General features: G+C 32.7%; 6 protein-coding genes and 1 long non-coding RNA gene across 13 annotated transcripts; 5 read left to right on the plus strand and 2 right to left on the minus strand.

Annotated features, from left to right (window-relative positions):
* Positions 1-3,558: 3,558 nt before the first annotated feature.
* Positions 3,559-11,642, plus strand: LOC108329677 (uncharacterized). Of its 4 annotated transcripts, XR_008245418.1 has the most exons (21): positions 3,559-3,738; positions 4,360-4,428; positions 4,645-4,690; positions 4,843-4,885; positions 4,984-5,067; positions 5,277-5,322; positions 5,475-5,517; positions 5,616-5,699; positions 5,853-5,954; positions 6,107-6,149; positions 6,248-6,328; positions 6,422-6,724; positions 6,821-8,265; positions 8,880-9,139; positions 9,295-9,387; positions 9,575-9,627; positions 10,095-10,143; positions 10,559-10,651; positions 10,747-10,820; positions 11,037-11,121; positions 11,294-11,642. It is a non-coding gene; the product is annotated as an uncharacterized LOC108329677 (long non-coding RNA). The 4 variants fall into 4 exon arrangements; XR_008245420.1 differs by lacking the exon at positions 3,559-3,738 and having other exon boundaries at positions 3,745-4,428; positions 4,529-4,690; XR_008245419.1 differs by lacking the exon at positions 3,559-3,738 and having other exon boundaries at positions 3,745-4,428; positions 4,589-4,690.
* A 2,036-nt stretch (positions 11,643-13,678) lies between these two features.
* On the plus strand, positions 13,679-16,899 carry LOC108323774 (arogenate dehydrogenase 1, chloroplastic). Of its 2 annotated transcripts, XM_017556508.2 has the most exons (3): positions 13,680-14,943; positions 15,325-15,453; positions 15,918-16,899. In XM_017556508.2, exons 1-3 carry the CDS (start codon positions 13,808-13,810, stop codon positions 16,843-16,845), a joined length of 2,193 nt encoding a protein of 730 aa, XP_017411997.1. In that variant the 5' UTR covers positions 13,680-13,807; the 3' UTR covers positions 16,846-16,899. The 2 variants fall into 2 exon arrangements, with proteins under 2 accessions (XP_017411998.1, XP_017411997.1); XM_017556509.2 differs by lacking the exon at positions 15,325-15,453 and having other exon boundaries at positions 13,679-14,943.
* An 870-nt stretch (positions 16,900-17,769) lies between these two features.
* On the plus strand, positions 17,770-19,827 carry LOC108332830 (uncharacterized). Its single transcript, XM_017568134.2, has 3 exons — positions 17,770-18,108; positions 18,474-18,883; positions 19,185-19,827. Exons 1-3 carry the CDS (start codon positions 17,944-17,946, stop codon positions 19,621-19,623), a joined length of 1,014 nt encoding a protein of 337 aa, XP_017423623.1. The 5' UTR covers positions 17,770-17,943; the 3' UTR covers positions 19,624-19,827.
* A 5,163-nt stretch (positions 19,828-24,990) lies between these two features.
* On the minus strand, positions 24,991-34,488 carry LOC108345714 (uncharacterized). Of its 2 annotated transcripts, none has more exons than XM_017584434.2 (8): positions 34,144-34,488; positions 33,902-34,030; positions 33,152-33,501; positions 31,830-32,574; positions 31,475-31,571; positions 31,334-31,388; positions 27,404-30,488; positions 24,991-25,103 (listed from the first exon to the last, which is right to left on the minus strand). In XM_017584434.2, the coding sequence occupies exons 1-7, from the start codon at positions 34,349-34,351 to the stop codon at positions 30,429-30,431; spliced, it is 1,644 nt and encodes a 547-aa protein (XP_017439923.1). In that variant the 5' UTR covers positions 34,352-34,488; the 3' UTR covers positions 24,991-25,103; positions 27,404-30,428. The 2 variants fall into 2 exon arrangements, with proteins under 2 accessions (XP_017439923.1, XP_017439931.1); XM_017584442.2 differs by having other exon boundaries at positions 33,902-34,025; positions 34,144-34,326.
* LOC108345708 (zinc finger BED domain-containing protein DAYSLEEPER) lies at positions 25,429-29,810 on the plus strand. 2 transcript variants are annotated; one of them, XM_017584421.2, is made up of 5 exons: positions 25,429-25,638; positions 25,772-25,845; positions 26,265-26,486; positions 27,438-28,309; positions 28,669-29,810. In XM_017584421.2, the coding sequence occupies exons 2-5, from the start codon at positions 25,800-25,802 to the stop codon at positions 29,584-29,586; spliced, it is 2,058 nt and encodes a 685-aa protein (XP_017439910.1). In that variant the 5' UTR covers positions 25,429-25,638; positions 25,772-25,799; the 3' UTR covers positions 29,587-29,810. The 2 variants fall into 2 exon arrangements, with proteins under 2 accessions (XP_017439910.1, XP_017439900.1); XM_017584411.2 differs by having other exon boundaries at positions 25,776-25,845.
* Positions 34,489-37,937: 3,449 nt separating the features above from the next.
* LOC108338097 (oleosin G) lies at positions 37,938-38,965 on the plus strand. Its single transcript, XM_017574803.2, has one exon. It carries the CDS (start codon positions 38,164-38,166, stop codon positions 38,644-38,646), a length of 483 nt encoding a protein of 160 aa, XP_017430292.1. The 5' UTR covers positions 37,938-38,163; the 3' UTR covers positions 38,647-38,965.
* An 8,134-nt stretch (positions 38,966-47,099) lies between these two features.
* Positions 47,100-47,852, minus strand: LOC108338996 (uncharacterized). Its single transcript, XM_017576114.2, has one exon. The coding sequence runs from the start codon at positions 47,810-47,812 to the stop codon at positions 47,360-47,362; it is 453 nt and encodes a 150-aa protein (XP_017431603.1). The 5' UTR covers positions 47,813-47,852; the 3' UTR covers positions 47,100-47,359.
* Positions 47,853-57,657: the final 9,805 nt, after the last annotated feature.

Raw genomic sequence — 57,657 nt, forward strand, 5'->3', positions numbered from 1 at the left:
AAAGTAAAGATGTCCTTTGTTTTATATATTTCACTACTTGCCATTGTCGTTCAATTATCATCAAGATTCAATTAGTGTTCTTGATATAATTCTATGACAACACGCTGTTAAATTGTGGGTGGTTGATGCTTGATTCTTATTATTCTGATATTACAGGTATTTTTTGTCGAAGCAATTATGGTTTTGAACATATGCTCTGTATGTCTAATAGTATTGGCTTTACAAAAGTAGAAACACGAGTTTTTCAAGCTTCCAAGGTAAATTGTTATATACTTATGGTAGTACTTTCTCATTTTATTCATACACTGATCGGATTAATTTCTTTCTCTATGATAAGTTGTGAACTAAGTTGTAATTTCCTCTGTTTGTCTAATTAATGTTTTGTTCAATGTGGAATTGTGTTCAGTTGGAGATCAAAGAGGGAGAGGACTTCAAACCAAGAAAAATGAGAGGTGGAACCTCACAAATAAGATGTGTAATTAAACTTCTTATCTAAATTTTGGTGTTCTTATCTAGGAATTATCAATTTTGTTATCGACCTGACTCGTTCTCCGAACCCTATTCAATCAAACAAAGATGGAGATTAGGTTTTCTGATGTGATGCACAAGGATTTGTAGATCTTTTCAAGTGTAGTGCAATGAAAACTATTGTAAGTTTCAAAATTCAAGTTGACTTAGACCATAATAATGTTTTTCTATTTGTTTTCTTACATGTGATTTAAACACCTTGTTAAGATCTTTGCAATAAATATATTCTACCTCTTCTAAGAGTGGGGAAAGTATTGTACCTTGTGGATGCTAAACTTTCTTGTATTTTTCAATTCGTTGTCTCCCTCTTACTTGATCGAAAAAATTAGTGAGTTATTTTTTTTTTTTAAATTACTTACATGTTTTAGCTCTATAAATATTTCTGTCAAAATCTATGGATCAAATATTTTACAGATTTCATCGAAATGGAACATCAGTTTTCGAGAAAAGGATTTGATGCACAAACAGAACCAAAACTTTAAGGTAAAGATGTCCTTTGTGTCGGATATTTCATTACTTGCCATTATCGTTCGATTATCATCATGATGCAATTAGTGTTCTTAATATCATTCTATGACAACAATTCTTAAATTGTGGGTGGTTGATGATTGATTCTTATTATTCTGATATTAGAGGCATTTTTTTGTCGAAGCAATTATGTTTCTGAACATATGCTCCGTATGTTTAACAGTAATGGCTATACTCAACTAGAAACACAAGTTTTACAAGCTTCCAAGGTAAATTGTTATATACTTATTTTAGTACTTTCACATTTTTCTCATGCACTGTTTGACATCATTTCTTTCTTTAAGATAAGTTGTAAACTGAGTTATAGTTTCATCTGTTGTTTGTCCAATTAATGTTTTGTTCAATGTGAAACTATGTTCAGTTGGAGATCGGAGAGGGGAGAACTTCAAACCAAGAAACTGGAGGTGGAACTTCTTATCTAAATTTCGGTGTTCTTATTTAGAAATGATCAGTTTTGTTATCAACCTGACTTGTTTTCCGAACCCTATTCAATCAAACAAAGATAGAGCTTATGTCTTCTGCCTGATGTGCTGGACAAGGATTTGTAGGATCTTTTCAAGTGCAGTGAAATTAAAACAATTGTAAGTTTCAAAATTTAAGGTGATTTGAACCATAATAATCTTGCTATGTTTTTCTATTATTTTTCTTACAAGTGATTTAAACACCTTGTGAAGATCTTTGCAATAAATATGTTCCACCTAATCTCATAGTGGGCCTCGTGGATGCTAAAGTTTCTTGGATTCTGCAGTTCGTTGTATTTCTCTTTCATGACAGAAAGAATTGGTGAGTTATTTTATTTATCTTTCACATAACGAAATTGTTCAAGTTCATTATTGTTGAAAAGTAACTAAACTTGATTGGGATTGTTGAAGAATAAGGCTCTTGCTGAAATGGGAACTGTTAGCTAGTGCTTGGCTGCACTATTAACTGTCAACGATCAATATTTAACAAATATTTCGTTGAAGATCAATGTTAAGGTACCATTTTATATTTGATTAGTTGTATAATTTGTTGTGTATGATGTATTTATTGTTTATGATGCAAGATTCTTTGTCTTATCATACTCTTTATTAATGGTGAAGCTTGGAGGATTGAATTCAATATTACCAAGAAGAGATTTTCTTTCAGTCCTATCTGTTTCCGATGCTCCTACAATGATCATTGGTGTTGATTCCTCTGTGGGCTCCCCAGGAGAAAGTATTCCTTCAAGTGTAGTGGTTATAGTGCACAAGGCATAGCATATAGTGCATAGGACAAAGTACATTGGGCATAAGGTATAGGACAAACGGACTAGTTCATAGAACTTAGTGTATAAGGCTAGGGCATAGGGCATAGGACATAGGGAGGGCTTAGTGGACGTTAGAGGCTTAGGTCAAAGTAAGGTTAGGGTATAGGCCTTAGAGTACTAGGACTTATGACTTAGGTCATAAACCTTACGACTTAGTTATAGAGGACTTGAGTTCATATTTCTTCTCGAAGTTATTATTGCTTTTGCTAGATTGTTTTGCTGTTGTTTTATTTTTAAAATTACTTACATGTTTTAGCTCTATAAAAATATCTATCAAAATCTATGGATAAAATATTTTACAGATTTCATCGAAATGGAAAACATGTTTCAAGATGAGGATTTGATGCACAAACAGAACCAAAACTTTAAGGTAAAGATGTCCTTTGTTTCTCATATTTCACTACTTGCTATTGTCGTTCGATTATCATCATGATGCAATTAGTGTTCTTAATATCATTCTATGACAACAGGGTCTTAAATTGTGGGTGGTTGATGCCTGATTCTTACCATTCTATATTATAGGCATTTTTTTGTCGAAACAATTATGGTTCTGAACATATGCTCCGTATGTTTAACAGTAATGGCTATACTCAAGTAGAAACACAAGTTTTACAAGCTTCCAAGGTAAATTATTATATACTTATTTTAGTACTTTCACATTTTTCTCATGCACTGTTTGGTATCATTTCTTTCTTTAAGATAAGTTGTAAACTGAGTTATAGTTTCATCTGTTTTTTGTCCAATTAATGTTTTGTTCAATGTGAAATTATGTTCGGTTGGAGATCGGAGAGGAGGGAACTTCAAACCAAGAAACGGGAGGTGGAACTTGTTATCCAATTGTCAGTTTTCTTATTTAGAAATTATCAGGTTTGTTATCAACCTGACTTGTTTTCCGAACCCTATTCAATCAAACAAAGATAGAGCTTATGTCTTCTGCCTGATGTGCTGGACAAGGATTTGTAGGAGATCTTTTCAAGTGCAGTGAAATTAAAACAATTGTAAGTTTCAAAATTCAAGCTGATCTAAACCATAATAATCTTGCTATATTTTTCTATTATTTTTCTTACAAGTGATTTAAACACCTTCTGAAGATCTTTGCAATAAATATGTTCCACCTAATATCAGAGTGCGCCTCGTGGATGCTAAAGTTTCTTGGATTCTGCAATTCGTTGTATCTCTCTTTCTTGACAGAAAGAATTGGTGAGTTATTTTATTTATCTCTCACATAGAGAAATTGTTCAAGTTCATTATTGTTGAAAATTAACTAAACTTGATTGGGTTCGTTGAAGAATATGGTACTTGCTGAAATAGGAACTGTTAGCTAGTCCTTGGCTGCACTATTAACTGTCAACGATCAATATTTAACAAATATTTCGTTGAAGATCAATGTTAAGGTACGATTTTATATTTGATTAGTTGTATAATTTGTTGTATATGATGTATTTGTTGTTTATGATGGAAGATTCTTTGTCTTATCGTTGTCTTTATTAATGGTGGAGCTTGGAGGATTAAATTCAATATTACCAAGAAGATATTTTCTTTCAGTCCTATCTGTTTCTGATGCTCCTACAATGATCATTGGCATTGATTCCTCTGTGGGCTCCCCAGGACAAAGTATTCCTTCAAGTGTAGTGGTTATAGTGCACAAGGCATAGGACATAGTGCATAGGGTATAGGACAAAATACATAGGGCTTAAGGTATAGGACATAGGGAATAGTTCATAGAACGTAGTATATAGGGCTAAGGCATAGGTCATAGGACATAGGGAGAGCTTAGTTGACATTAGAGGCTTAGGTCAAAGTAAGGTTAGGGTATAGGTTTTAGAGTACTAGGACTTATGACTTGGGTCATAAACCTTAGAACTTATTTATACTGGGACTTGAGTTCAAATTTCTTCTCGAAGTTATTATTGCTTTTGCTAGATTGTTTTGCTGTTGTTTTATTTTTAAAATTACTTACACGTTTTTGCTCTATAAATATTTCTGTCAAAATCTATGGATCAAATATTTTACAGATTTCATCGAAATGGAAAATCATGTTTCAAGAAGAGGATTTGATGCACAAACAAAACAAAAACTTTAAGGTAAAGATGTCCTTTGCTTCGGATATTTCACTACTTGCCATTATCGTTTGATTATCATCATGATGCAATTAGTGTTCTTAATATCATTCTATGACAACAGGGTCTTAAATTGTGGGTGGTTGATGCTTGATGCTTGATTCTTATTATTCTGACATTACAGGCATTCGTTTGTCGAAGCAATTATGGTTTTTAACATATGCTACTTATGTTTAACAGTAATAGCTATACTCAAGTAGAAACACAAGTTTTACAAGCTTCCAAGGTAAATTATTATATTCTTATGTTAGTACTTTCACATTTTTCTCATGCACTGTTTGGCTTCATTTCTTTCTTTAAGATAAGTTTTAAACTGAGTTATAGTTTCATTTGTTGTTTGTCCAATTAATGTTTTGTTGAATGTGAAATTATGTTCAGTTGGAGATCGGAGATGGGAGAAATTCAAACCAAGAAACGGGAGGTGGAACTACTTATCTAAATTTCGGTGTTGTTATTTAGAAATGATCAGTTTTGTTATCAACCTGACTTGTTTTCCGAACCGTATTCAATCAAACAAAGATAGAGCTTATGTCTTCTGCCTGATGTGCTGCACAAGGATTTCGAGAAGAGGATTTGATGCACAAACAAAACCTAAACTTTAAGGTAAAGATGTCCTTTGTGTCGGATATTTCATTACTTGCCATTATCGTTTGATTATCATCATGATGCAATTAGTGTTCTTAATATCATTCTATGCCAACAGGGTCTTAAATTGTGGGTGGTTGATGCTTGATTCTTATTATTCTGACATTACAGGCATTCATTTGTCGAAGCAATTATGGTTTTTAACATATGCTACTTATGTTTAACAGTAATAGCTATACTCAAGTAGAAACACAAGTTTTACAAGCTTCCAAGGTAAATTATTATATTCTTATGTTAGTACTTTCACATTTTTCTCATGCACTGTTTGGCTTCATTTCTTTCTTTAAGATAAGTTTTAAACTGAGTTATAGTTTCATTTGTTGTTTGTCCAAGTAATGTTTTGTTGAATGTGAAATTATGTTCAGTTGGAGATCGAAGATGGGAGAAATTCTAACCAAGAAACGGGAGGTGGAACTTCTTATCTAAATTTCGGTGTTGTTATTTAGAAATTATCAGTTTTGTTATCAACCTGACTTGTTTTCCGAACCGTATTCAATCAAACAAAGATAGAACTTATGTCCTCTGCCTGATGTGCTGCACAAGGATTTCGAGAAGAGGATTTGATGCACAAACAGAACCAAAACTTTAAGGTAAAGATGTCCTTTGTGTCGGATATTTCATTACTTGCCATTATCGTTCGATTATCATCATGATGCAATTAGTGTTCTTAATATCATTCTATGCCAACAGGGTCTTAAATTGTGGGTGGTTGATGCTTGATTCTTATTATTCTGATATTACAGGCATTTTTTTGTCGAAGCAATTATGGTTCTGAACATATGCTCCGAATGTTTAACAGTAATGGCTATAATCAAGTAGAAACACAAGTTTTACAAGCTTCCAAGGTAAATTATTATATACTTATTTTAGTACTTTCACATTTTTATCATGCACTGTTTGACATCATTTCTTTCTTTAAGATAAGTTGTAAACTGAGTTATAGTTTCATATGTTGTTTGTCCAATTAATGTTTTGTTCAATGTGAAACTATTTTCAGTTGGAGATCGGAGAGGGGAGTACTTCAAACCAAGAAACGGGAGGTGGAACTTCTAATCCAAATTTCGGTGTTCTTATTTAGAAATGATCAGTTTTGTTATCAACCTGACTTGTTTTTCGAACCCTATTCAATCAAACAAAGATAGAGCTTATGTCTTCTGCCTGATGTGCTACACAAGGATTTGTAGGAGATCTTTTCAAGTGCAGTGAAATTAAAACAATTGTAAGTTTCAAAATTTAAGGTGATTTGAACTATAATAATCTTGCTATGTTTTTCTATTATTTTTCTTACAAGTGATTTAAACACCTTGTGAAGATCTTTGCAATAAATATGTTCCACCTAATCTCAGAGTGTGCCTCGTGGATGCTAAAGTTTCTTGGATTCTGCAATTCGTTGTATTTCTCTTTCTTGACAGAAAGAATTGGTGAGTTATTTTATTTATCTTTTGCATAAAATAAAAATTTCAAATTCATTATTGTTAAAAATTAACTAAACTTGATTGGGTTCGTTAAAGAATAAGGTACTTACCGAAATAGGGACTATTGTCGAGTGTTGCCTCTACCATTAACTATCAACGATCAATATTTATCAAATGTTTGGATGAAGATCAATGTTAAGGTACGATATTATATTTAATTAGTTGTATAATTTTTTGTATTTGTTGTTTTTGATGCAAGATTCTTGATCTTATCGTTGTCTTTATTAATGGTGCAGTTTGATGGATTGAATTCAATATTACCAGGAGAAGGTTTTCTTTCCGTCCAATTTGTTTCTGATGCTCCTTCCCTGATCATTGGCATTGATGCGCCTATGAGCTCCCCAAGACAAACTATTCCATCAAGTCTAGTAGTCATAGGGAATAGGGCATAGGGCGGGGGGCAGAGGGGAAAGGGTATAGGGCACAGTGCAGAGAGGATAGGAAATAGTACATTGGGCATAAGGCAGAGGACATAGGAGGGCTTAGTGAACGTTAAAGGCTTTGGTCAAAGTAAGGTTAGGGTATAGGAGTACTAGGACTTATGACTTAGGTCATAAAGCTTAGGAAATAGTTATAGTGGGACTTGAGTTCATATTTCTTCTCGAAGTTATTTTTGCTTTTGCTAGATGGTTTTGTTATTGTTGATGTTTTATTTTTAAATTTTGCTTACATGCTTTTGCTCTATAAATATTTTTGTCAAAATTATGAATCAATTATTTTACAAATTTCATGGAAAATCATGTTTCAAGAAGAGGATTTGATGCACAATGTCAGTGAGTGTTGGATGTTGAACTGACTGGAGATATTAAACCAGTGTCAAACACATGACCTATTACAAATTTACGTCCAATGTTCATGGGAGGCCTAGGTGTTTATGCATGTGCGTGCATTTAATGCCCTGTATTATTAGGCCATTTACATTTGAATTTTTATGCGGCTAACAATTTTTCTGAATGCCCGTATTTTCTCTGATCTTATAATATTGGGATCTTATTCCAGACTTATTGAGAAGTCCTCCTGTTCAGCATATGATGTTGTTCTCAGACACATTTTCAAAATCCTGGATCGTCGTCAGGAGGCACTGATGTTATGGATGCTGATAACTCTTCAGGATACAATTATTTCATAGATCTTCCGAAGGAACTTTTTCATATGCTTTCTTGTAATGGACCTTATCTATACCGTGATACTGTACTTCTTGCTGTTTTTTCATGTTAACTTGGTCCTTCTTGCTATTTTTTTTTTTAATGCTGATAGGACTTCTCCTCTTCCATTTTCTCTTAAAATATGAGTAGGTTTGTAGGGTCTTGAGAGGTTATTACCTTTCTGCTCTTGAGCTTGTAAGTCATGGCAATGGTGCCTTGAATCCTCAATTACATGTTAAGGAGGCACGGCTAAGGGTGGAGGATGCTTTAGGAGCATGTGTACTTCCCTCTCTGCAGTTAATTCCCGCCAATCCTGCTGTTGGCCAAGAGATATGGGAACTAATGAGTCCTCTTCCTTATGAATGTTGCAAGCTTGATTCTTTGTTATTCTCATTTTCTTTACTCTTTCTGTACAGTTGGACACTAGACGTATTTTGAAAAGGCTGGCAAAGGAAAATTTGAAGCAGCTGGGTCGGATGGTTGCAAAATTAGCTCATGCCAACCCAATGACTGTCCTGCAAACAATTGTTCATCAGGTGCTTTTGACAACAAACAATTTTGTTTATGAAAAGTAAATTATATTTATGAATGTAAAAATGTGACCTATGCTTACTTCAATTACATGTATTTTTATCTTAAATGGCATGCTTTTAGATCCAAGCCAAATTAATTAGCTTAAACTTTTATTAAATACGTCAATGACTTTGGGAATTGGCCAATGTTTATTAGGATATAAGTAATCATTATAAGTCTATATGTTTAAGGATATCATCGTTGAAAGTTTAAATTTGAGAAAAAATAACACAACATAATAAGGTGTAAGTGATATTAAAATAAATGAAATCTTGAATATGAGATTTATTGTAATATATTGTGAGATCATAAATTGATATTCAAACATATATAAGTAACAATATTTTTAAATCAAAGATGTGGGGTATTGTGAAGGGATATAGTGGAAAGATGTGAGGTATTTTTAAATCTTCCTGCATGATTACTAGGGTTGGGCATAATTCACCAAACTGTACTGGAACTACAATTAACTGAATTATATTATACTTAAAAAAACTAAACTTATTTTAACTAAAACTAATTAAGCTATTCTACAGTTCAGTTAAAACAAACTGAACTTTACACAATTTAAGTGCAGTTAACTGTGAACCACAGTTTCTCCCTAACTGAGAATTTCACCCCCAAATTGAAAACCCTTGAAGCTAGGGTTCGAGAGGATTGAGAGAAATTGGAAGAGAGTTCCATGGTTCCTTCGCGACGATGGACTAGGAGGCTCGATTCAATGGACCAGAGGCTGCCTACAAAGATTGAAGCTACAAAAGGGGATGATTGAGGGGCGCGAACAAAACCCTTTATTAAAGCTGGTGCGAAGTCACTCGAAGAGGAGCGCGAAGCATGGTTTGGGTTTTTCTTTCCCTTCCCTTTTTCCTTCCTTTAGTTTTTCTATAAAAAAAGTTGTATAATAGTTTTTCTGTGGGGTTAGTTTTGGTTACTCTAGGTTCTTTTTCAGTTTGATGGTGATTAGAAGATAATAGTTTTCAGTTTTTGAGCAGTCGAAGGCTCGCCGCCGTCGAAGGTTCACTATCGAAGGCTTTGCCACACTCGCCGTAACACTTCTCCTTTAGCTGGAACTGTGCAACCCAAAGGTAATAATGTTTTTCCCTTTCCCTTTCAAAAGGGATATATGTTATGACTTTCTTGCATTATAAAGGAGTGTTTGTTTTAAGACCTTACTGTGGAGTCATTGTATCTGTGAATGATCTTTGCTTTAGCTAAAAAATTATGCTTATATTGGAATGTTTGTGCTAATAAATTTTGTTGCCTCTGAGTCAGAGCTGCAAGGAAAGGGGAGATGGGAGATGCTGGGATGAAAGCTGAATTTTGTGGTATGAATGCTTTTCTCACTCTTTGTGGTATATTGGAATGGTTAACAAGATTTGTTGATACAATGTAGAATGAAAATTCATTGATTTGAGCATTATTATTTATCATTGATTTAGCAAGAAAAATAAATGCTCTTTCTGTTCTTCATAAGTCAATGTTAGGTTCTTATATTGGAACATTTAGATGTTTGGACTCTGTAACCTAAAGGGTGGCCACCATTTTATGTGGTGTCTGATTTGCAAATCAAATATCATGTCTGTTTGAGTTCAGATGAATAAAAATTGTGACTTTTCTGTAAACTGTAATACATTTTGTAAAGTTGGACCGCGTACTTTGTACGTATAGATGCATGATAAAGAAGAAAGGGAAGATTTTTAGAAGTAAAAAAATTGGAAAGCAAGGTTTGTGTGCTTCCTTTGCAGCCTTAGATGGTATAATATATGTATTTTTATTGTTGATCTTTATGCAGAGGCATATATAGGTAGCCATAACCGTGAGTGGTGAAGGGGAAGATAAAGGTACCTTCTTCTATAGCTTCCTCTCCCAAGAGAGTGCCATCAAGTTGTCTAACTTTATCAGATCTTAATTCTTAAGGGATCCTAAAACCAAGCCACAGGTGTTCGAGCAGATCTCACACACCATTCAACTTGATCAAATACAAGGCACTCTTCCCTTAATCATTGCTAAAGTTCTTGCTTTCTCGGATCTAATCATTTATCATATCTTCTGTTGCATAATTTCATTGCTTTATAATATTTTTTTTATTACAACTTTTATAGTACTCTCTTCTTTCGTCTTTGTATTCTTCCATTCTTTTATTTCTATGTTTCTTGTCCAAGTTTATAACATAAAGGTAAAATATGTGTCTTTTTAACTATCTGAGTTTTCTGTTTGTCCATATCAATCTTAATACTTTTACGTTGAAAGTGATAGGTTATTGGAGGCGGTGGTAGCAAGTGATAATAGATATTGAACACTAATAATATGCTTTTCTTGCCAATAGATTCCTCGTCTTGTCTTTCCTTGGTAATAGCAACAGCAGCCATATAAGCTTTTCTTGCTTCTTCCATTTCCTGTAAATCCATCTCGTCCTAATCGTCCTAATAATTTCTTTTATACAGAAATATTACTTTGCTTCTGCGAAAGAACTGATGCGGTTGAATGGCACCACAAAATCCTTTGTAGCTAACCATCTGTATTGTGCTTTTTCATTCCTCTCTCATTCTTCTCAGTTTTTAAATTATATCATATCTTTGTTTCCAGTAGTTGAGGGAATCCTTTATATCCCTATGTATGATGCAAGTCTATGCTATCCCTATGTATGATGCAAGTCTATGCTTTCAAGTTTGACCAATGAGATCTATATAATTGCATAAGAGTATGACCTTGGTTTGATTAATCTCTTTTATAGGTCAATAACACAGATGCTGAGGGTAGGCTTACTCTTGTAGATGCTCTGGTGTATGCTTGTAACCAGGGTGCTGAGTACTGTAAAGGTATGGTGCTAAGAATCTGAATCTACACTTACATAAATCATAATGTATTGGCGTATAGTTTAATATTTCGCAAGTGTTAGATTTGATCGATAACTATTTTATTTCTAATACAAGTTCTAGAAAATGTTGTAATTTGTCCTATTGAACTAAAGTTCAATTGTGCTTTTTACAGTTCGTTGGCTGGTCCAGTTTGGAATGAAAAGCAGTGTTGTGCAACAAGATTACTGCATGCATTATAAGTAAACTAAAAATTAGTTTATTGAACTGCACTGTACTATGAGTGGACTAAAAACCAGTGCAGTTCAGTTCATCCGAACTACTTTTAGTTCAGTTTAGTTTAGGAAAATTGTTTTATAGTTAACTGCAAATTTTTATAGTACAGTGCAGTGCAGTATACTTTGCCCACCTGGTTGCATGGGTTGTATTGATGAAGATGTTTTGTGAGAGTGCATGTAAAAGAAATAACGGTAACAAAAACGAAAGGCTAATGTTTTATTTGGGAGAGAGCTGATTATAAAGAAGATACAGTAAACCTAAAAATATATAGCGAGTAAAATACATAACTTAACAAAAACAGGTGCTAAACGAACCCACTAGGCGCTACGATTTTGTTATTTGATTTATTATATTTTGAGAATGTGATAAGTTTGGAAGTGATTAAACAAAATAAATTATTTATGTACATTAATTATATATTGTTTTCAATAACTTTTTTCATAATGAATAATTCAACTTTTCCAATAAATTCAATAGTTAAAAATGAAAAATCAAGTGATTTATAACTTTGAGGTGGAATTATTAAGAATGTAAAAGATGAAGATGAGAATGATAAAATGTTAGAATTAGGATACCAATTGGGTGGGGGTGCTAAAACAACAACGATTATAAAAACAAAAAGTGAACTCTTATTCAAATTGATAATATATTCTTTTGTATTTATTCATCATAACAATATTTTTGTCTTATAAGAAAGTTCCCAAATATTTTTTTTATAAAAATATTATATTTTAGGTAAAAAAATTGAAGGTCCTGATTAATAATTTTGAATAATTGTGAATGAAAAATAATAGCAACTTCTGCATTAAAAATTTCAATAAATTAAAATAGTAATTAATAAAAACATTTGTATTTCAAACCTAATTTTTTATAATAAATATGATAATAATAATTATTACAATATCTATAATAATATTTAAGAGTTGAATGAAATTAAATAATAAATATATAAAACTATTGTATAGTAGTTAAGTTTTATAAAAAAAAAGGCTAAAAACAAATCATGTATACAAAAAATAAATAAATAAATAATTGAGGAAAAATATTTTAAGATCATTTTCCATTAATTAAATATAAATAAGTATCTTAAAAGATTGGAATTCCCATTTTATATTTTTTATATTAACAGCAATGTTCAATAAAATAGAATTCACTACATCTAATAGTATCTACTTAAAATCTTAACCTATCATTTTCCTATATCTTTTAATATATACATATATTATTAAATATTAAATAAAAAATTATGTATATGCATAATATTTTATTAATAATTGAATTAAAATATTATGATTTATATAATGATGGACCCTTTTCGGAGTTGAGAAGGCCTTGCCCTTTCCAAATTTTTTTATATATAAAAATTAATAGATAAATAAAAATATTTTTAATTATATCGCTTTTTCAAATATTTTTGAAGTTCCACTCTCTTTATAATATTAATATAATATATATATATATATATACTTTTATATTAAATTAAATTGCAAAGTATTATAATCCTTTTCAATATATACATACATACATAATTTGTATAGTTTTCAAGAAAAAAGAATCGGTCCTTTCAAATTTAAAATCATTATTTTTTATTTACTTTTATTTTAAAAAATAAATGATAGTTACTTGTATGTTTTAAATTATTTTCAAAGGTATTAGATGCTTTCGTTTTTATATGATCATTTGACCAATTACTTCACACATAAATGGTTAATAAGTCTCATTAAGATAACAAAATAACTTAACTTTAAAATGAATAAACCAATAGAATAATTTCTGCAATGAGAACAAAGTTGTTCATTTTAAGAAGACTGAAACATATATAAGTCTAATGTAAAATAATTTATTATTATTTTTTAAATAGTAAAATATAATGTTAGTATTCATATGATATATAATTATTAAAGTATTTTTCGATATATAATATTTTAGAAGTTACCTTTGATTCTCATTTTGTTTAGTTTTCTTAAGTTTTGTTTAAAAAAGTATATAATACACAAATATATTTATTTAAAATTTAGTCAATCTGGTAATTATTAAATAAAGTAAAGAAAGTTAACTGCGCTTTATTAAAAGGACAAGAAGAAAATGAGTATTTATTTAGAAACTAAAAAAATGTGAAATCTTTTTAATTAAGAAGTAAAAATTGAAACATTTTTTTTGTCATATTAAAGAAAAATAATTATGAAAATGTCGCTTGATATGAATATTTAACATAATTATACATTTTAAATACACTAGGGATGTTCTTTAAAGTTCTACACAAAAATAATGTTTGCTTCTCATAAGCCAACAAATGTGCACCATGTGCATAATATTAAAAAGAAGACATAACTTTTAAGGTGGTGGTGGAGAGCCACTTGTCGCCGCTAAATTTTAAGGTTGGTATCTCTTCCCGTGGATTCCATAAGCAATGGTGGCTGTTTCAACCTTTCAGGCGCCGTCATCAACGAAGCCGTCAACTTCATTGCCTTCAACAACTACTCGTCGAAATCTCAAACCTAAAGCTCTTCCATTCTCCTCTTCCAATGCGTTTTCTTTACGCTTTCGCGCCCACAGGCCTCTCCGCATTCGCGCCATCGATGCGGCCCAGCCCTTTGACTACGAGTCTAGAGTGGCCCAACAGTTCCACGACGCCCAGAGGCTGAAGGTCGCCATCGTGGGCTTCGGCAACTTCGGCCAGTTCCTGGCCCGAACCCTCGTCCGACAGGGCCACACTGTACTGGCCCATTCCCGCTCGGATTACACCGACGAGGCCCGCAAACTCGGCGTCACGTTTTTCCACAACCCCCATGACCTCTGCGAGGAGCACCCAGAAGTCATCCTCCTCTGCTCCTCCATCATCTCAACACAGCGCGTGCTCCACACTCTCCCGCTCCACAGCCTCAAACGCAGTACACTCTTCGTCGACGTTCTTTCCGTCAAGGAGTTCCCCAAAAACCTCTTGCTTCACGCGCTCCCCTCCGATTTCGATATCCTATGCACGCACCCAATGTTCGGTCCACAAAGTGCCCCTCGTGCGTGGACCGGCCTCCCCTTCGTCTTCGAGAAGGTTCGAATAGGCGATGACGACAGCCGAATCGAGCGGTGCGAGAAGTTCCTCAACATCTTCGCGAGGGAAGGGTGCCGAATGGTGGAAATGTGTTGCGCCGATCACGATATGTTCGCCGCGGGGTCGCAGTTCATCACGCACACCGTTGGGAGGGTTTTGGAGATGCTGATGTTGGAGTCCACTCCGATTAACACTAAAGGTTACGAGACTTTGATCAATTTGGTGGAGAACACTGCTGGAGATAGTTTTGATCTCTACTACGGGTTGTTTATGTTTAATAAGAATTCGCTGGAGATGTTGGAGCGGTTAGATTTCGCGTTCGAGGATTTGCGTAAACAGCTAATGGGGCGGTTGCACGGTGTTGTGAGGGAGCAGCTGTTTGATAATGCTGGGATTGGAAAGGGGCATAGTTTACCAGATACCTATGGGTATAAACTGCCCAAGAAGGGTCAAAATGGATCGGTACCTACGCTGTCACTACCCTCCAAAGAACACAGGTGTTCCTTTGTTTTTCAAAGACATACTATAATTTATATGCCTCGTTTGTTTGCAATGTTTTGCAATCACAGATCATGGTAATTTTAAGATGATCATGATACATATGACTTGACTTTTAAGATGGTTATGGTAAAAGTTAACAAACATGATAATGTGTGATTGAATTATGGTGTTGGTTAGTACATTATTGGGACATGAGTTTGGTTCATTTTTAGGGGGATCTAAGGGCAGGTTAGCTTTGTTGCTATGGTTTCTGCTATTTTTTTTGTTTTGAAATTGATAATAAATAATGACCATTTGTAGGGAGGATTGAGATTGTTACTATATTTGGTCTTTCCGATCAAGTCTAATTTATAGTTAAATCCTATGCTAATCTTCAGATCCGATGATGTTGCTAAACTTGACAAATGCCAGACAAATGATTCAAGTCAGTCTGCAGACAACTCAAAGCTCATGAATGCTCTAAATGGATTTGCACCTGTACTATCACTCGTCTCCAAAGAACTTAGGTGTATATTTGTTTAAAGGTTTATTGTAACCTCGTTTTTAATGTTTATGCATTGCTAGGTTAAAATCATGGTTGACTCTCATGATGGTTCTGGAAAAAAAGAAGCTAAACTTACTATATATGATAATTTGTTATTGAATGATAGTGTGATTAAATGACACAATGTATAAACTATTTTACCCAAATCTCAATCTTGGTTAGGACATTAAGGGGGCTTGAATTTGGATTTTGTAATTTTATATTTGGGGATGTAAGAGAAATTTTGCTTCCTTTGATTTTTGTTCTCTTTGGTTTTGAATTGGCTTAATGTTTACGTGATGGAACAGGGTCAAAGACTGTTTTTGCATGCAATTGATGATAAATAATGACCATTTTTTGGAAAGATTGAAGTTGTCACTATTTTTGTTTTATTTGGGGTCAGTCTATCAAGTCTAATTTATATTTACGTTTTATGCTAATCATCAGATCTGGTGATGTTACCGAACTCAACAAATACAAGCCAAATATTTCAAGCCAGTCTGAAGGCAGCGCAAAGCTCAAGATTGCAATTATTGGCTTCGGCAACTTTGGTCAGTTTCTTGCAAAAGCTATTGTGCGTCATGGTCATCAAGTGTTAGCATACTCTAGATCGGACTACTCTCATGTGGCTGAGGAAATGGGGGCTTCATATTTTAATAATGTTGATGATCTTTTTGAACAACATCCAGAAGTGATTTTACTTTGCACTTCAATCCTTTCCACGGAGAAAGTTCTTAAATCATTGCCTGTGCAGAGATTGAAGAGAAATACTTTATTTGTTGATGTGCTTTCTGTCAAAGAATTTCCTAGAAATTTGTTTCTTCAACATTTGTCACATGATTTTGATATTCTCTGCACGCATCCTATGTTCGGGCCAGAGAGTGGAAAAAACGGGTGGAACGGTCTTGCTTTTGTTTATGATAAGGTTAGAATAGGAGCAGATGAATCAAGAACTTCACGATGTGATCGGTTTCTGGACATTTTTTCTAGTGAAGGATGCCGAATGGTTGAAATGTCATGTGCAGAACATGACTGGCATGCTGCTGGATCACAGTTTATCACGCATACTACTGGAAGATTTTTAGAAAAACTAACGTTGGAGGCAACGCCAATTGACACAAAGGGCTACGAGACATTGTTGAGTTTGGTGGAAAATACTGCTGGAGATAGTTTTGATCTGTACTATGGATTGTTCTTGTATAATGCAAATGCCATGGAGCAACTAGAAAGATTCGATCTGGCTTTTGAGTCATTGAAGAAGCGGCTTTTTGATCGTATGCATGGTTTCTACCGACAGCAAGTATTTAAACATGAAGAAAATCTCCACAATGTAACAGAGAGGCGTATGTTGCCTAAGGGATCTGAAGAAAAATAATGCAGTGTCATTTTTTCTAGTACTGTGTACACTAAATGAAATCGATTTTGTTCATTTACCTGTCATTGATAGTTATAGATGTCCTTGCTCATATTTTTATTTAGTTTAAATGAGTTTGTCATTAGTATAGTTCACGTCCAGTTTCTTGAAGTTACGCTGATCTGCTTGTTTGAGATGAAAACAAAAATGATTTTGAAATTTTTGATATACATCTTTAATTCTCATATTTTGATTTCTCAATATATTTTATTTTCTTCTGATTTCTATCTTGCTGGATGGATGCTCAAGGGACCTTGCATCTGCATATTTGTGTCGCATTTATAATCCATGGCAATGAATGTGAACTTGAACGTTCTGAATCTAAAGAGATATTAAATGAGTGCGATAGAGTTGTGATCATGGATCATAATCTTCTACCTGATATGCATTGGTGATTTCGGTCTTCAATAACTTGTTCAGTTATCTCGTGGAAAAGGGTTCTAGTTCTGGAATTACTCTTACTTTATTTATTCTTGCTGGAATCACTCTGCAACATGGGATTTGTGGGACCTAAGTTGGTTTATGCTCGAGACGTGAAATGAGCATGATGTTGACAGTGAGCTTCGGAATTTGGTCAAACCTCGGCCCATGTGGGCTCCTCTTCAGTTGACCTTGCCATGAAATCAGCAACCAAGTTGAATTATTTTAATTTTAACCCAATCCCTTATTACATATTATTTCAAATCATAAAATTTATCCATTATTTACTAATAATAGGATTTATGATTTAATAAATACTACGCAATATTTTTATGAAGTGATATTAAATTTATATTAGAGTGGGCTAATACAACTAAAATAAGCAAGTATTTGTGTAGGCCCATTAGAAAATAAACTACAGGTGGCACGGCTTATAAAGCTAGAAGATTCTACACTCCTCTGGTATTGTTGGTTCTTTCTAGAATAATCTTTTTCATTCTCATCCTCTTCTAATATTGTATTCAATGTAACCCAATTTGGCAGAAGATACCTGTAACAGATTCCATTAACAAGATAGTTAAGAAGCTTGAACTTTGAAGGTCATTCTCAAAAACCCCATTGTTTCCAGAGTGAAGGAGTATGGGTGTGGACTACTATAAGATTTTGCAGGTCGACAAGAATGCCACGGATGAAGATTTGAAGAAAGCTTACAGAAAGCTTGCAATGAAATGGCACCCTGACAAGAATGCAACCAATAAGAAAGAGGCTGAGACTAAGTTCAAGCAGATATCTGAAGCCTACGAGGTTGCTTATCTTTTCCTTCCTTAAACTTCCTCTGTTCAATTTGTGATCATGGATGTGTGTTCTCTTCGAACAGGAACTGTAGATTAGTTTGTTTATTTAGGTTAAACTTTTGCAGTCTTCTAAATAAGATAATTTATCTTTTCTGTACTGTAAAAATAAATAGCTTTTTCTCACCCTTTTGTCTTTTATAAAAGAATTCTTAAACTTTAGTTTATGGAAATCCAGAGTATTGGAATAATTTATTTTTTGAGGGGGATTAGCTAACATAAAAAATAGGGTAATATAGATGTCACTTTTCATATTTATGAGCAAAATGGTTTTGTCTACTAATATAGAATCTAAGCTGGTGTAATGGTTTGGTGAAGGTTTTGAGTGATCCCCAGAAGAGAGCCATTTATGATCAGTACGGAGAAGAAGGGCTTAAAGGGCAAGTACCACCTCCAGATGCTGGTGGAGCAACGTTCTTCCAGACTGGGGATGGTCCAACAGCATTCAGGTTCAATCCAAGAAACGCAAATGACATATTTTCTGAGTTTTTCGGGTTTTCAAGCCCAAGTCCATTTAGTGGTGGTGGTGGTGATGGCATGAGGGGTGGTTCCTTCGGTGGAGTTTTTGGCAATGGTATGTTTAGTCCATTTGCAGAAGGAAGGCCAATGAATCAGGGTCCACGCAAGGCACCTCCTATAGAGAAGAGGTTGCCTTGCACCCTTGAAGAACTCTATAAGGGCACTACCAAAAAAATGAAGATCTCAAGGGAGATTGCTGATGCAAGTGGGTAAGTCTTCTTCTTTATGTATTGTTGCAATTTACAAATGTAGTAATAATAAGTGAAGAACCTCTGATATGATTACTTTTGTCTGGTATATGTTAAAAAAGTTAATGGATACTTGTGTTATGGGATTTGTGTGGGGTGTGTTCTTCTCAAGGGTAGTTTGCTTCCATAATTGGTAAGTCACAATCATTTGGTAGTTGGGCAAACAGGGTAATGATCACAATAATGTGATCATAACATCAGATAAAAACAAGAGAAATCAAGCATAAATCATGTAGACTATCATTATTTTTCTTGTTTGCAGGAAAACTTTACCTGTGGAGGAAATATTGACCTTGGAAATTAAAGCAGGATGGAAGAAGGGGACAAAGATCACATTCACAGAGAAAGGAAATGAGCTTCCAAATATGATTGCTTCTGATCTTGTGTTTGTTATTGATGAGAAACCTCACCCAGTGTTTACTAGAGATGGTAACGATTTGGTTATGACACAAAAAGTGTCACTTGCAGAAGCTCTTACGGGTTACACTGTTCATCTTACAACACTGGATGGAAGGGCTCTAAACATTACCATTAACAATGTTATTCATCCAAACTATGAAGAGGTTGTCCCAAGGGAAGGGATGCCAATTTCAAAAGATCCTTCAAAGAAGGGTAATCTTAGAATCAAATTCAACATCAAATTCCCAGCAAAGTTGACATCAGAGCAAAAGGCAGGAATGAAGAAGCTGCTGTCATATTGAACTGCATCTTTTGTGTATAGTTTTCCTATTTGATGTCATTCTTGATTAGATGGTTTTGTTTTGTGTAGTTTGTGTGTGATATCTTGTGGAAAGTTTATTTTGAAAAGGAGTCTAGCAAGAAGAAGGATGATACTGAAACTACAAGTGATATGCCCAAGGTTAAACTGGCCATGATATGCGAAATCTGACATTACCAGTTTTGAATTCAACAAACCTATTATAACATGACCATGAATGCAAATTCCAATGAGTTGGACACAAAGGGAATTAATCAAATCGATTGAAAAGGAAAGACTAATTTGAAAACTGAACAAGTTAAAAACAATACCAGAGTAACATTAGAGAAAGATTAGTCCATGCTGGTAAAGTTGTCACAGGCTGAGCAGAAGAACATTCTGAGGAAAACCTGTGTATAAAATATACACTAAAAAGGAGTATAGACTTGTTAGTATTATTAAAATGAATGTAAATTTAGAAATGCATTGATATAGTGACAATTCCACATACATTGCTAGAAACTTAAAATTCTATTTTTATTTTTTACACTAAAATGAAAAACACAAAACTCTACAAAAATATGTTTCTTAAATCTTCCAACATCTAAGATATCTGATAAAAAAAATCCAAAGAAGTGACTGGCCTTCCCCCTATGTTATAAATTAAGATTAGTTAGTTTTAGAAAATTAAAAATATATACATAATAATAAAATAAATAAAAAATGTATTTGTAAATAATAAGTAAAATTAAGAGCAATATATAAAGTATAATAAATAAAATTAAAATTTTCAAACTCTATTCCACTTTAGTTTATTTAATAATTCTACACTATAAATTTTGTAAATTTAAAAAATATTACTATTTTATAAAATATTATCTGTGAAAAAACATACTGAAGGTTTAACTACAGTGATATTTACAAATGGGACAACTCCTGCCTTTGTACCTATGTCCATTTTTTGCATATATATGTACTCTACATGTATAATAGTTTATTTGAAAATAAAAAGAATAAGAGAAAAGTCAAATAATCTTATTTGAATTTATTTTATTTAATAATTCTACACTATAAATTTTGTAAATTTAAAAAATATTACTATTTTATAAAATATTATCTGTGAAAAAAAGAAACTGAAGCTTTTAACTACAGTCATATTTACAAATGGGACAACTCCTGCCTTTGTACCTATGTCCATTTTTTGCACATATATGTACTCCACATGTATAATAGTTTATTTGAAAATAAATAAAAAAATAAGAGAAAAGTCAAATAATTTTATTTATAATTTTTTTCAGTCAAATTTGGAAACTTTTACTTTACCTTTTGTTTACCACCACCAAATATCCATATACATTAATATGGATTTACAAAATTCAGTTGTATAAATTATTTAAGAAAATGTTTATATATATATATATATATATATTCAAAAGAAATGCAATTATTAAAATATGACAATAATGTTGTAAAACATAATAATTATTCTTTAAGCTCCCAAATAAGGTTATGTAATTATTCTTTAAGCTTATGAAAAGTTATTATTATAACTAATAACCTACTAATCTAGCTCTACAACCACTGTGAAGTAAACAAAATGATAAAATATAAAAGAATTATAATAAAATATAAAAAATTAAGCAAACGTTATATAATTTGTTCAGAGTGTTGTTGATTTATTATTTATAAATTTCAACTTTAAAATAAATTAAAATATTCATGTTACTTTGAGATAATTTCTTCTTATTTCAAATAAACAATTTCCATACTGAAAATTAAACATACAATTAGAAACAATTTTAGCATACAAATTAATCATAATGCATTAATATTATTTATTATATTTTCTAAACACATTAGAATAAGCACAAGTGTGATAGTGTGTGAAGAAAATTTCACATACACACTCAGATATTTTCTTAAAATTAAGTTTTGTTGTTCATTTATAATTGAAGAGCTTTAAATAGTAGTAGCACTTACAATATTATGAAAAATAAAAATAAAATATCAACTATCTTAAAAATAAAATCGGTTTAATCTATCATAAAATAATATTGTACCTAGATAAATCAAAAATCATAATTATTTATCCATATTTTATCTCTATCAAATCAAATTAAATATTACTAGACCCAAAAACTAATAAAATAATATTTAAACAAAATTATTAATAAAACCCTAAAATTTAAGTTTATCCCAATAAACTCTCTCATAAACTTAAATTATTTCTTTCTTCAGTCGACTTTCCATGTACATTATCCCATACCGGGTTTGCTTCTTTCAATCATATTTGACTTGGAGTTATCCAAGCTCTTATTAGTCATACCTTGCTTCAAGCACCTTCTCTCCAATACTTTCACCTCTAGTTCATACAATCGGTTCTTCTTCGCTTTTGCTTGGGTTGCTAGAAGACCATACTTATCCTTTAAGTATAATACCTGGTCCTTCATAAAAATTGAATCACATTTTTCAATTATCTAACTCATGCTTAAAATATTATTCTTCAGCTCGGGCACATAGTAAACATCCTTAATTTCTCCAACTCGTCCATTGTTCTGCATATGCCGAATTGTTCCACACCCTTTCACGATCACCTTGGAGTCATCTCCAAAAGACACAAATTTGGCCTCCACCTTGATGAGTTTATCAAAAAAGTTCTAATTCCCACACATATGATTGCTTGCCCCAATATCTAGATACCATACCGAGTTGGTAGAAATCTCATCAGTCTTTGATTTCAAGCATGGTCCAATATCCTCCTTCTTCAGCACCTCAAGCTCAACCCTTTATTTATTCACAATCTCATTAGCTTCATCTAGAAGCCTCCCTATCTGCTGAATCATCTTTTTGTTTGAGTTCTTTCTCCAGGATTTTCGTTCTCCACAATTGTTGCATCTTTTACCGAGATTACTTCATCCATTGTTGGGATTGGGCTCTCCATGTCCATTGCATCTAAGCTCTTTGCCATTAACAGAATTCAACACTCTTCTTCCGCATCTTCAGTAACAAGATTAGTCTCCCCTTTATCTCGGTCTTGCAATACTTTGTAATATGGTCATCCTTGCCACACTTGTAACACTTGCTTGATCTACACTCGTTTGCATGCCACACTTAAAACACTTCACTCCTGACCGATCTCCTCGACTTTTCCCTTGTCCTCAGTCACGCCAATTCTGTTGATCGGTTTGCTCTTCACTATCATTCTCAAAATTACCTCGGTCATGTCCACCTCGTCCTCGGTCTCCTCGCCCTCTGTCGTCAGAACCTCGGCTTTGAGTAATCTGAGTTTTATTTGAGTCAAAGTGTACCTGTAGTGCTTGGTCGTCGGGTTCAACCTGATCATCCCAACTCCTTCTCCTTTGTCCGTGGGCTTCTAATGACCCAACAAGTTCATCCACTGTGAGAACCGATAAGTCTTTCGATTCTTCGATGGCGCACACAATTCTTTCGAAATCTTTTGTAAGAGATCTCAAAATTTTTCCCACAACCTGGCTAGATGGCATTTGTTCTCCATTCCTGCCGAGTTGGTTGGTCATCTTCTCCACTCGAGTTATATACTCAGTTATATGTTCTTTAGGCTCCATCTTCAATTGTTCAAACTTTCCTCTGAGAGCTTGTATTCATACTTATCTAACGCGTTTGTCACCTTTATACACAACCTCCAATATCTCCCAAGCATCCTTTGCTGATTTGGCATTCGTTATTTTTTCGAATCCTGGCTCATCTACTGCAATGTAGATAAAATACAATGTTGACCCATCTCTCGCACGAGTTTTCTTCAACGTTGTCATCTATGCCACCATCTGATGTTCATTCCCATTAGGTTCAACGTACCCATCTTCCACCATATCCCAAAAGTATTTGGATCTCAATAACGCCTTCATCTGTAGGCACTAATTATCATAATTGCTTTTTCTCGTCAATTGTGGCACATTCATATCATTGACAACCTTTGTCATCTCTCTAAAAAAATCAAGCACTCGCTTTTTCTCTAACATTGTTTGACTCTTCTCTCTCCTTTTTTTTCTTTCTCTCGGTACTCAGAGCATAAAACTCTGATACCACTGTTAAAAAGATCTCACGATACACACACTCAAATATTTTCCTAAAATTGAGTCTTGTTATTCATTGATAATTGAAGGACTAAAATAATAATGTACCTAGATAAACCGAAAATCGAAAATCATAACTATGTATCCGTATTTTATCTCTATCAAATCAAATTAAGTATTAGTAGACCCAAAAACTAATAAAATAATATTTAATTATTAATTAAACCTTAAAATTTAAGTTTATCCCAACATATAATACTTATAAATTATTTAAAATTTAAAATTAATAATTAAAGAGATAAAATTTTAAAAATAAAATATGTATATAGTTATAGTTATTTAAATTTTAAAAATAATAATTAAAGAGATAAAAATTGAAAAATAAAAGATGTATATAATTATAGATATACCTATACTTATTAAAATAATAATATTATGTAAGTAAATTTTTTATTATGATTAAGTATTTAAATTTGAAAAATGGTTGACAAAAGAATAAATTATTATTTTATAGTTAGTAATAATCTGAATTTAAAAATTACTAAAATGATAAATTGAAAAAAAATGAATTATTATTTAAATTTAAAATGTAATAATTAAGAAAATAAAATAAATAAAAAATAAAGAAAAACACCAAATAGATATATCTCTTTATTTATAATTACACATTACTTTATTAAAGTCTTAACAAACTTTTCTATGAAATCAATCATACATGATTAGCATATTCAACAAAAATCGTGATGAATAAACAATTTAAAAAACGTTGATCATAGTCTTCAAATTGCACCACAAAATCTTTGAATCATTCCTAAGCATTCATCATACGTTACCAAATCTTTATATAAGGTATGACATTTTAAATTTTGTTATAACATTTTTGTTTATCTGAAACCAGCATAAATGATTATAAATTTTTAAAAAGACAATGATAATTACATTTACAAAACAAGATCCTTATAATTGATCATAATCTGTAGGAGAACATCCACCTTAGAGATAACCCTATAAAAAAATTACCTTACAAATTATCTTAACCATAATTTGTCAATTTAATTTGCAGAAAATATAATACGAAATTCATGAATTATCTTTTAAACATTACAGATGAAACTATACAAAACACTTTCAATATTATTTCTAGAAAATGCAATTTGGAACTACTTCCGTCATAACTTCAAATTACATTTTGGGAAAGGACACATTTGGCTTCTAAAAAGTGTAATCCGTAATAATATAAAATTGAAAGTTAGTATATCAAATTGCCCAATATATAAGACTTCAAGCAATGCAATTAAAAAAAAATACTAGATATGGTATGGAGGAACTCCTTTGTTGCTCAAAATGCTTTCTAAAATATATATTAACACTTACCACAAACCTCAATACATATTAACTCATTGTCTGGTTAGAAGTCAAAAGCATCACCCACCTACAAGTACCAAGATTGGGTGTCATTAATGTAATAAAAGAGAAAAAAACAAAATAGTTATTTCCAAAATTTGAAATTTGAGGGGTGCATATAGAAAAATGGCTTAGGGAGCAAAAAGAGGACCCAAACCCAAATTTGAAAAGAAAAGAAGGAAGCCGAGTGACTAATGCGAGTGACGATGGGCTTACGTGAAAGCTAGCTGATGGCTCCAAAAGCCAAACTCAACTCCAAAACTCCCTTCATTACTATTCCTATTGCCGTGTTCTTTTTTTTTTTATTTTCTCATTCTAGTAACAATAAATAAATGAATAAATAATTCCCAAAAATAGTTTTAGGCTTCAGCGAAGCCGTGTTAAAGCTAACAAGTGCAGATCTCATCAACCCTCAGCCACGCCGCTTTCTCTTTCTCTCTCTTCGGCTCCGATCCACTCCACGCCGATCTTCATCAGCTTCAATCATCGCTCTCTCTGATTTCAATTGCAACTCAATTCTCCGCCAAAATTGAATTATGAGTCTCATGAACTCTCCCACACGGGTATGTCAAATTCCCTATTTTCATTTTAACGCCACCACAATACTACTCTCTTAACAGTCTCCAATAATACCAACACCGTCACAGAAATAAATATTATGTATCACATGCTTATGCTGTGTTTCTTGCTGATCAGACAGGTGACGGTTGGTGATGCTAATTACATGGACTGGACTGGCGTTAACAACCACTACAGAACTGCTTACAAAGGTATTTCAACAGTTTCTTGCCTATAACCAACTGGGTTGTCAAAAAAAAATTAAACTTGTTCTTGTAATATTGCTGTTCAAAATGAAGCAAACTTATTGAAGACTAACTGTGTTTGGAGTTCTGGTGTACTACTTGACTGTGTGCTTGTTTTAATAAGGAATCCATCAAGCGATACTTATCAACTATCTTTCCAACATAATGTGTGATCAAAGAAATGAGTAAACAGTTTGAAGAATGTTTGTTTTCTAATTCAACAGCAGTTAACGGTTATGGAAGATAAATTTATTGGATTTTGTTGTACTGCATATAAACTGCTTTTTCATTAAATGATGGTATAAAAACAGTATAAAATTAAAGTTGAAAGAAATGAACCTGGTTTTCAGCATTCTATGTGGCTTAGTTGTGTTTTTGTTTTTTAGTGGACGACCAAAAATCCGTGATGGATGTGGCACTCATTTCAAATATGGATCCTGTAAATATTGGGCTGGCTTGTTCAGACAAGCCAGGTCCCGTCACTTCCCTGAAGCCCAGAAAGAAAACAATGACATCAGTGTATTTGAAGTTCTTTGAGACGGCTGTTGATGGCAAGACTCGCAGATGCAAGTTTTGTGGACAGAGCTATTCCATTGCAACCGCTACAGGTTACTTTCTGCATCATCCTATATTACTCATTATTTTACCTTGTGTCTTTCTTTTCTAATGGGGTCGTGAATATCTTTTCATCACTTAGGTTTACATATAATAATCAAGCCTAACCTATTCTTAATTTGCCACGAAACCTCTAACAATAATGGATACCGATGGAACTTTGTTTTGTAACGATTAATATAAGATTTCGTCATCTCGTTAAGTTAACCGTTCCCGTCTTCTCTCTTTCACTTTTCTTATTTCAGTTTATGTTTAAAGTTTGGTCAAATCCAATTTTACAACCAAAATATATGCTAAGTTAACAAAAAAAAAAACTTCTTCTATCTTTATTGTGATATGGTGTGTTACGTAAATTTATAATTTTGGTCATCACTTAATGTATAAGGTTGTATATAGAGTTATTTTATATGCATGAAAGGTTCAAAAACACATCTTTAGAATTTTGCAGACATTTGAAGAGAATTTTCACATATTAAAGCAAGTTTATTGAATTCAGAAGAATAATGTTGATTGGAAATTCAAATGTTGAGTACAAGCCTGAAAGAATTCAAAAGGTAAAGTATGAGCCTAAAATAACTAAGGTCAAGTATGAACCTAGAGCCCAGTTCAAGTCTAAAATAATTAAAAGGTCAAGTTCCAAAATATCTTACAAGTTCGTTCACACTCATGCTAAGAGCTTGGGAGCTTGTTTCAGTGAAAGTTGAAGTCAAAGAGTAATTTATAAAAACTCTCTCCTTAGTTTACTAGGACATATTTTTAATACCAACTTTAACAGAATCATTGAGCATCAAAATGATCAGTTTCTCATAACGCAATGACCTTATAATGACAGCAACAAACTCGAGATTGGAACATTGGTGATGAATTTTAATTTTTATACTCTATAACTTTTTCAAATAATTGTTCTTACTTGTATATGTACTGATGTTCCTTTGTTCGTGAAGGTAATCTGGGAAGGCATCTTGCTAATCGCCATCCAGGTTATGACAAGTCAGGTGACGCTGTCAGCAATTCAGCTGCAAGGCCTATCACTGTGGTGAAGAAGTCACAGCCTCCAGGAAAAGCAAACCAGGTGGATTATGATCATCTAAATTGGTTGCTCGTTAGGTGGCTTGTTCTAACTGCTCTTCCTCCTTCAATTCTAGAAGAGAAGTGGCTTGTGAATTCCTACAAGTTTTTGAATCCTTCCATACAACTCTGGCCAAGTGACAAGTATAGAACTGTACTTGATGAAGTCTTCAGAAGCATGAGGGAAGATGTAAGAGCATTGTTGGAACAGGTTTCTTCAAAGTTGTCCATTACACTTGATTTCTGGACCTCCTTTGAACAGATTTACTATATGAGTGTGACATGTCAATGGATCGACGAAAACTGGTGCTTCCAGAAGTTGCTTCTTGATATCTGTCGAATACCTTATCCATGTGGGAGTACAGAGATATATCGGTCCCTCGTAAAAGTTCTCAAATTTTACAATATTGAAACCAGAATTCTGTCCTGTACCCACGACAATAGTACAAGTGCCATGCATGCTTGCCATACTTTGAAAGAGGACTTAGATGGCCAGAAAATAGGGCCTTTCTGTTATATTCCCTGTGCTGCTCGAACTTTGAATGTGATAATAGATGATGGATTGAGATCTGCAAAACAAGTAATTTCTAAGATACGGGAGTTTGTAATAGAGTTAAATGCCTCACCAGTGATCTCTGAGGATTTTATTCAAATATCCACTGCTTATCAAGAAGGCATGTGGAAATTTCCTCTTGATATTTCAGCGAGGTGGAGTGGAAACTACCAAATGCTTGATCTTGTTCGCAAGGTAGACCATTATATTTTCACCTGTTTTTAGTTACTGCGCACAAGAATCTAAAGAAAAAGATAATTCTTGCATTTTAGTACCAATGTTGTTCAAGACAACTTATATTTGGAATAACTTTACGTGCATCAAGTGCCCCAAGTTTGCTCGTCTGCTAACTGTAAGAATTTTTCTGTGTTTGGTGATGAATTCAGCCTGTCTTGATGTTGATATTTTTCGATTTGTTTACTACAACAATGTAGCATGTTACGTCACACGTGTAAATTGAATCATAGGAATTAAGATGTCTTGTGATGTATGCATGGCCATTTCCATCGAAATATGGAACAAGAGTAAAATAAGGTGTATATTTTGTGGTGCAGGCAGGTAAATCAGTGGATGCTGTTATTCGAAAATACGAAGAAATGCTAGGCAGCAGGATGCTGCTGGGATCTTCTGACAAAAGTGTGGTTAGCATCATGCATCAATATCTTGAACCATTCTACAAAACCACAAACAACATCTGCACAAGTAAGGTGCCAACGGTTGGGCTTGTGCTTTTCTTCATGGATCACATATCAGAGACCATTAATTCCTGCAGAGAATCGCGCCACAGCCCAGAATGGCTAAAAAATGCTGCAGAAGAAATGGCTAAAAAGGCCAGAAACTACATCCACCAGGTTTGCAACATATTCACTTATATGACTGCAATTCTAGATCCTCGAATAAAGGGAGAGCTGATCCCTGATAGTTTAAACTCGGAAACCCTTTTGGACGAAGCGAGATCCCATTTTATAAGAAATTATTCTACCAGCCATTTCTCATCCATGAGTTCTGGATACAATGCTCAAGAAATTGAAGAAGCAGGAAGCGTTTCCTTTGCAGAGGAAATTGCACGCAAGAAGCGAAGGACAACCATGAGTTCTGCTACTGATGAGCTAACACAGTACCTTTCAGAGGCTCCAGCTCCAATACCAACAGATGTTCTAGAGTGGTGGAAGGTCAACAGTACACGCTACCCTCGACTATCTGTTATGGCTAGAGATTTCCTGGCTGTGCAGGCAACTTCAGTTGTGCCTGAAGAACTTTTCTGTGGCAAGGGTGATGAAATTGACAAGCAACGAATCTGTATGCCACATGACAGCACACAGGAAATTCTTTGTATCAAGTCATGGATTCAGGTTGGCGTCAAGTTTAAGTTTAAATCCACTGAAATAGATTATAAGCGGTTGATGGAATTGGCAGCAGCTGCTGCTGCAACAGATAATAGTCCTGCAAGTTCTGATAAGAAGCCAAAGTAATGATAGAAGATGGAAACGGCTACAGATTAATTGATTAATTAATCGGGCTTCATTACTGTCACTGTTAGATTATATGTTGACTTTGGGCCGTTGCCACTTCAACTTAGAAGGGGTAAGTGGTGGGTGTTTTGTTCTTAAAGTACTTCTCGTTGTATCATATTAATATATAATTATGATGTACAGTTCTGAAAATTACTAACCCAGAGAAAAATCAAATATGCATCAAGTAGATGGACTCCTCGCTTTGTGCCAACTTTTGTGTCCTCACTTCACACACAGAAAACGTATGCTTGAGCTGACACCATTGAGACCGAGGCTACATATCAAACACTTACAGGAAGACTTGAAAAAAATTTATTAATTCTGTTGTTTGTTTGGATCTAGAACCATGACTGAAAAGACAATATATATTTTACACGGGGAAAATGACAGTTAAATTAGTAAGAAAAGCAAAATAAGGTGACATTTCATTATTATAATAATATCCCAGGAGTCATATGTCAATCGTCTTCAGACTTGACGTTGTGATTATCTCAGCTTCGGCATGCTGCCAAGTGCTGATAAAAACATAGGAAACTAACTAATGGGGTTGTACAAATATGACCCAATAGTAAAAGATGATGCTCAATGGCCTCAACTAAGATCCCTGTTATTTCTTCGACACATCATTATCAATCATTACAACGCAGAGTATAAATAATTATATAATTGAAAATAAATGCACCTCCGAAATTGCTGATGCTGGGGAATTGAAAGCCTAATTTACTAAAATGATATATAAAAAATTTCCATTAATCTAAATCGATTGCGGCTGTTAACACCACTTTCTGACTTTTCTGTGTCTACATCAACAAATGCTCTCGATATTCACGTACTATTACAGGCACGCTTGTAGGAGGAAGCTGTAACAGAAACAAGAGTAAATGGAAGTTTTGGAAACTAGTAAGCTTCGTCCAACTAAAAGGAAAATAAAAGATACCAAGTATCATCATGTGTATCATCGTATGAATATTCTAAAAATATTTGAAATTATAAAAAAAAATAATGTATAATTAATTCAAATAAATAAAATATAAGCAACTTAAATTAAGGGGGGGGGGGGGGGGGGGGGGGAGGGGGGGAATCATATCCGATACAAGTAGTTGAGATTGAAACAAAAAAAGAAAAAACTTTAATGCAGAATTTAAGAGAAAAAAATAGAGAATTCTAAAATTAGAAGGAAAAATCGAAATCAATTAACTTTTTGGTAACAAGAAATTAATAACTTGAGGATTTTTAAAAATATAAAAAGTAATAAATATAATAGTGAAGCCATCGTGAAAAAAAGAAAAGGGTGAGCATGACAAGTCATTTTAAAAACGAAAACTCAAATTTATGATGTAAGAGTTTATTCAGGTGAAAAGCATAACAGATGTGTCTTGAAGTGTATGTAGGGAAGAAAACTACATTTTTTTCAAAAACACCACACCAGCATGGCGCTATTCCCCTTTCAACCCGTTCTTGCAAACGAAAAAGATAACTGAATTTAAGTTCACAAAGTATAGAGACCAAAGATCCATCAAAAGTAAACAGAATTTTAAAGTTTTGCCAACAAGTACTCAGAATTCTAAAAATTGATTGATTTAAAAATATGTGTTTGAAGCAGTCAACAAAGTATGCTAATAGATTTGGAAACATAAATATAATGTACCAGGTGACGACTGATGGACCCAGTCTCACCCCATACTAGCATCAAGAATTAACTTACCATGCCATAATCCGTCACGATAACCGACACATAATCTGAAGGAGTAGCATCATACCTGTCAGGAAAAATAAATCAGTTGTAATCTTTCGTTTTTTTCTTGGGGGATTGGGTGTTCATACAATGAAAATATCTTAACCTTACATCAAATTCAAAAGCCTCAAATTGTCTTCACTGGCCCAATTATCCAGATAATTGACATCTATTCGTCCAGGAACCCTGGCAATAGCATCTGGGTCACCTGCAAGCAATTGAAGTTTATCAACAGACAACTTCAAACTCCTTTACCAAAATATGAGAGCATGTATAAAGCCGACGATTAAAAGTGCTTAAATTGAATGGAATTGGGATGAAGATGCCCCCATTTTTGGTTTTTTGCATCAACAATACTTGCTGCAAAAGAAAAAGTCCATCCTAATCCCCCTTCTTGAAACATAAAGACAGTACATACCAAAGGCAAAATGCAACATAATTTACAAGCTGTTACAACAATATATACCTAGTTCGTTAGAACATATTGAATCCAGTAGCACCCTTTCATGAAATTTATATGCTTCACAACAGATCAATACAGGAACACGAAATGCATGAGCCACCATTGCAACACAAGAAGTCCCAACCCTTGAATATACAGTTCCATTAGACAAAACTGCAGAAGCTCCCAGAAGAACTCGTGTGACCTCATGCATGATATAAGAAACAGCATTTATATGAGTATATGTGCAACTTAGACCCTTAGCCACTAGCCTACGAAGCAAGGCCTGACCTTCTAGCCTTGGCTGGGAATCGACCACGACAACACGAAACTTTTTACCCAGTTCATGGGCATATAAAAGAATCATCTCAACAACACATGACAATCCATATGTGAGAAGCACATCCCCATCCTTAATCTTTGTAAAAGCATGTCGGACAATCACCTTATCAGCAAGAATTATTTTTTCATTTATAAACCGGTCAATATCTGAACACAGGGTTGTTTTTGCCTCAAACTCAGAATAATTTAAAGACAGGTTGACAATACGACTCTTTACAAACCTAATTGCATTTCCCATGCTCATTGAAAGTGGTCTGCATTCAGCAAAGAATGAAACATAACTGTTGATTTTTGCAGTTAAATTCCTAACAAGGGCCTTTTCATGATCTGTGCAGTAATCTCTAATGGCATCTTGAAGTGCTCTTAGCATTGCTATACAACGAGCATTACCCCCAGATATTTCTCCTGCCGAATAACGAAGACCTACCTGAAAATTAAATAAGACAAAAATGAGAACCATGTCTGAATTGCTATTTATATTTTGACTTTACTTTCATACATACAAAAAACTCATTTACATTGAAGAACTACCTATGTGCTGTTCAAAGCTCCAAAAACAATTTCACGTCAAATCTGACTCATACATACTAACCAGTCATGACAGTATACAAACCACTGGCTACAGAATCTAAAAAAAAATTAAATTAAATGGTTTGAATGAGCATTTTGATGAGAACTCTCATCCAAAGGAAGAAGGGTGAATGCCCAGCACACTGGGTGTATTTACATTGGTTAACATAATCTGAAGCATGCAAACAAAGGACATACAGTTTAAGTTAAATACTCGATAGCATCAAGGTCTTAAAAAATAAACAACAAGGCATTAAAAGTAGTGAGATTCAATATGAAATGACAATAATTAAGAGACAAGTGGACAACAGAGCAAATATATACAACCATAAATAATTAACTATCATGAATAAACAGTTGTCAGCATTAATTTTGTAGATCACAATGTCCTGGTCTACAAGTAGACCTCATGTGAATTAATTCCAAAAGAGTACCTCAAATACAGAAGGGTGAACTAAATCAAGGTGGAAAAACTTTGATTCAAGACTAGAAAGCTTAGTCCCATGTTCATATTGAGGCAAATGCTGAAATAATTCAACTCTGGTTCTAGATTCAGTTGGATTGACTACTGCACGCCTTCTAGCCCTTTCCATTCGGCTTTCATCATCAAATTGCAATCGTGGATGAGGAGCATCCTTTTTCCTGTCTTTATCCAAAGGTCGATCTCCTGCTTTTTTATCAGCAGCCACTGGAGAAGAAGGACCAGCTTTCTTTTGTGAAGACTGCTTTGTACTTTTACCCAAGGCAGCTCTACCAGTTCCAGCAACAGCCTTACTTCCCTCGACTGTAAGAAAAATGACCAAAAGCCTAAGCACAAGTACACAAACTATATAAAAGGATGCAAAGTAATTCAAGTTCCTGAGTACTGCAACTGCACTATATAACGCAGAATTCCATAGAAACCACACTAGCACGGACTAAAATTACACGAGTTTCATTGTAAAATAGGATTCATAATCCAACATCACTCTAAAATTCCAGTATGAAAACAAGAATAATTCAATATAACACGTTAAAATTTATAGTTTAGAAAAAAATGTATGCAGAGAAGTAATCAATCAACAAATACCATCTGAACTTTAAACTAACGACCATGATTTAATCAATTATACTCATAATTTTAGTCATGCTCAAAGTACAAGGGAGAGAAAAAATTGTAATTAACACCGAAAACCCTAATCAACCGTTAGAAGAAGCAGCTTTAGCAGCTCTCTGTGCTTCTTGCAAGGCTCGCCTCTCCGCTTTGGTAGTTTTTTCTTTCAGCGGCTTTGACCTTGATTTTATAACCTCTATCTCTTCATCTTCCCTCTTTTCTAATACATGAAAGAAAAAACACGTCAATAATCAATAATTAGAGTATAGTTCAAGAATCATACATGCACAACAACAGAGACATTGAACAAATAAATGAGAATTTCATGTGTACCAATGCCAGTTTCAAGGTTTCGGTTTTCCGAGGGATCATAGCTCCGAGATGTCACTTGGCCATGGACGGAATTCTGCATCTCCGGAACGGGAAGATGACTTGGCGACAGTATCTTGTGGGAATCGGTGGTGGAGGATTCGGGAACGAAGAAACCAACTTGACGAATTTTGGGATCCCCAAGGTTATGAGAGACACGAGTTGAATCCATGTGAGGATGAAAGAGGCAATGTGTGTTTCAGTTAACTGAAGATTTGGAGTTTGTTATATAAAAGGGAAATTAGGGTTTGTGTTCATTTGAAATTGAAGGATTTTTTTTCCCTCAAAAGTTGCGTTGTCATTACGTTCTGTTTCTGGCCGTTATTTCATTGCCCTGGAGGCGGGAATCCAATTTTTATTTATTAACTACTTAATTTATTTATTAATTATTATTATTATTATTACATTCATGCATGTTTTTTAAATATTTATTATATATTATATTATGACTGACATGTGTATCCCAATTTTTAAATAGTTATAATACATTATGTCATACATCGGAAAAACGCATCCAAATCCCTCCTGTCAGAATCACTAAAAACGCACCCAAAACTCCTCTGAACGGGCGCCAGGTGTCAAGAAACTAAGATTCCAAAATCAGATAGTGGAAGGCAAGTGTCAGCGAGTGAGCGGACGTTCGTTTTAATGAGAGAAGCAAAATCTGATTTTTCTGAAATTCCCGTTTCACTCACTCTGAACCTTTCATCTTCTTCTACTTCTCTCTAAAAACTTCCCCTTCTCTCTACCAAAACTCACCTTTTTACTCCTCCGATCATCTTTCAGAGACCGTAGAAGCGTTCCCGGCGTCATAAGCTTCATTCTGAACCGAACATTTCCGAGTTCTGAACCTGGTAAGTCTTTTGTCCTTAGTCGTTCGTTCTATAGTACATGCAAACCAAGCCTCGGTTGCATGCTGATATCTTGTCTGATCCACTTTTGGTTGTTTTGCTATTAATTAGTTTAAGAGTTGTGGAACGTAAGGGTAGGAGAGATTTTTAGTCAAACCAACCATACTTCTGCCTCTAGAACGTTCGTTCACAGTAGAAGTAAGGGAAGCTTATTCAATTTAATTCTTATGTTTTTACTGTGCTGCATGGACGTGCTGTGAGTTGTATGAAACATGACTTTGTGATGTTTGACTATTTGTTATATGATAATGATTTTGAGCTGATGTATGAGTAATATGAAATGTGCTATGATATGAATGTATAAAATCAAGAAGTTATATGCTGTGAAATGAATTTGAATGTAAATGAATTCTGAATATGAAATTCCCTTATGATATTGAATGTTCGGCATTGAACGGTCCTTGACCGTTCGGTGTTTCTAGTAAACTCCTTTGAAATTGAATTCTTTCATTTGGGAAGAATTCTAGTTGAGGACGAGCGCCTTCTTGTAATAGTGCTATGTTTGAGCGTTCGGCCAAACGTAGATGTACCTGAGTGTTACGTGAGGAACTGAAAATCTTGTAAACATGTATTTGTATATTTAGTTCTTCAACACTGTCTCCAACGTGTCTTATCATAATTATTATTATTAATGTTTCTATTACAAGTTTAAATTAGTGATAGGTCTCAACCCAAGCTCTCGTAATGAGTGGCGCTCGGTCTTATACCGAACGTTCGTACTCGTTTTTAATGTTTCAATCTTAATGAAACAACGTTCGTCCAAATTCAGTAGAATCTCCTTTACCGTGCTCAGTCACTGACCGGCACTTGGTCTCTCTCTCTCTCTCTCTCTCTCTCTCTCTCTCTCTCTCTCTCTCTCTCTATATATATATATATATATATATGAATTATTCTACGTATGGTTCTTTAAAAGTCTTGGCACGCCTACCTTCATTGTCTCCGACCTAGAGTCCCCGTACCTGATGTATTCTTTGAGTGTTGGTTTTAGTTCACGAGAGTCAATTCATTTAACTGATTCATGTTGTAAGTAACGTTCGTCATATAATGTATAATTGTACTCGATTTATTTTTAAATCTAAAAGTAACCCCTTTCGGTCTTATTCTATTCTGGAATGGGAGGTTTTTCAGTCTCGTTCCTAACGTTCGTCCTCGTTTTGAAGAGGGCTGAACGTTCGGTATTTGATGTCCTTATAAATTGTGATAAAGATGACACTAAAGTGAAGAATTATAAAAGATGAAGAGTATATGAGATGAATGAAAGGTTGTGGATTTTGAACGAGCGTTCCGGGGAGGAACGACTCATGAGTGAATATTGAAAGTTGTAAAGTATGACTGTGGTAATGCTAAGCTGTCGATTCATCCTGATGTTCCGTGAGTACTCGTCCTCACGTAGAGGAGAGTAGGTCATGTGTGGGAACGGCAGGAGGTCCTAGTCCTTAGGGGTACTTTGGACAGATAGGACTAACCTCGGGTGGCAGCTGATGAGAGTATTCCAGTTACTACATCACCCGGGTGCACGAACGTTGTAGCTACACAGATTTCATACAGTCCGGACGATCGGTCTAGTAGTAGGCCTTGCTTGAAACGTATTGTTAACTTTATCTGTGTGTTGATGGTATGAATTGTATGATTTGTAACTGAATTAAATTACATAAGCTTACCCTGTGTTTTCCTTGTGTTCTCTCGTCTTGTACGTTCGTCTTGTCGTTGCAATGATCATCCGTGTGGATGTGAGCAGAAGGAGACGCGCTACTAGAAGAGGCGCTGGAAGAAGGAAATTTGGAGGAAGAGAACCTCGTCGACGTTGAAGTTAAGGCCGAACCGTAGTGCGTTCGGTTAGTAGTATAGTCTAGTTAGTGTAAGGTGTCGTTAGATCACCTTTCCTTTTGAAAGGAATGACCGTTCGGTAATCCCTTTTGTAAACCGTTCGGTCAGTTTTGTATTGATGTATAGTTAAATTTGAATTCTTACTGTTTATGTCGTTCGGTCAGAACCGCATGCTTTCTTTAATGTAAGACTGAACTGATATATTACTAATTGTAATTATTTTTATTATATAATTCATTGCTGTATTTTTGGGATGTTACACATTATATTATAGATTAATAATATTTATAATTTATATATATGTTTATTCATTTTAGAGGTTTTTCTTCTTTTTTTTAAATCTCAAATCAGTCTTTTATTTTTCTTTTGTTTTAATTGGGTCATTTGAATTATCTTTTGTCTTATGCAAAAGTCATTACAAATTATCTTCTAACTTTAGTGCCGAGTTATACTACAAATATTATTGTAATGAGGCTATTATATATTTTATTGTTCAGGAGGTTTTTGTAAAACTAAATTGAATGGCCAATATATAGCAGCAAATATGTTTGGTGGGAGGGAAAGATTTGCTACGGTGCTCTTGATGAGACCCACAGAAATTGTTATATTGTGGCTTTCAAAAGTTTTTTCTCTAACTCCTCTAGGTGCTTCAAGTCTTTATTGTCTCCTTCTTCCAATTATTATTCCAAAATTCATTAATATGGTAGGAGTTGACCTCCAAAAACACTATGATATTTAAGTAAAATATATATTTCTAAAAGATATTTAGAAGAATTAGATCATGAAAAATACGTATTTTATCTTCCCATCAAACCTAGATTTATAAACCTTATAATAACAATTAAGTCAAACTCATTAATTATCAATTAATAATTGTTATTATTTTTTTTAATTGTCCCTCACCAAAAATTTAAATAATTTCTCATTAATCATGTATATGTTTACAAATATGTAATCCAAAATTTTAAATGAATAATATTGTAGTATTAGAGAAAGAGGGAGGAAGGGAGGAAGAGAAGATTGTTGTAGGAGAAAAAGTAGAAAAGAAAAAGTCTGAATGTGATACAATTATCCAACACGTATCCTCTTGCATGTCACCATAATAGCCCTTCTCAATCTCACACCACACCTCTCCTTCATTACCTCTCTTTTCCCTCGATCTCTCTCTCTCTCTCTCTCTCTCTCTCTCTCTCTCTCTCTCTCTCTATCTCTCTCTCTCACACACACAACGTTCAAACCTTCAGGCATGGCGGACCAATATCCAAGCCCGGCCCAAGCCCAGGCCCAGAGACCCTCCCTCTCTGCCGCGTTCCTCCAAAAGCTCCAAGACCGGGGCCCCAACTCTGCCCACCTGGGCGGCATCTTCACCCTTCTCGTAACCGCCTCCGTCTTTCTCCTCCTGGCGGGGCTCACCCTCACAGGCGCCATTCTCGGCCTCATCTTTTTCACGCCTCTAATCATCGTCTCAAGCCCCGTCTGGGTTCCAGCCACCATCATCTTGTTCGTCATCACCGCGGGCTTCTTCTCCGTCTGTGGATTCGCGGTGGCCCTTGTCGCCGCCTTGTCCTGGACGTACCGCTACTTCAGAGGCCTCCACCCACCCGGTTCCGACCGGGTCGACTACGCCCGGAGCCGCATATACGACACCGCCAGCCACGTCAAAGACTACGCCAGAGAATACGGTGGCTATTTGCACAGCAAGGTCAAGGATGCAGCACCCGGCGCCTGAGGGACCCACCCGATTACCATTAGGTGTGTAACTGTGTAACTCGATTACCTTAACCTTTGTTATTCTTATGATGCTGTTTGTGATATGCTTAATTATTCCCTCCACGTGTATCTTTAGCTTCATCTGAGTCAGAATCACCTGCCACATGTCTGTTTCGTCTCTCTCTGTCGGTTTCTGTTTTAGATTTCTTAATGCAGAATGTAGTTGTTAGTCTTATAAACTTGGTCTGTTTTTTTTCTTTTTTTTGCTCTCATGAAAACCATGAAAAGGGAAATAAAGAGATGCAGAAATGAAATGGAAGAAATGTGTATGATGACAATTTTCTTTTTCATGCAAGATTAGGATAAAACGCATTATTTCGATGGAATTTGTAATTAGTTAGCTCAAGATTAATTATTATTCAATACAAACATGACAAATATAAAGAGGAAGAAAGAAAATGAAAATTATTATTTAAAAATATTGATATGTTAACTCGTGTTAACTTGAATGTCAGAAACAAAACATTGTTTAAACTTGTTCTAATCTTATTAACCAGCACAAACAAACACATATACATAAGAGATTAGGTTAGACTTAACATAAATAAATATAGTATAAAAACTAAATGTCTAGTTTGATTAATTAGTTAAGGCTTTTTCCTTTTTATATACAAACAAGTTAATATGGTTCTAAAGCGTAAGCTTAACAAAATATAATATGCATATAAATTTTAATATATTTAAATAAATAACAAATCGCCGCATCTGGATTAATATGTTTTTTTAATTTAGGCTTAGTGTAATTAAACAGGTATTTTTAACAGTCTAAGCCTATAACTTTTTTATTAAATAAGAAAATTATGCCCTTAAATGAGTCAGGTTATATTTTATGTGGTTCATTCTCACTAATAAATATAGGATATTATTATACACTTATGTGTGTCCATTTATATTACGTAAATAAAAATAGTTATCGCAATAATTACCACAACTTTCAAAATGTTTTCTATTAATAAAAGTAATTTGTAAAACAGTTTTATGTTAGATGAAAAACTCTTATAATTTAAATTGAATCAAACTATTTTTATTTGATATTTTAACATAAGATTATCTGGTTTCTGGTTTTTAAACGTATACACCAACTAATTTATAAATAATAATTATATTCTATAAAAATAATATATTATGATAAAAATATGTTATTAGATCATATGTATGTATTATAATTCATGCATAAAATCATTATATTAAAACTAAAAGGATTCATTGATATAATTTAAATTTTAAAAGTACATTCGTTTAAGAAAGGTTTTTTACTTCCTGCACCTCCATATCCCCACAATTTTTTCGTGTACCACCTAAGTTTTCAAATTAACTATTTTATCTTCTATGAAAGTAAATTTCCAATTATATGTTTCGGAAAGTTTTTAAAATGAATTTTTCATAATATAATTTCAAAAATATACTCTTTTGGGAATGTCTACAATATCTTTCGAAACGAGTATTCTAAAATATCCCTGTGGTGTAATGATGAAGGGTGTTAGAGATTTTTTTTTTTCTGTTATTGTGGGCTGCTAGAAACAATTAATTAACTACACATTGGGTCAGACTAAATAAACATGGGTTGAATCGAACCAGCCGACCCAAGTTTATTAGGTGGGCCATGAAATTATTAATCCGTTTAACAAATTTACCTACAGTAATTATTATTATTATTATTATATATAGAATTAAATATGTTTTCGTAAAATTAGAATTAATCCTTATTTTATATATTTTAATGTTAAATTTTAAAAATAAATAAATATAGTTATTTTAATTTAATAATGTTAATTTTTTTTACTTGATAAATGGTATTATGTTATGAATTGATATTTGAATTGAAACTTGTTAGTGTAAAAACTTCGTCAATATGATACATCGATTGTTCAAAGACTTTCTTTCACAAAGTTTGATTATATTAATTATATCTATTTGTTTTATAGTTTAAAATATTAAAATTTGAAAAAAAAAATCAATTTTAAATAAAAATTTAGGAATTAAAGACGTATTTAATTTTTATATATATACTGGTAAAAATATATGTGTACGCATTTATTCACTTTTTTATGATTATAGAAAATAATAAAAATATTATTATATATACTTATATATTAAGGGACTCATTTTTTAAATAGTTTTTATTAATTTTACACTTTAACTAAGTGTTTATTTAAGTTTACTTGTTTTTTTTCGATTTGATCATTTTTTTTAAACTTATTCATTTCATTTAATTAAAAAATTTACCAATAAAATTAAAAATATTTTTATTATCATAAAAAAATGAACACGTATCCGCACAATGTATATATTTTTACTAGTAATTATATACCAAAAAAATATAAATATTTTTTACAATTTTATCTATACCTCTCTCTATATATATACATATAGATAGATACACATCTTTTTGTAAACACTTTTACTTTTTCTATCTGATTATTCAACAAATTTTTATTTCTTCATTTTATCTTTCAGTTTCACTCCTTACTTACTACTCTCATATATTTGTTCTTTTTTAAGATCTCTATGGCTTCTTTCTTTCTTTCTTTTTTTACATTTTATATTTTACTATTGTTAACTTTTGCGGACGGTTAAAAAACAGAAAAAAAGAGAACACGGTTGTAGTTTGTTATATTTTAATGATAAAAACTTTTACTAAAAATTATTTATACATACTTCCAAATTTGAATTAAAGTTTTTACTAAAAATTATTTTTATTTACTAAAAATTTGAATACTTTCTTACCTATTTTTTTACACTTATAATTTAGTTACTTATACTAATATAAAATTTTTAATCTACATTCTTTATTTTATGTGCTTATAATTTTAAAGCTCAAAAAAATTGTATTTTTTTCTAACAATTTCTATAATTATTCATTATTTTAAAATCTCATTTCAAAGTTTATGAATCAAATTAATTGAGTTTAAAAAATCATAATAACAAAATATTTAAAAATGTTTACACAAGAACACCACTTCCTCTAACACACACATACACCAGCTGTGAGACAAACTAGTCAGGAAAGGTAAATATCATTAATGATCAATTAATACGTTTAATGGTCATATTAAATGCGAATATACGCTATTTATGAGTGATTGAGAGGTCATATTGCACAAGAATATGGTATTAGTAGACAATTAACAAGTATATTAGCAAGTATTATTGGATTTATTGTCATAACAAATATGAATTAATGAGCTTGATTGTGATAAGCCCTATAAATATAGGTTTAAGGCCCAAGTAAAGACATTTTTTTCTATCCTAATAAAATAGAGACCTCTTTATGAAATATATCTAACTTTAGCGTCGCAGTGTCTTCTGCAGGTCAACAACTCATCAAAGTGGGTTGCATTCTCGGAGAGGATTGAAGATCAAAAGAGAGTAGAGCAAGAAAGAACGACCGACCATCGGACCAATTCAACCGAAACATTTTGGCGCCCACCGTGGGGCCGAGCGACATCCCCATGATTCCACAAGGAACCAGACGTGCGCTCGGTCTCGACATCGCTACTTCGAATCAATACCAGGTTTTGCAACAAGAGTAAAATATTCCGTAATAACTTCTAAAGACATGTCTTTTGTTTTGAGAACTTTCAGGAAGGTTCAGTCCTACCCACTTTCAACCTTGGCAGGTTCCGCTTTTCTTTATAATTTATAAATTATAATATATTTGTTTAACTCATATTTTCACGTTCAACCTTGAGAGGCTCCACTTTTGATTATAATTTATAGGCTTAAATGCTTAATTCGTCCTCATGTTAAGAGGTGAATTTCTATTTAGTACCCAATTTTAAAAATGAAGACATTGGGTCCCTATGTTATGAAAAGTGTATGAATAAGGTCATGTCCGTTAAGTTGACAGCAATGACATTGAGTCCATGCTGATGTGGTCGTACTTTTTCTCTTCTCTCTTCTGCTGTCCAGCTTTTTTTCTCTTTTGTTCAGTTTTTTTCTTTGATGATTTGTTGAACTTGTTATTTCTTTGTGGACCTTATTCATATACTTTTCATAACATAGGGACCCAATGTCTTCATTTTTAAAATCAGGTACTAAACAGAAATTCACCTCTTAACATGGGGACGAAGTAAGCATTTAAGCCTAATTTATAAATTATAATATATTTGTTTAACTCATATTTTTGTGAGTAAAAATATCCTGCACAGGAAGGTTCAGTCCTACGTTCAACCTTGACAAGACTTACGTGTCTACACTTTTGGTATGAATAAAGCCAGAAAATTTTCATCCAATCACAGGTTGCGGGGCGATGGCACAAAACCCAAGGAACGCTCTCCGAGAGCTCCTGGTCCTAAACCGAGCGGTGAAGAGTTTTCGTGAACTCTCACTCTCGTCCACAAAACCCAGGGAACGCTCTTCGAGAGCTTCTGGTCCTAAACCGAGCGGTGAAGAGTTTTCGTGAACTCTCACTCTCGTCCACAAAACCCAGGGAACGCTCTTCGAGAGCTTCTGGTCCTAAACCGAGCAGTGAAGAGTGTTTGTGAACTCTCACTCTCGTCCACAAAACTCAGGGAAGGCTCTCCGAGAGCTCCTGATCCTAAACCAGGTAGTCACAAGTACTCGGCCATTCGGTCTCAAACCACAGCACACCGCCCGGTGATTCAAAAGGGTAATCACTCTTTCCCGCCACTTTAAATTCGTTCGGCGTATTTAAACTCCTTCGTACCTGCAAACAGCTGCTCGGGGCCTTGAGGGACTTAATGTACTATATCTGGCAACTGACCGGCTGTCAGACAAACTAATCAGGAAAGGTAAATATCATTAATGACCATATTAAATGCGAATATACGCTATTTATGAGTGATTCACAAACCATATTGCACAAGAATATTGTATTAATGGACAATTAGCAGGTATATTAGCAAGTATTATTGGATTTATTGTCATATCAAATATGAATTAATGAGTTTGATTATCATAAGCCTTATAAATATAGGGTTAAGACCCAGACATACTTTTTTATCCTAAAAAAATATAGACCTCTTTATGAAACATATCTGACTTGAGAGTCGCAGTGTCTTCTGCAGGTCAACAACTCATCAAAGTGGATTGCATTCTCGGAGAGGATCAAAGATCAAAAGAGAGCAGAGCAAAGAAGAACGACCGATCCTCAGACCAATTCAACCGAAACATATATATAATTCATCGATAACACATTTAATTTATTAACGAAAAATCTATCAATAATGTATATTTAATTTATCAACATAAATATTTGTCGATAAATCCACCGGTAATATATATTTAATTTATTGGTAAAAAAATTGTTAATAAATCTTTCGATAATACAAATTTATTTTATCGATAGAAAAATTCGTCGATAAATTTATTACTAAAACATATTTAATTTACCGGCGTAAAAATTCGTAAATAAATTAATCAGTAATGTATGTTTATTTTATTGACATAAAAATTCGTTGATAAATTTGTTGGTAATGTATATTTAATTTACTAACAGAAAATTCATTAATAAATTTGTCAATAATGCATATTTAATTTATTGATGAAAAAATTCATCGATAAATAAGTCGGTAAAAAGAGAAGCAATTTTCTCGCCACTTTTTCTCTCTGTTTGTGACCTACAATATTCTTAATTGATAAATTTGTTTAGAACGTATATTATTCTAGAGTGGTAAAAAAGAAAGATTAGGGAAAGAAGATGAAACAGATCACGATATTTACCAATGGAGTTTTCTATCGATAATTACGGATAGATTTACTAACAGAAAAATTCATCAATAATTCCTTACTGAATAAAAATTTGTTGATAGAATTTTTAAAAAAAAAATTTATCGACGAATTTTTTATTGTCAATAATTTTATTTTATCAACATATTTTACACATGACAGAATTTTATTGTTAATAATATCAATTTTTTTTGTAATGAACTTAATTTGTTAAAGATATAAGTTTTAAAGACTATTTACTCTTCGTGGGACATGAGAATTTAATTTGACTTGTAGTGTGTTTAAATTAGTTAATTTAGTAGAGTAATATATTTTTATGGTAAATTTAAATTTTTTTTAGATAAAGTGAATTATTTAGATGAAGAAATTAAAAAAGGAAAATTTACATTTAAATTTTTTTGAGAAAATATTTCGAATAACTGAAACATATAATTTAATAAAAACATAGAATTTAAGATCTACTATAAAAATTGAAATTTCCACTTAGTCACTTTTTCTTTATACACATAAACATTAAAAAAGAATTAAATTATTAAATTGTATGTTTAAATTTGAATAACATTTTTTGTAAATGCTAATTCTAAAATACACATTTTTAAAATGAAATTTTATCTCAAAAGAGAAATTCAAATAATTTATCTAAATGAAATAAAATTAGAACATACTATTATTTTAATTGTTCTATGTAAACAAAATAGTAAAAAAGAAAGAATTTAATTACAAATAATTTAAATCATGCATCTTAATTTTTTGAAATTATTGAAAGTTTTCGTTTAAACACAATGTTAAATTATTTTATTAAATGAGTTGATTAAGTAAAATTTTAACATATAAAATATTATCAAATTTTCATCAAAATATTCAACAATTCAAATTCAGATGAATAATATTAATATTTAATTGTTACATGACATTAATGGAAGAATTGAACCCAGAATCTCTTACAATTTTTACCAACGTTATAGCTCCAGTGTCTATTAACATAACGTGATACAGTTATTTTCATATTTAAAAGGATTAAAAGCGATAATGTTTAGTTTTTATAGCAGCCGTTATAAGAATAGTGTTATTATTATTATTATTCAATCAATCTAAAAGCGATATTCACAAGTGTCAAAGTTTTGAACACTTGACTTATGTATGATCGTTGAATGGGTCAGACAGAAGTTGAAGTCAACTATATCGTTTTTCATCAAATATTTATTAATGTTTATCTTTGCATGCTTTTATTTTATTATTGTAAAAAATCACGTTCACAAATTTATATGCCAATGCCATTTTGTCATATATATATATATATATATATATATATATATATATATATATATATATATATATATATATATATATATATGTATGTAATTTGTTAATTACATTTTTCTTGTGTGTTCTTTATCCATTTTTTTTTAAAATTCTACACTATTATCTCTATAAAATTATTAGTCAAAATATGTTACTAATCAATAAACATAGTAATAAAATAAAATGACTTTTTTAATTTATTATTTCATGTTGGAAAACAAAAAACGAACAGAACAACTTATGTTACTCCGCATTAATGAATAAATATATTTTTCTTTTGCAAAATTAAAATACTAGTTAGAAATTTATAGAGACCAATCCACAACACTAACAATTAGTTACTTTCAGACACTAATGAAAAAATGAAATTCGTTAATCAGGGATGATACAATTAATAAAATAGACAATTAAAATTAAATCATGCATTTATGTAACAATTGAATGGAGTTAAATTATTGCTCATAGAATAAAAAAATTAACAATTTTGAAGATTCAAACAATGAATGGATATAATAATTATAGCAGTTGAATAGATACATAATATGAATAAAAATAATAATAAAGGCATAACAAATCTTAACAATTAATGAAAAGATAAAACTTATAATTATACAATATAATGTTTTTCCATAGAAATTATATACAAATACAACTACTTTGTTTAGCTATTTATATTTTGTTTCCAGATATAGACATTGTTGAATGACATAATGGGGTGTGCTATTACCCGACCAAACTGCAATTTGACAAATCTTCCATTTCTCTTTCTAGCTTTTTAAATATCACTTCATGCCATTGTCACTGTGATCCAACCAAATTCGGATTAGACTTAATCAAATACACTGTTGCATTTTTTATACATATCTCACTCGCAAGGGAATCATCAAATCTATAATTAAATAAAACCGTGTTCTCGAATCTATTATTCTCTTTAAGTTATGTTTCATTATATTATCTCTCTCTATCTCTATTTTAATTTTCAAACAAACGCTTAATAATTGTTTGTGATTCCTCTTCCATCCTTGTCAAATATAAATTTCATACAAAAAATCTCTCTTTGTTTTTTTTACTCATAAGCTGCGTCGTTTCTCCAAATTATTTTTTTTTCTTCCTTCAATTAATTAAAATGTTTGTTAATCTACAATGACTATACATATAAAAGTATTAGAATTCATTTAAATCATGTAAAATATTGAGAATTTGATCATTTTCTAAATTTAGTGGACCAAAAATGAGGATAAAATTTAGAGGAGAGGAATATATATAGTATAGTTTAACTTGTTTTTTTTTTTAAATACACGAATTTAGGCACAAGTAAAGCTTGAATTTTTTCAACAAAGATATTTTGTAAACAAGATAAGCAGAGACTAATTCTTTTGAAATGTAGAAATACTTTTAATTAAATTATGTTGAGTACAATGATGAAACAAAACCCTAATAACATATATTGACTACGAAGTGAAGCTTGATGGAAAAATGAAAGCTAAGAAGTTGTAATTTAATCTCACACGATTAAGCAGAAGGAGGCTGCTGACAAGTGCAAAAACCCTGTACAATGTTTTCACCAACCAAAACAAAGGAACCACCTACGACTACAACGCTAGCAAAACAAACAGTGATTTCAAAATTAAAAATCTAAAATAAGAGAGACGCGCCGCGTGGTGACGCTGAAGGAAGATTCAGCGGGTACGTTGCGGGGTGAGGCGCGTGAGGTAACCGGGCAAGGGGCTGGCGCGTGGCGACCTGAGAGGGATTTCGCTCAGCTGTTTCCCGTTTCCGTCGTAGTAAATAACGCCGGAGAAATCTAACGGCTCGCACTTGTCACCCATGAGAATCTCCTTCTGCCAAACGCCGCCGTTTCCCCACCCTCCGTTGTTCTCTTCCTCCGCGCTGCTTTGCTTGTTGTTACACTTCTTGTGGTTGTGAAAAAGCGCTTTGTTGCTTATGTTGCTGAGAAGCTTCTTAGGCATCGATTTCTGCGACTTAGGATCCATTTTCCAATCATCGTCCTTGTTCGGCTTCGACTTGCGCGCGCCGCGCTTCGTCAACAGCGCCAGGATCGCTGAGATGGTTACGATGAAGCCGTGGTTTTGGCGCTTCGGCAAGTCCGAGGTAGCAGCTTCCTCAACCATGGTGTTTTGTTTCTCTTAGACTCTTTGGTTGAGTTAGGATTGGTTGTGTTATATATAGGTGCATGAGTGGAAGTGGAATTGGAACCACGAGAGAGTCCACCATTGTTTGGGTTGACTCGCTCTCTGTTTTGTTATTCTTATTACATAAATTACTATTACTTAGGGGATTTTGTTAAACCCTACTCTTTTTATTAACATTTTTTTTTCTTTTCAACATTATAAATAAATAAATCATACTTACACTATGTTATTCATCAGGTTTTCAGAAAATTTTAAAATATTGTTTTTTCGGGTTTTGTATGAGAAAAGGTATATTAGATGTGTGAGAAATGGTAAATGTGATAAAAGAAGAAAAATGTAAATAAATATTTATGAATAATGATGTTAAAAGTAATTTTTGTAGATATATTAAAGAATAATGATAATGATAATATTTTAATATTATTTATATGTTATTTTGTGATTGGTTTATATTGTTGTTTATAATTATTATTATTGATCGTGAAGTAATTTTTGATTAATCCATAATAACACGTAAATAATATTAAAATATTGTTAAAAAATATTCTCATATTATCAGTATCCTATCTTAAAATACTGCATACATTGCATGTTGTGCATAGCATGATGCAGAATGCACGCCATTCTTCGGATTTCGTCTGCTAATTACTTGACAATGACATATGTGGTTTCTTATTAGCAGGTGTGGTTTTTTTTGGGTAAACAAAAATTGAGTTTGAAGGCGAATTTAAGAAGAAATTGATAAATGTTTGGACTTTTTTTTAAAGGAATAAATGTTTGGACTTTTTAGTTAGTTTTAATTTATTTTATTTTTTTATTGATGACCGATTTTTAGTTAATGAATAATTATTTAGTTTTTTAACCAAAACTAATTTGTTACCTTCCTTTGAAAAGTAAATAATAAATTACTCTTCCTTAATCAATAATTAATTTTTTTATGGTATTTTAAAGATAAGACTGTTTACGTAGCAAATTTTATAGTTTTTAATTTATTTGAACAATTACATATGTTTGCAACAATTACATAAAAAGAAATGATTCGCATTTGTTAAACATTTTGAAACATTTGTAAACATTTTTTTAGTAGAGATTATTAAACATTTTATGATTAAAACTTCTCAAGTATGAATCTTTTTATATGGTTGTTATCATTATATAAATAGTTTTATAATTTTCTCACATGTTGTAAATACATTGTATAATATATGATTAAATATTGCGATACAGATTTATCATTTTATAAATATAAATATATTTTAAATAAAATAAAATAAAAAGGAAAATAATATCAAATATATATACTTTATTCATATATATATATATATATATATATATATATATATATATATATATATATTAGTTTTTAAGTAACATTGAATATATAACATTATATTTAAATATAATAAATTATTTATTTATTTCTGTTTTCCATTTTCAATCAAACTATTTATTTTTTCTATAAAAGTTAAAAAATAAATTTTGACGGCTTTTTTATATTTTGGAATTATTTTAGTTATTTTTTTAATTATTCGATTTGGAACACTCTCACTAGTGCAATACCCAGAAATGACATCGGTTAGTTTCGTTTATACGCACCGATTTTACAACCGGTGCATATAGAGGCGAGGTAAAAAGAATACGTTTAATGCCTCGGTTCTAAACCGGGTCAAAAAAGGATCTATTTTTGCCTCGGTTATCTTTTGAACCGAGTTAGTATCTTAAAAAATTTAATAAAAAAAAATTTGAGAAAACTGTAGAACCATTTTCTGGGTCTTTTCCTCAATCCTTTAACACAGGAGCATGTCTCAATGAAGAATTCGAACTCAAGCATTTTCAGTTATAATTCCAAAACACAAACCAACTCCAAAAATCAGAATAAGATACATCACAGAGCAGATAAAACCACAAATCAGAGTATAGGATACATCAATGAACAGATAAATCCAGCATAACAAATGGAAAAAAATGAAAGAAAATCGCTGCCATCCTCGGCCCCCATTTCCCAGCATCCTTCCTTTTCCCCCATTTCCAGTACAAAGAACTCTCCTTTTCAATCGGTAGAACCCAACCTTCATCCTCATTGACGCTGCCATCCTCGGCCTTCGAAGCGGAGCCGGACGGTCCCACAACAGCTTCATCCACGGTGGTTAAGGGCTCGGAAGGGGGCTGGACCGGGTGCTAGGCTAGCGGCTCCACCACTGGCACGGGCCGTACCAGGCGGTCCACGAACAACACTAGATCTGAGATCGCGTCCGCTGGTGGAGTGAGATCGTGTCCGGTTGGTGGTGGGGTTGGGGTTGCGGGGTGGGAGGCGTGACGGGTTGGGGTTGCGGAGTGGGAGGCGTGACGGGTTGGGGTTGCGGGGTGGGATGCAGCCATGGCAAAGCAACAGAGAGAAGAAGAAGAGGAACTGTGAGAAGGAGATTTGAGCGAGAAAGAAGAAGAGGAAAAGTGAGAAGGGTACCTTGAAAGGAGATTTGAGCGGCGGAGCGGCGGAGTGAAGGAGATCGCGTGAGCGAGAGAGAAGAAGAGGAAGAGTGAAGGAGAGGAAGAGTGAAGGAGATCGTGTGAGCGAGAGAGAAGAAGAGGAAGAGTGAAGGAGATCGCGTGAGAGAAGAGGAAGAGTCTGAGCGTGAGAGAAGAGGAAGAGTCTGAGCGTGAGTGAGAGAGCAGAAGAGGAAGAGTTGTAATATGTATGAGTATATGCCTCGGTTAATATTTACCTGAGGTAAGAGAGGGATACTGACTCGGTTTTAAGATAACCGGTGCCTAAAGTTTTGAAAAATAATTAAAATTTAAAAAACATATACGGGCTATATGCCTCGGTTGGCGCGTAACAGATGTTGAAAATCTTTTTGGCTTCGGTTCTACTGATACCCGAGGCATATAAGTTGTCTAAAACTACGAAAATGCCACCGCGCTTTTATACGCTTCGGTTTCAGTAAAACCGAGGCATATACCGCGCGTTAAAAAGCTTCTTTTTTACTAGTGTCTATGCATAAGAACAATATCAGAATGAAAATAGATAAATAAAATTAAAAAAAAAATATAATTATTATATATTCAACAAAAGTATTATACTTTTCATATTTATATATTTTAAAATAGTAATTAATGAGTAATCTATCAACAGCATTTTAGTATATACGTATGGTAAATTCAATACTATGTAAATAAATAAAAATATCAATAATAAATTTAATTTATTATTAAAAAAATTTAATTATAATTTTTTTTGTTAATCATAATTTTTTAGAAAAATAAATTGTACATGTTAGTCTAAAAGTTTACTAAATCAAATGAAATTATAAAATGAAAATTAGTGATTGAACTTATAAACTTTAAAATAGAAAATTATTCAAATGATATTAAACTTATAAACTTTAAAATACAAAAAGATATTAAGAATATTATATTTAGTCAAATATTTTTTTCTTAAAGTTTTCGTCGTTTGAGTTGTGAACATAACTTAAGTGAAGAGGAATAGATAACTTAATTTCAGCATTATTTTAAGCGATATTTTCCTATTTCCAAAAACATGTTTGACTTTAAACAAATTATATTATAATTACATATACATACACAATTGAATTAAATTATTATTAATATTATTATAGACTCTTTTTTTATAATTACGAAATTAATTATGTGAAAATGAAAACAAATTAATTTGAGATTATGAAGCAATTTTCTCCTTAAAACTTGGATGAAACAAAGTGAAATCATTGAGAGGAAGAGAGATTTAATATTTATTCTCAACACGAGTGATATATTTCACTAAATATCGGTGTTATATCCAAACCTTAAATTTATGGAATTAGGATAGTTTTTTTTTTTTTACAAAAAATATAAATAAACAATAGTGAATGAACCTTCTTTAGGTTTTCACTGCTTAATATCTTAATTTACTAAATTTAAATGATTACTAAAGCTAAGATATATTTTTTCGTAATTATTTTACCAGATATCATAACTATAACCTAATTACAATGTCATCTCATGCATCTATTTTACTTATTTTCGTCGTTACTATATATATAATATGAATGGGACATACTTAAATTAATAAAGGTTAATATTTAATGTGTCATACTTAATTAATAAAAGAAATATACTACACTCTCCCATTTGATTTATTTAGGAACAATATTTGAAATGAGTAAATATGTGTTAATATTATATCAATTTGATTAATTAACATCAATATTTTTTGTAATTTAGTTAGATTGATAATCCCAGATGAAATGGTTAGTTGTTCTGACTTATATGACAATCAGTGTTATTACACTTTTTATATATGGGTTAATATAAGAAAATTTATATAATTTAGTTTAATTTTGAAAGTATTTAGTTTTAATCGTAATTCAATTAAATAAACCTAAAATTTTGGAGGTTAGAATAATGGCTCAAGCTTAAGCGTTTATATTATGTTTGTTGTACTTCATTTTCTTTAAATATTTTATGTAAGATTTTAATATATATATATATATATATATATATATATATATATATATATATATATATATATATATATATATATATATATATATATATATGGGGTTTGCTAACTTGTCTACGTCTATTTTTCAGTTGGTACATTTTAACAATGTGTATCGGGTCATTTTAACAATGTGTATCGGGTCGGGTTTTAGTAGACAAAAATATTCTAGTATATCATGGATTATAAGTTATAAGGTTAAGAGTATTTTAATAATTTTCATTCTCAAACTAAACAAAATAAAGAAACCCCCAAAGACTTGCTCACCTTCGTTGTTCCTCTCAATCCTTACTCTTTCATCTCTCTCACTCCAACATTTTCTTTGTCAACGCTAATCAGAAGCACTCATCTAACCCTAATCTACATTCCTCACTTATCCAATTTGTTTCTCTCTCATCTCCATACTTTTCCTCACTCACACACAACAACCCGCGACATCGCAATTTGTTGCTCTTGCTCTGTTAGTTCATTTGTTTTCCAATTTATTAAAACAAGCCCAAACTAAAAAAGCTGAGGCCCAATATTCTCTAGCCCAGAAACGTAAAATATCACTTTTCCTAGAAGCTTCTTTTGTCAGAAGGTAGGTGAGTATGAGAATGGATATGCAAGAGAGAAAAGAAAGAGCGAAAGCTCTCTAAGGAGATTCACAAGCGGAGGTGACAGCGAAGCTCGTTCCAATGGTTGTCAGACGGAAACGCAAGAGAATATTAAAGAGGAAGAGAAGAAAAGCTTGTACTTGGAGGTAAGTAAAAGAACGTTTCTTGTATTCAGTAATATATGAATATGCTGATGATTCAAATGCTTTTCTCTCCATCTAAACACAAAATGCTGGAATCCCTGTTTATATAGGGTTCCAGTGAATCAAAAAAATGGGTTAGTTACAACCCATAACAGAAACATAAAAACGTAACACTAAAAACCCTAAAACATTAAATGTTGCTCTTAGGAGCAATTACTACGAAACAAAAACATTAATACAGTTTAATAACAAAATAATTGATGATGTTGATGTTGATTTTTGATTAGAGATCTTTGTTATATATTTTCTCTTATGATTATTATTAAATTTCGTTTTTAAATTTTAGAATTTTGATGTGTTACAAATTCCCTCTCTGCAGACACACCATCATCAATAAACCAAGATCAAAATCAAACCAAGTCTAGCCAATTAAAAATTAAGTCAGAAGAATGTAATGATAAATAAAACATTTAATTTCACAAATCACATAAACAAATTGGATAAGTGAGGAATATAGATTAGGGTTAGGCGAGTGTTTCTGATTTTTTTTAATTGGGACTAGCATATGGATGACAGAGAAAATGTTGGAGTGAGAGAAATAAAAGAGAAAAGGTTGAGAGGAACGAGGGAAATGAGGGTTTGAGGGAGGTGAGCAAAGGGTTTGGGGGTTTCTTTTGTTTTTTTTTTTAATTTTGAGAATAAAAATTATTAAAATACTCTTAACCTAATAACTTAAAATCCATGATATATTAGGTATTTTTGTCTACTAAAACCGTGTACACATTACTAAAATGTACCAATTGAAAACAATAATAAGACACAATTCTTAAAATATTATTTACTGTATACACTTTTCATTTTAAAGTAAAATGAATATGTTAATCATTAACAAGAAGTTTGTTAGTGAATCTAAACTTAGACTATGTTTTGATTCAGTGCGCAAAGTTAAAACAAGTTGTTGAATCAACGGGAGGTGGAACTGACGCAGTGTGTTGACTTTAGATTTTTTATATTTATAATTGAAAGTTTTATATAAACTATTTATTTTTAATGATTTTTTTTTAAAATTATTTATTGAATACTCAAAAAATTTATATTTTTAATTAAGTTGTTATAGTTTAATTTTTTATATTAATTATGAAGTTGTTACCTTAATTATATTGTTCATTTCTTTTAATAAATAATTTTCTTTAAGTATTCAATAAATTTTTTTAGCGGGTATTCATCTAAATATATTTAATTTTATGATAAAATTAAATTTTAGTTATATATATATAATATTATATTAAGAGAATAAGTTAATTAGTCTATTAATACAAATTACAGATAAGAATTCATACTTAGTTCTGAGATTTATTTTCTTTTGAGAAAAGAAGATAAAAAAATGGAAGAATTTATTATGAATTAATATAATTTGATGGAAAGTAAAGAAATTGTAATATGATTTGGTAGGAGAGGATGATGAGTATTAGGTATTGATTGGTAGGTTACCTTCCAATTTGAAGGAATATCAGATGATGAGTTTTTGATTTGGTCAAAGAGAAGTGTGTTGCTGTCATGATCATGCATGGTTCAACTCTTGCCAAATCAATTACTAATAAATAATATTTAAATGAAGAAGAAAGTAAACCCTTTTGCTTACGCAATGGAGTCCGACCTACCCTTTTAATGATTCCAAAGGATCATTTGAATTCAACATCATGTCATAATCGTTCATCAACACCTCTCTTCTTCTTCACATCTTCTCTTCGTTATATACATACAACATGCTCAACCAATAATAGGATAAATCAATTACTATTGCGGCTCAAACATGTAATCATAATCACATTACTTTTTATAGTATTTTCGATTAATTACCATACTTTATCTAATCATATTTAATCTTCTGGCCTTTTCTATGGGTGAATATGAGAGATTAAGTAAGAATTAGTGTTGTTAAAATAAGTTAAAACTTATTAGTCAACTTGGCCTACAGTGAATTTGGATTGAGTTTGGTTGGGTTGGAAAAAAATGAAATGAGTTGATTTTGAGTTCAATTCACTAAAAACTCGACTCATTCAGATTGAATATGTGGTGAGCTGCGTTGGCTTGCCAACCATCTAATTTTGTTAAAGTTTGGAGTGCAGGGTAAAAGGGTTGAAGGTAGAGGGTGAAAAACCCAATTTTGTTTTTTGTACTTGTTTTTTATTATATTTAAAGTTTAAGATGATTTTAGACTGTATTTGTATCATATTATTGTTTTTTTTAATTATCTTTGAAATTTAACATAATTTTGGATTAAAAATTATTTAGATTTGAATTAGAAAAAAATTGTTATTTTTTTTTTAGAATTAAAAAGAAAAGTTGTCATTAAGTGTGTTAGTGAACCAACCCGTAATGAGTTAGACCATGTTCAAATTTGTTCAGTTTGCTAATAAATGAGTTGTGTTGGATTGACTCACTAGGTGGTCAATCCACGGTGAACTGGATCATATTATTTATAGTAACTAATAATCATAATAAAAAAAAAGTCTAACAATAATAATAATAACCACCAGGCTTTTCAGTGTGCTTTGTCCTCACTCGCACACTTTCTGGGAAAACTTCCCAGAAGGTCACCCATCCCAGAATTACTCCAGTGAGTTGTGTTGGATTGACTCACTAGGTGGTCAATCCACGGTGAACTGGATCAGATTATTTATAGTAACTAATAATCATAATAAAAAAAAGTCTAACAATAATAATAATAACCACCAGGCGTTCTTATGAGTCAGGCTACCGAAAAGCAAATGCATTTTGGTGATATGAGTAGCCAAATCAATCCCTTTAAGCTATCCTTCAACCGTATAGTCCCATACCTATACAGTCTCCAAATCCCTCTCATTCCGGTGTATGCTCGATTCGTCCATGTACCCCTTCCACCCGAAGCTGCCAGGAGCCGCTCCTTGTCTGTGCCCCCTGCACCATGCCTCTTGCACCGGCGTCACTCCCCGCCCTCGTCAGTGCCCGGATGTCACATGCCCACCAACTTCCGTCTGGTTCGTCCTCGAACCACACCGTATTGGGAGAGGCTAGGCTCTGATACCATTACTGTAACACCCCAAAAAAATTTTGCCCTTTTTAAAATTCAAGACTTGAAATATTACAATAATACAGTTACGGTAACACCCCGAACCTCAAGCTCAAATCCATACAAAAGTTTACAGCTCAGATAGAACAGTAAGGATAACATTGAAACCTTCTAATACACTCTTCCATCTCTTCCTGCACTTGCGCCAGACCACGCGACATCTCTTCATCTGCTCCCGTATAACAAAAACGTTATACGATCATCGCAAAAATGTGATTTCCAATACATGCACAAATAAGTAAGGGTGAGCTAACATGCAATATATCATTTAAAAAAGTATGCATAATTGTTTTGATAAAAACATCATGTAATAATTAGGATAGACATTCCCATACACCAACATACCAAACTTCTACTAGACACTCATACGGACGATACAATGATGAGCTACTGGACAAAACTATTCCCCAAACCTTCTAACCGGATACTATTTGGACGGACGCTATCTGTCGAACCCTATCTAAAGAATACTATTAGGCTGAAACCCATTTAAACGAACGCTAGGTAATCATGCACAATTGAGCCGAACACTAAACTCAGGAAACCATAATGACCGAACACTCTCATAATGAACACTGAGATCAAACACTAGGCTGAACGCTAGAAACTGAACGCCAGATCGAATAATGATTGCACAAACATTAAGATTGATCACTGAGGCTCGACACTAGACATCAAACGCTATTAGACCGGATACCATTAGGTCGCACACCAAGAGACCGAATGCTAAGTAAGATCAAACACTAGACTTCACGCTGAGACAACGCACTCTACTAGGACAATTACCATTATTTCGAACATTATTCAAACGATCGCTCAAAGATCAATCCTCGTGCACCACAGATTAAATACCATTCGGACGAACACTTGATTGATCACTTTACTGGATTTAACACTATCTGAGGGTAACCTCATCGAGGCCGGATGTTCCCTATGTACAACCACTAACCGTTAACAGTCCTTGTCTAAGACAAGCGTCATCCAAACCGAGCACTACCTATGAACGATCACTGCCTGAATCATGCATCATTACAACTAATCACTCTTAATTAATCGATCGCTACCTCAACGAATATCAAGGCCGGTCACTCCCCATAAATGATTGCAACCTTAGAGCAACATCACCAATAAAGATCATTCTCTAAGAACCATCGCTACAAGACAGAACACTAGAATAAAGAACGCCTGAGTCAGGGTTAAACACCTAGAGTACTCTACTGAACACCTCAGTACTGACTGAACGTAATCAAACTAAACCACAGGGTACCAAAATACGACCGGACACTAACTACCTGAGAACAACTAACATCAAGATCAACTGTTACCTAATAACGCCTACTACCCGAAAGTAAATAATACCAAGACCGGACGTCACTAATAATAACACACGCTACTACCTATAGACCCAACAAGTTTTACTTCCCGTCTCTCTCGAAGAATTATTCTAAATCCAGTTTTATCTGCACTGCCATCTC

This window comes from Vigna angularis, chromosome 1 (assembly GCF_016808095.1).
Source record: "Vigna angularis cultivar LongXiaoDou No.4 chromosome 1, ASM1680809v1, whole genome shotgun sequence".
Lineage (NCBI taxonomy): Eukaryota > Viridiplantae > Streptophyta > Magnoliopsida > Fabales > Fabaceae > Vigna > Vigna angularis.

Coding starts and splice junctions, on each gene's coding strand:
- LOC108323774 (XM_017556508.2), top strand. CDS start 13,808: ATGGTGGCTGTTTCAACCTTTCAGGCGCCGTCATCAACGAAGCCGTCA. Junction 14,944..15,324: donor CTACCCTCCAAAGAACACAG/GTGTTCCTTTGT, acceptor GCTAATCTTCAG/ATCCGATGATGTTGCTAAAC. Junction 15,454..15,917: donor CTCGTCTCCAAAGAACTTAG/GTGTATATTTGT, acceptor GCTAATCATCAG/ATCTGGTGATGTTACCGAAC.
- LOC108332830 (XM_017568134.2), top strand. CDS start 17,944: ATGGGTGTGGACTACTATAAGATTTTGCAGGTCGACAAGAATGCCACG. Junction 18,109..18,473: donor AGATATCTGAAGCCTACGAG/GTTGCTTATCTT, acceptor GGTTTGGTGAAG/GTTTTGAGTGATCCCCAGAA. Junction 18,884..19,184: donor GAGATTGCTGATGCAAGTGG/GTAAGTCTTCTT, acceptor TCTTGTTTGCAG/GAAAACTTTACCTGTGGAGG.
- LOC108345708 (XM_017584411.2), top strand. CDS start 25,612: ATGAGTCTCATGAACTCTCCCACACGG. Junction 25,846..26,264: donor CTACAGAACTGCTTACAAAG/GTATTTCAACAG, acceptor TTTGTTTTTTAG/TGGACGACCAAAAATCCGTG. Junction 26,487..27,437: donor TTCCATTGCAACCGCTACAG/GTTACTTTCTGC, acceptor TTGTTCGTGAAG/GTAATCTGGGAAGGCATCTT.
- LOC108345714 (XM_017584434.2), bottom strand. CDS start 34,351: ATGGATTCAACTCGTGTCTCTCATAACCTTGGGGATCCCAAAATTCGT. Junction 32,575..33,151: donor TTCACCCTTCTGTATTTGAG/GTACTCTTTTGG, acceptor TTTAATTTTCAG/GTAGGTCTTCGTTATTCGGC. Junction 30,489..31,333: donor TCGTGACGGATTATGGCATG/GTAAGTTAATTC, acceptor TTTCTGTTACAG/CTTCCTCCTACAAGCGTGCC.
- LOC108338097 (XM_017574803.2), top strand. CDS start 38,164: ATGGCGGACCAATATCCAAGCCCGGCCCAAGCCCAGGCCCAGAGACCC.
- LOC108338996 (XM_017576114.2), bottom strand. CDS start 47,812: ATGGTTGAGGAAGCTGCTACCTCGGACTTGCCGAAGCGCCAAAACCAC.